We start from the raw sequence: 72,089 nt of genomic DNA, 5'->3' as shown, positions 1-72,089 counted from the left end.
GCAGATTGCATAAGCCGCTTGGTACTATCAAATCAGCCCAACGTGGCACTGGTGCCACCATGAGTCTGGTAACCATCCTGCCTATCGTAGCTTTTCAGGAGCCAGCCAGTCACTCCCAGCCTTAGGACCCCAGACACAAACCTCGGCCCGTTTCCCTGGCAAACAAAAGTAAGCTGCCCCGCTTCTGGATGGCAGATTGCAGGAGCCACTTGGTACTATCAAACAAGCCCGACTTGAAACTGGTGCCACCTCTGGTCTGGGAACCATCCTGCGTATCGTGGATTCTAATTAGCCAGCTGGCCACTCCCAGCCACAGGCCACCAAACAAAATCAACGGCACTTTTCCCTGGAAAACAAAACTCGCCTGCCAACTTTTTGATGGCAGATTGCAGGAGCCACTTTTCACCATCAAACTAGCCCAACTTGGCACTGGTGCCACCTCTGGTCTGGGAACCATCCTGCCTATCGTAGCTTTTCAGGAGCCAGCCGGTCACTCCCAGCCATAGGCCCCCAGACACAAACCTCGGCCCGTTTCCCTGGCAAACAAAATTAAGCTGCCCCGCTTCTGGATGGCAGATTGCAGGAGCTATTTAGTACTATCAAACCAGCCCGACTTGGCACTGGTGCCACCTTGGCTCTGGGAACCATCCTGCCTATTGTGGATTTTCAGGGGTCAGCCGGCCACTCTCAGCCCTATGCCCTCAAACACAAACCACGGCCTTTTTCTCTGGCAAACAAAACTCAACTGCCCCTCTTCTGGATGGCAAATTGCAGGACGCACATTGTACTGCAAAAACAGCACAACTTGGCACTGGTGCCACCTTGGGTCTGGTCACCATCCTGCGTATCGAGCATTTTAAGGAGTCAGCCGGCCACTCCCAGCCATATGCCCCCCCAAAAAAACCACGGCCCTTTTCTCTGGCAAACAAAACTCAGCTGCCCCGCTTCTGGATGGCAGATTGCAGGAGCCATTTTGCACCATCAAACCAGCCCGACTTGGCACTGGTGCCACCTCTGGTCTGGGAACCATCCTGCGTATCGTGGATTATAAGGAGCCAGCTGGCCACTCCCAGCCACAGGCCCCCAAACACAAACAACGGCGCTTTTCCCTGGAAAACAAAACTGGCCTGCCAAATTTTTAATGGCAGATTGCAGGAGCCACTTTGCATCATCAAAATAGCCCGACTTGGCACTGGTGCCACCTCTGGTCTGGGAACCATCCTGCGTATCGTGGATTCTAATTAGCCAGCCGGCCACTCCCAGCCACAGGCCCCCAAACACAAACAACGGCGCTTTTCCCTGGAAAACAAAACTCGCCTGCCAACATTTTGATGGCAGATTGCAGGAGCCACTTTGCACCATCCAACTAACCCGACTTGGCACTGGTGCCAACTCTGGTCTGGGAACCATCCTGCGTATCGTGGATTCTAAGGAGCGAGCCGGCCACTCCCAGCCACAGGCCCCCAAACACAAACAACGGCGCTTTTCCCTGGAAAACAAAACTCGCCTGCCAACATTTTGATGGCAGATTGCAGGAGCCACTTGGTACTATCAAACCAGCCCAACTTGGCAATGGTGCCACCATGGGTCTGGTCACCATCCTGCCTATCGTAGCTTTTCAGGAGCCAGGCGGTCAGTCCCACCCATAGGCCCCCAGACACAAACCTCGGCCCGTTTCCCTGGCAGACAAAAGTAAGCTACCCCGCTTCTGGATGGCAGATTGCAGGAGCCACTTTGCACCATCAATCTAGCCCGACTTGGCACTGGTGCCACCTCTGGTCTGGGAACCATCCTGCGTATCGTGGATTCTAAGGAGCCAGCCGGCCACTCCCAGCCGCAGTCCACCATACAAAAACAACGGCACTATTCCCTGGAAAACAAAACTCGCCTGCCAACATTTTCATGGCAGATTGCAGGAGCCACTTTGCACCATCAAACTAGCCCGACTTGGCACTGGTGCCACCATGGTCTGGGAACCATCCTGCGTATCGTGGATTCTAATTAGCCAGCCGGCCACTCCCAGCCATAGGCCCCCAAACACAAACAACGGCGCTTTCCCCTGGAAAACAAAACTCGCCTGCCAACTTTTTGATGGCAGATTGCAGGAGCCGCTTGGTACTATCAAACCAGCCCAACGTGGCACTGGTGCCACCATGAGTCTCTTAACCATCCTGCCTATCGTAGCTTTTCAGGAGCCAGCCGGTCACTCCCAGCCATAGGCCCCCAGACACAAACCTCGGCCCGTTTCCCTTGCAAACAAAAGTAAGCTGCCCCGCTTCTGGATGGCAGATTGCAGGAGCCACTTGGTACTATCAAACAAGCCCGACTTGGAACTGGTGCCACCTCTGGTCTGGGAACCATCCTGCGTATCGTGGATTCTAAGGAGCCAGCCGGCCACTCCCAGCCGCAGGCCACCAAAAAAAATCAACGGCACTTTTCCCTGGAAAACAAAACTGGCCTGCCAACTTTTTGAAGGCATATTGCAGGAGCCACTTGGTACTATCAAACCAGCCCAACTTGGCACTGGTGCCACCATGGGTCTGGTAAACATCCTGCCTATCGTAGCTTTTCAGGAGCCAGCCGGTCACTCCCAGCCATAGGCCCCAGACACAAACTCTGCCCGTTTCCATGGCAAACAAAAGTAAGCTGCCCCACTTCTGGATGGCAGATTGCAGGACGCACTTGGTACTATCAAACCAGCCTACATTGGCAATGGTGCAACCTTGGGTCTGGGAACCATCCTGCGTATCGTGGATTCTAATTAGCCAGCCGGCCACTCCCAGCCACCGGCCCCCAAACACAAACAACGGCACTCTTCCCTGGCAAACAAAACTCGCCTGCCAACTTTTTGATGGCAGATTGCAGGAGCCACTTGGAACTATCAAACCAGCCCAACTTGGCACTGGTGCCACCATGGGTCTGGTCACCATCCTGCCTATCGTAGCTTTTCAGGAGCCAGCCGGTCACTCCCAGCCATAGGCCCCCAGACACAAACCTCGGCCCGTTTTCCTGGGAAACAAAAGTAAGCTGCCCCACTTCTGGATGGCAGATTGCAGGAGCCACTGGGTACTATCAAACCAGCCTACCTTGGCAATGGTGCAACCGTGGGTCTGGGAACCATCCTGCGTATCGTGGATTCTAATTAGCCAGCAGGCCATTCCCGGCCACAGGCCCCCAAACACAAACAACGGCACTCTTCCCTGGAAAACAAAACTCGCCTGCCAACTTTTTGATGGCAGATTGCAGAAGCCACATGGTACTATCAAATCAGCCCAACTTGGCACTGGTGCCACCATGGGTCTGGTAACCGTCCTGCCTATCGTAGCTTTTCAGGAGACAGCCGGTCACTTCCAGCCATAGGACCCCAGACACAAACCTCGGCCCGTTTCCATGGCAAACAAAAGTAAGCTGCCCCACTTCTGGATGGCAGATTGCAGGAGCCACTTGCTACTATCAAACCAGCCTACCTTGGCAATGGTGCAACCTTGGGTCTGGGAACCATCCTGCGTATCGTGGATTCTAAGGAGCCAGCCGGCCATTCCCGGCCACAGGCCCCCAAACAAAAACAACGGCACTCTTCCCTGGAAAACAAAACTCGCCTGCCAACATTTTGATGGCAGATTGCAGGAGCCACTTGGTACTATCAAATCAGCCCAACTTGGCACTGGTGCCACCATGGGTCTGGTAACCGTCCTGCCTATCGTAGCTTTTCAGGAGCCAGCCGGTCACTTCCAGCCATAGGACCCCAGACACAAACCTCGGCCCGTTTCCCTGGCAAACAAAAGTAAGCTACCCCGCTTCTGGATGGCAGATTGCAGGCGCCACTTTGCACCATTAAACTGGCCCGAATTCTCACTGGTGCCAACTCTGGTCTGGGAACCATCCTGCGTATCGTGGATTCTAATTAGCCAGCCGGCCACTCCCAGCCACCGGCCCCCAAACACAAACAACGGCGCTTTTCCCTGGAAAACAAAACTCGCCTGCCAACTTTTTGATGGCAGATTGCAGGAGCCACTTGCTACTATCAAACCAGCCCAACTTGTCACTGGTGCCACCTCTGGTCTGGGAACCATCCTGCGTATCGTGGATTCTAAGGAGCCAGCCGGCCACTCCCAGCCACAGTCCACCAAACACAAACAACGGCACTTTTCCCTGGAAAACAAAACTCGCCTGCCAACTTTTTCATGGCAGATTGCAGGAGCCACTTTGCACCATCAAACTAGCCCAACTTGGCACTGGTGCCACCAAGGTCTGGGAACCATCCCGCGTATAGTGGATTCTAATTAGCCAGCCGGCCACTCCCAGCCATAGGCCCCCAAACAAAAACAACGGCGCGTTCCCCTGGAAAACAAAACTCGCCTGCCAACTTTTTGATGGCAGATTGCAGGAGCCGCTTGGTACTATCAAATCAGCCCAACGTGGCACTGGTGCCACCATGAGTCTGGTAACCATCCTGCCTATCGTAGCTTTTCAGGAGCCAGCCAGTCACTCCCAGCCATAGGCCCCCAGACAAAAACCTCGGCCCGTTTCCCTTGCAAACAAAAGTAAGCTGCCCCGCTTCTGGATGGCAGATTGCAGGAGCCGCTTGGTACTATCAAACCAGCCCGACTTGGCACTGGTGCCACCTCTGGTCTGGGAACCATCCTGCGTATCGTGGATTCTAATTAGCCAGCCGGCCACTCCCAGCCATAGTCCCCCAAACACAAACAACGGCGCGTTCCCCTGGAAAACAAAACTCGCCTGCCAACTTTTTGATGGCAGATTGCATAAGCCGCTTGGTACTATCAAATCAGCCCAACGTGGCACTGGTGCCACCATGAGTCTGGTAACCATCCTGCCTATCGTAGCTTTTCAGGAGCCAGCCAGTCACTCCCAGCCTTAGGACCCCAGACACAAACCTCGGCCCGTTTCCCTGGCAAACAAAAGTAAGCTGCCCCGCTTCTGGATGGCAGATTGCAGGAGCCACTTGGTACTATCAAACAAGCCCGACTTGAAACTGGTGCCACCTCTGGTCTGGGAACCATCCTGCGTATCGTGGATTCTAATTAGCCAGCTGGCCACTCCCAGCCACAGGCCACCAAACAAAATCAACGGCACTTTTCCCTGGAAAACAAAACTCGCCTGCCAACTTTTTGATGGCAGATTGCAGGAGCCACTTTTCACCATCAAACTAGCCCAACTTGGCACTGGTGCCACCTCTGGTCTGGGAACCATCCTGCCTATCGTAGCTTTTCAGGAGCCAGCCGGTCACTCCCAGCCATAGGCCCCCAGACACAAACCTCGGCCCGTTTCCCTGGCAAACAAAATTAAGCTGCCCCGCTTCTGGATGGCAGATTGCAGGAGCTATTTAGTACTATCAAACCAGCCCGACTTGGCACTGGTGCCACCTTGGCTCTGGGAACCATCCTGCCTATTGTGGATTTTCAGGGGTCAGCCGGCCACTCTCAGCCATATGCCCTCAAACACAAACCACGGCCCTTTTCTCTGGCAAACAAAACTCAACTGCCCCTCTTCTGGATGGCAAATTGCAGGACGCACTTGGTACTGCAAAAACAGCACAACTTGGCACTGGTGCCACCTTGGGTCTGGTCACCATCCTGCGTATCGAGCATTTTAAGGAGTCAGCCGGCCACTCCCAGCCATATGCCCCCCCAAATAAACCACGGCCCTTTTCTCTGGCAAACAAAACTCAGCTGCCCCGCTTCTGGATGGCAGATTGCAGGAGCCATTTTGCACCATCAAACCAGCCCGACTTGGCACTGGTGCCACCTCTGGTCTGGGAACCATCCTGCGTATCGTGGATTATAAGGAGCCAGCTGGCCACTCCCAGCCACAGGCCCCCAAACACAAACAACGGCGCTTTTCCCTGGAAAACAAAACTGGCCTGCCAAATTTTTAATGGCAGATTGCAGGAGCCACTTTGCATCATCAAAATAGCCCGACTTGGCACTGGTGCCACCTCTGGTCTGGGAACCATCCTGCGTATCGTGGATTCTAATTAGCCAGCCGGCCACTCCCAGCCACAGGCCCCCAAACACAAACAACGGCGCTTTTCCCTGGAAAACAAAACTCGCCTGCCAACATTTTGATGGCAGATTGCAGGAGCCACTTTGCACCATCCAACTAACCCGACTTGGCACTGGTGCCACCTCTGGTCTGGGAACCATCCTGCGTATCGTGGATTCTAAGGAGCGAGCCGGCCACTCCCAGCCACAGGCCCCCAAACACAAACAACGGCGCTTTTTCCTGGAAAACAAAACTCGCCTGCCAACATTTTGATGGCAGATTGCAGGAGCCACTTGGTACTATCAAACCAGCCCAACTTGGCAATGGTGCCACCATGGGTCTGGTCACCATCCTGCCTATCGTAGCTTTTCAGGAGCCAGGCGGTCAGTCCCACCCATAGGCCCCCAGACACAAACCTCGGCCCGTTTCCCTGGCAGACAAAAGTAAGCTACCCCGCTTCTGGATGGCAGATTGCAGGAGCCACTTTGCACCATCAATCTAGCCCGACTTGGCACTGGTGCCACCTCTGGTCTGGGAACCATCCTGCGTATCGTGGATTCTAAGGAGCCAGCCGGCCACTCCCAGCCGCAGTCCACCATACAAAAACAACGGCACTATTCCCTGGAAAACAAAACTCGCCTGCCAACATTTTCATGGCAGATTGCAAGAGCCACTTTGCACCATCAAACTAGCCCGACTTGGCACTGGTGCCACCATGGTCTGGGAACCATCCTGCGTATCGTGGATTCTAATTAGCCAGCCGGCCACTCCCAGCCATAGGCCCCCAAACACAAACAACGGCGCTTTCCCCTGGAAAACAAAACTCGCCTGCCAACTTTTTGATGGCAGATTGCAGGAGCCGCTTGGTACTATCAAATCAGCCCAACGTGGCACTGGTGCCACCATGAGTCTGGTAACCATCCTGCCTATCGTAGCTTTTCAGGAGCCAGCCAGTCACTCCCAGCCATAGGCCCCCAGACAAAAACCTCGGCCCGTTTCCCTTGCAAACAAAAGTAAGCTGCCCCGCTTCTGGATGGCAGATTGCAGGAGCCACTTGGTACTATCAAACAAGCCTGACTTGGAACTGGTGCCACCTCTGGTCTGGGAACCATCCTGCGTATCGTGGATTCTAAGGAGCCAGCCGGCCCCTCCCAGCCACAGGCCACCAAAAAAAATCAACGGCACTTTTCCCTGGAAAACAAAACTCGCCTGCCAACTTTTTGATGGCAGATTGCAGGAGCCGCTTGGTACTATCAAACCAGCCCAACTTGGCACTGGTGCCACCATGGGTCTGGTAACCATCCTGCCTATCGTAGCTTTTCAGGATCCAGCCGGTCACTCCCAGTCCTAGGCCCCCAGACACAAACCTCGGCCCGTTTCCCTTGCAAACAAAAGTAAGCTGCCCCGCTTCTGGATGGCAGATTGCAGGAGCCGCTTGGTACTATCAAACCAGCCCGACTTGGCACTGGTGCCACCTCTGGTCTGGGAACCATCCTGCGTATCGTGGATTCTAATTAGCCAGCCGGCCACTCCCAGCCATAGTCCCCCAAACACAAACAACGGCGCGTTCCCCTGGAAAACAAAACTCGCCTGCCAACTTTTTGATGGCAGATTGCATAAGCCGCTTGGTACTATCAAATCAGCCCAACGTGGCACTGGTGCCACCATGAGTCTGGTAACCATCCTGCCTATCGTAGCTTTTCAGGAGCCAGCCAGTCACTCCCAGCCTTAGGACCCCAGACACAAACCTCGGCCTGTTTCCCTGGCAAACAAAAGTAAGCTGCCCCGCTTCTGGATGGCAGATTGCAGGAGCCACTTGGTACTATCAAACAAGCCCGACTTGAAACTGGTGCCACCTCTGGTCTGGGAACCATCCTGCGTATCGTGGATTCTAATTAGCCAGCTGGCCACTCCCAGCCACAGGCCACCAAACAAAATCAACGGCACTTTTCCCTGGAAAACAAAACTCGCCTGCCAACTTTTTGATGGCAGATTGCAGGAGCCACTTTTCACCATCAAACTAGCCCAACTTGGCACTGGTGCCACCTCTGGTCTGGGAACCATCCTGCCTATCGTAGCTTTTCAGGAGCCAGCCGGTCACTCCCAGCCATAGGCCCCCAGACACAAACCTCGGCCCGTTTCCCTGGCAAACAAAATTAAGCTGCCCCGCTTCTGGATGGCAGATTGCAGGAGCTATTTAGTACTATCAAACCAGCCCGACTTGGCACTGGTGCCACCTTGGCTCTGGGAACCATCCTGCCTATTGTGGATTTTCAGGGGTCAGCCGGCCACTCTCAGCCATATGCCCTCAAACACAAACCACGGCCCTTTTCTCTGGCAAACAAAACTCAACTGCCCCTCTTCTGGATGGCAAATTGCAGGACGCACTTGGTACTGCAAAAACAGCACAACTTGGCACTGGTGCCACCTTGGGTCTGGTCACCATCCTGCGTATCGAGCATTTTAAGGAGTCAGCCGGCCACTCCCAGCCATATGCCCCCCCAAAAAAACCACGGCCCTTTTCTCTGGCAAACAAAACTCAGCTGCCCCGCTTCTGGATGGCAGATTGCAGGAGCCATTTTGCACCATCAAACCAGCCCGACTTGGCACTGGTGCCACCTCTGGTCTGGGAACCATCCTGCGTATCGTGGATTATAAGGAGCCAGCTGGCCACTCCCAGCCACAGGCCCCCAAACACAAACAACGGCGCTTTTCCCTGGAAAACAAAACTGGCCTGCCAAATTTTTAATGGCAGATTGCAGGAGCCACTTTGCATCATCAAAATAGCCCGACTTGGCACTGGTGCCACCTCTGGTCTGGGAACCATCCTGCGTATCGTGGATTCTAATTAGCCAGCCGGCCACTCCCAGCCACAGGCCCCCAAACACAAACAACGGCGCTTTTCCCTGGAAAACAAAACTCGCCTGCCAACATTTTGATGGCAGATTGCAGGAGCCACTTTGCACCATCCAACTAACCCGACTTGGCACTGGTGCCACCTCTGGTCTGGGAACCATCCTGCGTATCGTGGATTCTAAGGAGCGAGCCGGCCACTCCCAGCCACAGGCCCCCAAACACAAACAACGGCGCTTTTTCCTGGAAAACAAAACTCGCCTGCCAACATTTTGATGGCAGATTGCAGGAGCCACTTGGTACTATCAAACCAGCCCAACTTGGCAATGGTGCCACCATGGGTCTGGTCACCATCCTGCCTATCGTAGCTTTTCAGGAGCCAGGCGGTCAGTCCCACCCATAGGCCCCCAGACACAAACCTCGGCCCGTTTCCCTGGCAGACAAAAGTAAGCTACCCCGCTTCTGGATGGCAGATTGCAGGAGCCACTTTGCACCATCAATCTAGCCCGACTTGGCACTGGTGCCACCTCTGGTCTGGGAACCATCCTGCGTATCGTGGATTCTAAGGAGCCAGCCGGCCACTCCCAGCCGCAGTCCACCATACAAAAACAACGGCACTATTCCCTGGAAAACAAAACTCGCCTGCCAACATTTTCATGGCAGATTGCAGGAGCCACTTTGCACCATCAAACTAGCCCGACTTGGCACTGGTGCCACCATGGTCTGGGAACCATCCTGCGTATCGTGGATTCTAATTAGCCAGCCGGCCACTCCCAGCCATAGGCCCCCAAACACAAACAACGGCGCTTTCCCCTGGAAAACAAAACTCGCCTGCCAACTTTTTGATGGCAGATTGCAGGAGCCGCTTGGTACTATCAAATCAGCCCAACGTGGCACTGGTGCCACCATGAGTCTCTTAACCATCCTGCCTATCGTAGCTTTTCAGGAGCCAGCCGGTCACTCCCAGCCATAGGCCCCCAGACACAAACCTCGGCCCGTTTCCCTTGCAAACAAAAGTAAGCTGCCCCGCTTCTGGATGGCAGATTGCAGGAGCCACTTGGTACTATCAAACAAGCCCGACTTGGAACTGGTGCCACCTCTGGTCTGGGAACCATCCTGCGTATCGTGGATTCTAAGGAGCCAGCCGGCCACTCCCAGCCGCAGGCCACCAAAAAAAATCAACGGCACTTTTCCCTGGAAAACAAAACTGGCCTGCCAACTTTTTGAAGGCATATTGCAGGAGCCACTTGGTACTATCAAACCAGCCCAACTTGGCACTGGTGCCACCATGGGTCTGGTAAACATCCTGCCTATCGTAGCTTTTCAGGAGCCAGCCGGTCACTCCCAGCCATAGGCCCCAGACGCAAACTCTGCCCGTTTCCATGGCAAACAAAAGTAAGCTGCCCCACTTCTGGATGGCAGATTGCAGGACGCACTTGGTACTATCAAACCAGCCTACATTGGCAATGGTGCAACCTTGGGTCTGGGAACCATCCTGCGTATCGTGGATTCTAATTAGCCAGCCGGCCACTCCCAGCCACCGGCCCCCAAACACAAACAACGGCACTCTTCCCTGGCAAACAAAACTCGCCTGCCAACTTTTTGATGGCAGATTGCAGGAGCCACTTGGAACTATCAAACCAGCCCAACTTGGCACTGGTGCCACCATGGGTCTGGTCACCATCCTGCCTATCGTAGCTTTTCAGGAGCCAGCCGGTCACTCCCAGCCATAGGCCCCCAGACACAAACCTCGGCCCGTTTTCCTGGGAAACAAAAGTAAGCTGCCCCACTTCTGGATGGCAGATTGCAGGAGCCACTGGGTACTATCAAACCAGCCTACCTTGGCAATGGTGCAACCTTGGGTCTGGGAACCATCCTGCGTATCGTGGATTCTAATTAGCCAGCAGGCCATTCCCGGCCACAGGCCCCCAAACACAAACAACGGCACTCTTCCCTGGAAAACAAAACTCGCCTGCCAACTTTTTGATGGCAGATTGCAGGAGCCACTTGGTACTATCAAATCAGCCCAACTTGGCACTGGTGCCACCATGGGTCTGGTAACCGTCCTGCCTATCGTAGCTTTTCAGGAGCCAGCCGGTCACTTCCGGCCATAGGACCCCAGACACAAACCTCGGCCCGTTTCCCTTGCAAACAAAAGTAAGCTATCCCGCTTCTGGATGGCAGATTGCAGGCGCCACTTTGCACCATTAAACTGGCCCGAATTCTCACTGGTGCCAACTCTGGTCTGGGAACCATCCTGCGTATCGTGGATTCTAATTAGCCAGCCGGCCACTCCCAGCCACAGGCCCCCAAACACAAACAACGGCGCTTTTCCCTGGAAAACAAAACTCGCCTGCCAACTTTTTGATGGCAGATTGCAGGAGCCACTTGCTACTATCAAACCAGCCCAACTTGTCACTGGTGCCACCTCTGGTCTGGGAACCATCCTGCGTATCGTGGATTCTAAGGAGCCAGCCGGCCACTCCCAGCCATAGGGCCCCCAAACAAAAACAATGGCGCTTTTCCCTGGAAAACAAAACTGGCCTGCCAACTTTTTGATGGCAGATTGCAGGTGCCACTTGGTACTATCAAACCAGCCCAACTTGGCACTGGTGCCACCATGGGTCTGGTCACCATCCTGCCTATCGTAGCTTTTCAGGAGCCAGCCGGTCACTCCCAGCCATAGTCCCCCAGACACAAACCTCCGCCCGTTTCCCTGGCAAACAAAAGTAAGCTGCCCCGCTTCTGGATGGCAGATTGCAGGAGCTATTTAGTACTATCAAACCAGCCCAACTTGGCACTGGTGCCACCTTGGCTCTGGGAACCATCCTGCCTATTGTGGATTTTCAGGGGTCAGCCGGCCACTCTCAGCCATATGCCCTCAAACACAAACCACGGCTCTTTTCTCTCGCGAACAAAACTCAACTGCCCCTCTTCTGGATGGCAAATTGCAGGACGCACTTGGTACTACAAAAACAGCCCAACTTGGCATTGGTGCCACCTTGGCTCTGGTCACCATCCTGCGTACCGGGGTTTTTAAGGAGCCAGCCGGCCACTCCCAGCCATATGCCCCCAAAAACAAACCACGGCCCTTCTCTCTGGCAAACAAAAATCCGCTGCCCCGCTTCTGGATGGCAGATTGCAGGAGCCACTTGGTACTATCAAACCAGCCCGACTTGGCACTGGTGCCACCTTGGGTCTGTGAACCATCCTGCGTATTGTGGATTGTCAGGAGCCAGCCGACCACTCTCGGCCACAGACCCAAATCAAAAACAACGGCCCGATTCACAGGCAAAAAACCTCAGCTGCCCCACGTCTGGATGGGAGATTGCAGGAGGCGCTTGACTCTGTCAAACCAGCCCTACTTGGCACTGGTGCCACCTTGGGTCAGGGAATCATGCTGCGTATCATGGAATTTCAGGAGTCAGCCGGCTACTGACAGCCACAGGACCCAAAAATATACCACAGCCCTTTTCTCTGGCAAGCAAAACTCAGCTGCCCCGCTTTTAGATGGCAGATTGCAGGAGCCACTTGGTACTATCAAACCAGCCCAACTTGGCACTGGTGCCACCATGGGTCTGGTAACCATCCTGCCTATCGTAGCTTTTCACGACCGAGCCGGTCACTCCCAGCCATAGGCCCCCAGACACAAACCACGGCCCGTTTCCTTGGCAAAAAAAAGTAAGCTGCCCCGCTTCTGAATGGCAGATTGCAGGAGCCACTTGGTACTATCAAACCAGCCCAACTTGGCACTGCTGCCACCATGGGTCTGGTAGCCATCCTGCCTATCGTAGCTTTTCAGGAGCCAGCCGGCGACTCCCAGCCACAGGCCCCCAAACAAAAACAACGGCGCTTTTCCCTGGAAAACAGAACTCGCCTGCCAACTTTTTGATGGCAGATTGCAGGAGCCGCTTGGTACTATCAAACCAGCCCAACTTGGCACTGGTGCCGCCATGGGTCTGGTCACCATCCTGCCTATCGTAGCTTTTCAGGAGCCAGCCGGTCACTCCAAGCCATAGGCCCCCAGACACAAACCACGGCCCGTTTCCTTGGCAAACAAAAGTAAGCTGCCCCGCTTCTGGATGGCAGATTGCAGGAGCCACTTTGTGGTATCAAACCAGCCCAACTTGGCACTGGTGCCACCACTGCTCTGGGAACCATCCTGCGTATCGTGGATTCTAAGGAGCCAGCCGGCCACTCCCAGCCACAGGACCCCAAACACAAACAACGGCGCTTTTCCCTGGAAAACAAAACTGGCCTGCCAACATTTTGATGGCAGATTGCAGGAACCACTTGGTACTATCAAACCAGCCTACCTTGGCACTGGTTCCACCATGGGTCTGGTAACCATCCTGCCTATCGTAGCTTTTCAGGAGCCAGCCGGTCACTCCCAGCCATAGGCCCCAGACACAAAGCACTGCCGGTTTCCCTGGCAAACAAAATTAAGCTGCCCCGCTTCAGGATGGCAGATTGCAGGAGCCACTTTGCACCATCAAACCAGCCCGACTTGGCACTGGTGCCACCTCTGGTCTGGGAACCATCCTGCGTATCGTGGATTCTAAGGACCCAGCTGGCCACTCCCAGCCACAGGCCCCCAAACACAAACAACGGCGCTTTTCCCTGGAAAACAAAAATCGCCTGCCAACTTTTTGATGGCAGATTGCAGGAGCCGCTTGGTACTATCAAATCAGCCCAACTTGGGACTGGTGCCACCATGGGTCTTGTCACCATCCTGCCTATCGCAGCTTTTCAGGAGCCAGCCGGTCACTCCCCGCCATAGGCCCCCAGACACAAACCTCGGCCGGTTTCCATGGCAAACAAAAGTAAGCTGCCCCGCTTCTGGATGGCTGATTGCAGGAGCCACTTGGTACTATCAAACCAGCCCGACTTGGAACTGGTGCCACCTCTGGTCTGGGAAATATCCTGCGTATCGTGAATTCTAAGGAGCCAGCCGGCCACTCCAATCCACAGTCCACCAAACAAAAACAACGGCACTTTTCCCTGGAAAACAAAACTCGCCTGCTAACTTTTTCATGGCAGATTGCAGGAGCCACTTTTCACCATCAAACTAGCCCGACTTGGCACTGGTGCCACCATGGTCTGGGAACCATCCTGCGTATCGTGGATTCTAATTAGCCAGCCGGCCACTCCCAGCCATAGGCCCCCAAACACAAACAACGGCGCTTTTCCCTGGAAAACAAAACTCGCCTGCCAACTTTTTGATGGCAGATTGCAGGAGCCGCTTGGTACTATCAAATCAGCCCAACGTGGCACTTGTGCCACCATGAGTCTGGTAAACATCCTGCCTATCGTAGCTTTTCGGGAGCCAGCCAGTCACTCCCAGCCATAGGCCCCCAGACAAAAACCTCGGCCCGTTTCCCTTGCAAACAAAAGTAAGCTGCCCCGCTTCTGGATGGCAGATTGCAGGAGCCACTTGGTACTATCAAACAAGCCCGACTTGGAACTGGTGCCACCTCTGGTCTGGGAACCATCCTGCGTATCGTGGATTCTAATTAGCCAGCCGGCCACTCCCAGCCACAGGCCACCAAACAAAATCAACGGCACTTTTCCCTGGAAAACAAAACTCGCCTGCCAACTTTTTGATGGCAGATTGCAGGAGCCACTTTTCACCATCAAACTAGCCCGACTTGGCACTGGTGCCACCTCTGGTCTGGGAACCATCCTGCCTATCGTAGCTTTTCAGGAGCCAGCCGGTCACTCCCAGCCATAGGCCCCCAGACACAAACCTCGGCCCGTTTCCCTGGCAAACAAAATTAAGCTGCCCCGCTTCTGGATGGCAGATTGCAGGAGCTATTTAGTACTATCAAACCAGCCCGACTTGGCACTGGTGCCACCTTGGCTCTGGGAACCATCCTGCCTATTGTGGATTTTCAGGGGTCAGCCGGCCACTCTCAGCCATATGCCCTCAAACACAAACCACGGCCCTTTTCTCTGGCAAACAAAACTCAACTGCCCCTCTTCTGGATGGCAAATTGCAGGACGCACTTGGTACTGCAAAAACAGCACAACTTGGCACTGGTGCCACCTTGGGTCTGGTCACCATCCTGCGTATCGAGCATTTTAAGGAGTCAGCCGGCCACTCCCAGCCATATGCCCCCCCAAAAAAACCACGGCCCTTTTCTCTGGCAAACAAAACTCAGCTGCCCCGCTTCTGGATGGCAGATTGCAGGAGCCATTTTGCACCATCAAACCAGCCCGACTTGGCACTGGTGCCACCTCTGGTCTGGGAACCATCCTGCGTATCGTGGATTATAAGGAGCCAGCTGGCCACTCCCAGCCACAGGCCCCCAAACACAAACAACGGCGCTTTTCCCTGGAAAACAAAACTGGCCTGCCAAATTTTTAATGGCAGATTGCAGGAGCCACTTTGCATCATCAAAATAGCCCGACTTGGCACTGGTGCCACCTCTGGTCTGGGAACCATCCTGCGTATCGTGGATTCTAATTAGCCAGCCGGCCACTCCCAGCCACAGGCCCCCAAACACAAACAACGGCGCTTTTCCCTGGAAAACAAAACTCGCCTGCCAACATTTTGATGGCAGATTGCAGGAGCCACTTTGCACCATCCAACTAACCCGACTTGGCACTGGTGCCACCTCTGGTCTGGGAACCATCCTGCGTATCGTGGATTCTAAGGAGCGAGCCGGCCACTCCCAGCCACAGGCCCCCAAACACAAACAACGGCGCTTTTCCCTGGAAAACAAAACTCGCCTGCCAACTTTTTGATGGCAGATTGCAGGAGTCACTTGGTACTATCAAACCAGCCCAACTTGGCAATGGTGCCACCATGGGTCTGGTCACCATCCTGCCTATCGTAGCTTTTCAGGAGCCAGGCGGTCAGTCCCACCCATAGGCCCCCAGACACAAACCTCGGCCCGTTTCCCTGGCAGACAAAAGTAAGCTACCCCGCTTCTGGATGGCAGATTGCTGGAGCCACTTTGCACCATCAATCTAGCCCGACTTGGCACTGGTGCCACCTCTGGTCTGGGAACCATCCTGCGTATCGTGGATTCTAAGGAGCCAGCCGGCCACTCCCAGCCGCAGTCCACCATACAAAAACAACGGCACTTTTCCCTGGAAAACAAAACTCGCCTGCCAACATTTTCATGGCAGATTGCAGGAGCCACTTTGCACCATCAAACTAGCCCGACTTGGCACTGGTGCCACCATGGTCTGGGAACCATCCTGCGTATCGTGGATTCTAATTAGCCAGCCGGCCACTCCCAGCCATAGGCCCCCAAACACAAACAAGGGCGCTTTCCCCTGGAAAACAAAACTCGCCTGCCAACTTTTTGATGGCAGATTGCAGGAGCCGCTTGGTACTATCAAATCAGCCCAACGTGGCACTGGTGCCACCATGAGTCTCTTAACTATCCTGCCTATCGTAGCTTTTCAGGAGACAGCCGGTCACTCCCAGCCATAGGCCCCCAGACACAAACCTCGGCCCGTTTCCCTTGCAAACAAAAGTAAGCTGCCCCGCTTCTGGATGGCAGATTGCAGGAGCCACTTGGTACTATCAAACAAGCCCGACTTGGAACTGGTGCCACCTCTGGTCTGGGAACCATCCTGCGTATCGTGGATTCTAAGGAGCCAGCCGGCCACTCCCAGCCGCAGGCCACCAAAAAAAATCAACGGCGCTTTTCCCTGGAAAACAAAACTCGCCTGCCAACTTTTTGATGGCAGATTGCAGGAGCCACTTGGTACTATCAAACCAGCCCAACTTGGCACTGGTGCCACCATGGGTCTGGTAACCATCCTGCCTATGGTAGCTTTTCAGGAGCCAGCCGGTCACTCCCAGCCATAGGCCCCAGACACAAACTCTGCCCGTTTCCATGGCAAACAAAAGTAAGCTGCCCCACTTCTGGATGGCAGATTGCAGGACGCACTTGGTACTATCAAACCAGATTACATTGGCAATGGTGCAACCTTGGGTCTGGGAACCATCCTGCGTATCGTGGATTCTAATTAGCCAGCCGGCCACTCCCAGCCACCGGCCCCCAAACACAAACAACGGCACTCTTCCCTGGCAAACAAAACTCGCCTGCCAACTTTTTGATGGCAGATTGCAGAAGCCACATGGTACTATCAAATCAGCCCAACTTGGCACTGGTGCCACCATGGGTCTGGTAACCGTCCTGCCTATCGTAGCTTTTCAGGAGACAGCCGGTCACTTCCAGCCATAGGACCCCAGACACAAACCTCGGCCCGTTTCCCTGGCAAACAAAAGTAAGCTGCCCCACTTCTGGATGGCAGATTGCAGGAGCCACTTGCTACTATCAAACCAGCCTACCTTGGCAATGGTGCAACCTTGGGTCTGGGAACCATCCTGCGTATCGTGGATTCTAAGGAGCCAGCCGGCCATTCCCGGCCACAGGCCCCCAAACAAAAACAACGGCACTCTTCCCTGGAAAACAAAACTCGCCTGCCAACATTTTGATGGCAGATTGCAGGAGCCACTTGGTACTATCAAATCAGCCCAACTTGGCACTGGTGCCACCATGGGTCTGGTAACCGTCCTGCCTATCGTAGCTTTTCAGGAGCCAGCCGGTCACTTCCAGCCATAGGACCCCAGACACAAACCTCGGCCCGTTTCCCTGGCAAACAAAAGTAAGCTACCCCGCTTCTGGATGGCAGATTGCAGGCGCCACTTTGCACCATTAAACTGGCCCGAATTCTCACTGGTGCCAACTCTGGTCTGGGAACCATCCTGCGTATCGTGGATTCTAATTAGCCAGCCGGCCACTCCCAGCCACAGGCCCCCAAACACAAACAACGGCGCTTTTCCCTGGAAAACAAAACTCGCCTGCCAACTTTTTGATGGCAGATTGCAGGAGCCACTTGCTACTATCAAACCAGCCCAACTTGTCACTGGTGCCACCTCTGGTCTGGGAACCATCCTGCGTATCGTGGATTCTAAGGAGCCAGCCGGCCACTCCCAGCCACAGTCCACCAAACACAAACAACGGCACTTTTCCCTGGAAAACAAAACTCGCCTGCCAACTTTTTCATGGCAGATTGCAGGAGCCACTTTGCACCATCAAACTAGCCCAACTTGGCACTGGTGCCACCATGGTCTGCGAACCATCCCGCGTATCGTGGATTCTAATTAGCCAGCCGGCCACTCCCAGCCATAGGCCCCCAAACAAAAACAACGGCGCGTTCCCCTGGAAAACAAAACTCGCCTGCCAACTTTTTGATGGCAGATTGCAGGAGCCGCTTGGTACTATCAAATCAGCCCAACGTGGCACTGGTGCCACCATGAGTCTGGTAACCATCCTGCCTATCGTAGCTTTTCAGGAGCCAGCCAGTCACTCCCAGCCATAGGCCCCCAGACAAAAACCTCGGCCCGTTTCCCTTGCAAACAAAAGTAAGCTGCCCCGCTTCTGGATGGCAGATTGCAGGAGCCACTTGGTACTATCAAACAAGCCTGACTTGGAACTGGTGCCACCTCTGGTCTGGGAACCATCCTGCGTATCGTGGATTCTAAGGAGCCAGCCGGCCCCTCCCAGCCACAGGCCACCAAAAAAAATCAACGGCACTTTTCCCTGGAAAACAAAACTCGCCTGCCAACTTTTTGATGGCAGATTGCAGGAGCCGCTTGGTACTATCAAACCAGCCCAACTTGGCACTGGTGCCACCATGGGTCTGGTAACCATCCTGCCTATCGTAGCTTTTCAGGATCCAGCCGGTCACTCCCAGCCCTAGGCCCCCAGAAAAAAACCTCGGCACGTTTCCCTTGCAAACAAAAGGAAGCTGCCCCGCTTCTGGATGGCAGATTGCAGGAGCCACTTGGTACTATCAAACAAGCCCGACTTGGAACTGGTGCCACCTCTGGTCTGGGAACCATCCTGCGTATCGTGGATTCTAATTAGCCAGCCGGCCACTCCCAGCCACAGGCCACCAAACAAAATCAACGGCACTTTTCCCTGGAAAACAAAACTCGCCTGCCAACTTTTTGATGGCAGATTGCAGGAGCCACTTTTCACCATCAAACTAGCCCGACTTGGCACTGGTGCCACCTCTGGTCTGGGAACCATCCTGCCTATCGTAGCTTTTCAGGAGCCAGCCGGTCACTCCCAGCCATAGGCCCCCAGACACAAACCTCGGCCCGTTTCCCTGGCAAACAAAATTAAGCTGCCCCGCTTCTGGATGGCAGATTGCAGGAGCTATTTAGTACTATCAAACCAGCCCGACTTGGCACTGGTGCCACCTTGGCTCTGGGAACCATCCTGCCTATTGTGGATTTTCAGGGGTCAGCCGGCCACTCTCAGCCATATGCCCTCAAACACAAACCACGGCCCTTTTCTCTGGCAAACAAAACTCAACTGCCCCTCTTCTGGATGGCAAATTGCAGGACGCACTTGGTACTGCAAAAACAGCACAACTTGGCACTGGTGCCACCTTGGGTCTGGTCACCATCCTGCGTATCGAGCATTTTAAGGAGTCAGCCGGCCACTCCCAGCCATATGCCCCCCCAAAAAAACCACGGCCCTTTTCTCTGGCAAACAAAACTCAGCTGCCCCGCTTCTGGATGGCAGATTGCAGGAGCCATTTTGCACCATCAAACCAGCCCGACTTGGCACTGGTGCCACCTCTGGTCTGGGAACCATCCTGCGTATCGTGGATTATAAGGAGCCAGCTGGCCACTCCCAGCCACAGGCCCCCAAACACAAACAACGGCGCTTTTCCCTGGAAAACAAAACTGGCCTGCCAAATTTTTAATGGCAGATTGCAGGAGCCACTTTGCATCATCAAAATAGCCCGACTTGGCACTGGTGCCACCTCTGGTCTGGGAACCATCCTGCGTATCGTGGATTCTAATTAGCCAGCCGGCCACTCCCAGCCACAGGCCCCCAAACACAAACAACGGCGCTTTTCCCTGGAAAACAAAACTCGCCTGCCAACATTTTGATGGCAGATTGCAGGAGCCACTTTGCACCATCCAACTAACCCGACTTGGCACTGGTGCCACCTCTGGTCTGGGAACCATCCTGCGTATCGTGGATTCTAAGGAGCGAGCCGGCCACTCCCAGCCACAGGCCCCCAAACACAAACAACGGCGCTTTTCCCTGGAAAACAAAACTCGCCTGCCAACTTTTTGATGGCAGATTGCAGGAGTCACTTGGTACTATCAAACCAGCCCAACTTGGCAATGGTGCCACCATGGGTCTGGTCACCATCCTGCCTATCGTAGCTTTTCAGGAGCCAGGCGGTCAGTCCCACCCATAGGCCCCCAGACACAAACCTCGGCCCGTTTCCCTGGCAGACAAAAGTAAGCTACCCCGCTTCTGGATGGCAGATTGCTGGAGCCACTTTGCACCATCAATCTAGCCCGACTTGGCACTGGTGCCACCTCTGGTCTGGGAACCATCCTGCGTATCGTGGATTCTAAGGAGCCAGCCGGCCACTCCCAGCCGCAGTCCACCATACAAAAACAACGGCACTTTTCCCTGGAAAACAAAACTCGCCTGCCAACATTTTCATGGCAGATTGCAGGAGCCACTTTGCACCATCAAACTAGCCCGACTTGGCACTGGTGCCACCATGGTCTGGGAACCATCCTGCGTATCGTGGATTCTAATTAGCCAGCCGGCCACTCCCAGCCATAGGCCCCCAAACACAAACAAGGGCGCTTTCCCCTGGAAAACAAAACTCGCCTGCCAACTTTTTGATGGCAGATTGCAGGAGCCGCTTGGTACTATCAAATCAGCCCAACGTGGCACTGGTGCCACCATGAGTCTCTTAACCATCCTGCCTATCGTAGCTTTTCAGGAGACAGCCGGTCACTCCCAGCCATAGGCCCCCAGACACAAACCTCGGCCCGTTTCCCTTGCAAACAAAAGTAAGCTGCCCCGCTTCTGGATGGCAGATTGCAGGAGCCACTTGGTACTATCAAACAAGCCTGACTTGGAACTGGTGCCACCTCTGGTCTGGGAACCATCCTGCGTATCGTGGATTCTAAGGAGCCAGCCGGCCCCTCCCAGCCACAGGCCACCAAAAAAAATCAACGGCACTTTTCCCTGGAAAACAAAACTCGCCTGCCAACTTTTTGATGGCAGATTGCAGGAGCCGCTTGGTACTATCAAACCAGCCCAACTTGGCACTGGTGCCACCATGGGTCTGGTAACCATCCTGCCTATCGTAGCTTTTCAGGATCCAGCCGGTCACTCCCAGCCCTAGGCCCCCAGAAAAAAACCTCGGCACGTTTCCCTTGCAAACAAAAGGAAGCTGCCCCGCTTCTGGATGGCAGATTGCAGGAGCCACTTGGTACTATCAAACAAGCCCGACTTGGAACTGGTGCCACCTCTGGTCTGGGAACCATCCTGCGTATCGTGGATTCTAATTAGCCAGCCGGCCACTCCCAGCCACAGGCCACCAAACAAAATCAACGGCACTTTTCCCTGGAAAACAAAACTCGCCTGCCAACTTTTTGATGGCAGATTGCAGGAGCCACTTTTCACCATCAAACTAGCCCGACTTGGCACTGGTGCCACCTCTGGTCTGGGAACCATCCTGCCTATCGTAGCTTTTCAGGAGCCAGCCGGTCACTCCCAGCCATAGGCCCCCAGACACAAACCTCGGCCCGTTTCCCTGGCAAACAAAATTAAGCTGCCCCGCTTCTGGATGGCAGATTGCAGGAGCTATTTAGTACTATCAAACCAGCCCGACTTGGCACTGGTGCCACCTTGGCTCTGGGAACCATCCTGCCTATTGTGGATTTTCAGGGGTCAGCCGGCCACTCTCAGCCATATGCCCTCAAACACAAACCACGGCCCTTTTCTCTGGCAAACAAAACTCAACTGCCCCTCTTCTGGATGGCAAATTGCAGGACGCACTTGGTACTGCAAAAACAGCACAACTTGGCACTGGTGCCACCTTGGGTCTGGTCACCATCCTGCGTATCGAGCATTTTAAGGAGTCAGCCGGCCACTCCCAGCCATATGCCCCCCCAAAAAAACCACGGCCCTTTTCTCTGGCAAACAAAACTCAGCTGCCCCGCTTCTGGATGGCAGATTGCAGGAGCCATTTTGCACCATCAAACCAGCCCGACTTGGCACTGGTGCCACCTCTGGTCTGGGAACCATCCTGCGTATCGTGGATTATAAGGAGCCAGCTGGCCACTCCCAGCCACAGGCCCCCAAACACAAACAACGGCGCTTTTCCCTGGAAAACAAAACTGGCCTGCCAAATTTTTAATGGCAGATTGCAGGAGCCACTTTGCATCATCAAAATAGCCCGACTTGGCACTGGTGCCACCTCTGGTCTGGGAACCATCCTGCGTATCGTGGATTCTAATTAGCCAGCCGGCCACTCCCAGCCACAGGCCCCCAAACACAAACAACGGCGCTTTTCCCTGGAAAACAAAACTCGCCTGCCAACATTTTGATGGCAGATTGCAGGAGCCACTTTGCACCATCCAACTAACCCGACTTGGCACTGGTGCCACCTCTGGTCTGGGAACCATCCTGCGTATCGTGGATTCTAAGGAGCGAGCCGGCCACTCCCAGCCACAGGCCCCCAAACACAAACAACGGCGCTTTTCCCTGGAAAACAAAACTCGCCTGCCAACTTTTTGATGGCAGATTGCAGGAGTCACTTGGTACTATCAAACCAGCCCAACTTGGCAATGGTGCCACCATGGGTCTGGTCACCATCCTGCCTATCGTAGCTTTTCAGGAGCCAGGCGGTCAGTCCCACCCATAGGCCCCCAGACACAAACCTCGGCCCGTTTCCCTGGCAGACAAAAGTAAGCTACCCCGCTTCTGGATGGCAGATTGCTGGAGCCACTTTGCACCATCAATCTAGCCCGACTTGGCACTGGTGCCACCTCTGGTCTGGGAACCATCCTGCGTATCGTGGATTCTAAGGAGCCAGCCGGCCACTCCCAGCCGCAGTCCACCATACAAAAACAACGGCACTTTTCCCTGGAAAACAAAACTCGCCTGCCAACATTTTCATGGCAGATTGCAGGAGCCACTTTGCACCATCAAACTAGCCCGACTTGGCACTGGTGCCACCATGGTCTGGGAACCATCCTGCGTATCGTGGATTCTAATTAGCCAGCCGGCCACTCCCAGCCATAGGCCCCCAAACACAAACAAGGGCGCTTTCCCCTGGAAAACAAAACTCGCCTGCCAACTTTTTGATGGCAGATTGCAGGAGCCGCTTGGTACTATCAAATCAGCCCAACGTGGCACTGGTGCCACCATGAGTCTCTTAACCATCCTGCCTATCGTAGCTTTTCAGGAGACAGCCGGTCACTCCCAGCCATAGGCCCCCAGACACAAACCTCGGCCCGTTTCCCTTGCAAACAAAAGTAAGCTGCCCCGCTTCTGGATGGCAGATTGCAGGAGCCACTTGGTACTATCAAACAAGCCCGACTTGGAACTGGTGCCACCTCTGGTCTGGGAACCATCCTGCGTATCGTGGATTCTAAGGAGCCAGCCGGCCACTCCCAGCCGCAGGCCACCAAAAAAAATCAACGGCGCTTTTCCCTGGAAAACAAAACTCGCCTGCCAACTTTTTGATGGCAGATTGCAGGAGCCACTTGGTACTATCAAACCAGCCCAACTTGGCACTGGTGCCACCATGGGTCTGGTAACCATCCTGCCTATGGTAGCTTTTCAGGAGCCAGCCGGTCACTCCCAGCCATAGGCCCCAGACACAAACTCTGCCCGTTTCCATGGCAAACAAAAGTAAGCTGCCCCACTTCTGGATGGCAGATTGCAGGACGCACTTGGTACTATCAAACCAGATTACATTGGCAATGGTGCAACCTTGGGTCTGGGAACCATCCTGCGTATCGTGGATTCTAATTAGCCAGCCGGCCACTCCCAGCCACCGGCCCCCAAACACAAACAACGGCACTCTTCCCTGGCAAACAAAACTCGCCTGCCAACTTTTTGATGGCAGATTGCAGAAGCCACATGGTACTATCAAATCAGCCCAACTTGGCACTGGTGCCACCATGGGTCTGGTAACCGTCCTGCCTATCGTAGCTTTTCAGGAGACAGCCGGTCACTTCCAGCCATAGGACCCCAGACACAAACCTCGGCCCGTTTCCCTGGCAAACAAAAGTAAGCTGCCCCACTTCTGGATGGCAGATTGCAGGAGCCACTTGCTACTATCAAACCAGCCTACCTTGGCAATGGTGCAACCTTGGGTCTGGGAACCATCCTGCGTATCGTGGATTCTAAGGAGCCAGCCGGCCATTCCCGGCCACAGGCCCCCAAACAAAAACAACGGCACTCTTCCCTGGAAAACAAAACTCGCCTGCCAACATTTTGATGGCAGATTGCAGGAGCCACTTGGTACTATCAAATCAGCCCAACTTGGCACTGGTGCCACCATGGGTCTGGTAACCGTCCTGCCTATCGTAGCTTTTCAGGAGCCAGCCGGTCACTTCCAGCCATAGGACCCCAGACACAAACCTCGGCCCGTTTCCCTGGCAAACAAAAGTAAGCTACCCCGCTTCTGGATGGCAGATTGCAGGCGCCACTTTGCACCATTAAACTGGCCCGAATTCTCACTGGTGCCAACTCTGGTCTGGGAACCATCCTGCGTATCGTGGATTCTAATTAGCCAGCCGGCCACTCCCAGCCACAGGCCCCCAAACACAAACAACGGCGCTTTTCCCTGGAAAACAAAACTCGCCTGCCAACTTTTTGATGGCAGATTGCAGGAGCCACTTGCTACTATCAAACCAGCCCAACTTGTCACTGGTGCCACCTCTGGTCTGGGAACCATCCTGCGTATCGTGGATTCTAAGGAGCCAGCCGGCCACTCCCAGCCACAGTCCACCAAACACAAACAACGGCACTTTTCCCTGGAAAACAAAACTCGCCTGCCAACTTTTTCATGGCAGATTGCAGGAGCCACTTTGCACCATCAAACTAGCCCAACTTGGCACTGGTGCCACCATGGTCTGCGAACCATCCCGCGTATCGTGGATTCTAATTAGCCAGCCGGCCACTCCCAGCCATAGGCCCCCAAACAAAAACAACGGCGCGTTCCCCTGGAAAACAAAACTCGCCTGCCAACTTTTTGATGGCAGATTGCAGGAGCCGCTTGGTACTATCAAATCAGCCCAACGTGGCACTGGTGCCACCATGAGTCTGGTAACCATCCTGCCTATCGTAGCTTTTCAGGAGCCAGCCAGTCACTCCCAGCCATAGGCCCCCAGACAAAAACCTCGGCCCGTTTCCCTTGCAAACAAAAGTAAGCTGCCCCGCTTCTGGATGGCAGATTGCAGGAGCCACTTGGTACTATCAAACAAGCCTGACTTGGAACTGGTGCCACCTCTGGTCTGGGAACCATCCTGCGTATCGTGGATTCTAAGGAGCCAGCCGGCCCCTCCCAGCCACAGGCCACCAAAAAAAATCAACGGCACTTTTCCCTGGAAAACAAAACTCGCCTGCCAACTTTTTCATGGCAGATTGCAGGAGCCGCTTGGTACTATCAAACCAGCCCAACTTGGCACTGGTGCCACCATGGGTCTGGTAACCATCCTGCCTATCGTAGCTTTTCAGGATCCAGCCGGTCACTCCCAGCCCTAGGCCCCCAGAAAAAAACCTCGGCACGTTTCCCTTGCAAACAAAAGGAAGCTGCCCCGCTTCTGGATGGCAGATTGCAGGAGCCGCTTGGTACTATCAAACCAGCCCGACTTGGCACTGGTGCCACCTCTGGTCTGGGAACCATCCTGCGTATCGTGGATTCTAATTAGCCAGCCGGCCACTCCCAGCCATAGTCCCCCAAACACAAACAACGGCGCGTTCCCCTGGAAAACAAAACTCGCCTGCCAACTTTTTGATGGCAGATTGCATAAGCCGCTTGGTACTATCAAATCAGCCCAACGTGGCACTGGTGCCACCATGAGTCTGGTAACCATCCTGCCTATCGTAGCTTTTCAGGAGCCAGCCAGTCACTCCCAGCCTTAGGACCCCAGACACAAACCTCGGCCCGTTTCCCTGGCAAACAAAAGTAAGCTGCCCCGCTTCTGGATGGCAGATTGCAGGAGCCACTTGGTACTATCAAACAAGCCCGACTTGAAACTGGTGCCACCTCTGGTCTGGGAACCATCCTGCGTATCGTGGATTCTAATTAGCCAGCTGGCCACTCCCAGCCACAGGCCACCAAACAAAATCAACGGCACTTTTCCCTGGAAAACAAAACTCGCCTGCCAACTTTTTGATGGCAGATTGCAGGAGCCACTTTTCACCATCAAACTAGCCCAACTTGGCACTGGTGCCACCTCTGGTCTGGGAACCATCCTGCCTATCGTAGCTTTTCAGGAGCCAGCCGGTCACTCCCAGCCATAGGCCCCCAGACACAAACCTCGGCCCGTTTCCCTGGCAAACAAAATTAAGCTGCCCCGCTTCTGGATGGCAGATTGCAGGAGCTATTTAGTACTATCAAACCAGCCCGACTTGGCACTGGTGCCACCTTGGCTCTGGGAACCATCCTGCCTATTGTGGATTTTCAGGGGTCAGCCGGCCACTCTCAGCCATATGCCCTCAAACACAAACCACGGCCCTTTTCTCTGGCAAACAAAACTCAACTGACCCTCTTCTGGATGGCAAATTGCAGGACGCACTTGGTACTGCAAAAACAGCACAACTTGGCACTGGTGCCACCTTGGGTCTGGTCACCATCCTGCGTATCGAGCATTTTAAGGAGTCAGCCGGTCACTCCCAGCCATATGCCCCCCCAAAAAAACCACGGCCCTTTTCTCTGGCAAACAAAACTCAGCTGCCCCGCTTCTGGATGGCAGATTGCAGGAGCCATTTTGCACCATCAAACCAGCCCGACTTGGCACTGGTGCCACCTCTGGTCTGGGAACCATCCTGCGTATCGTGGATTATAAGGAGCCAGCTGGCCACTCCCAGCCACAGGCCCCCAAACACAAACAACCGCGCTTTTCCCTGGAAAACAAAACTGGCCTGCCAAATTTTTAATGGCAGATTGCAGGAGCCACTTTGCATCATCAAAATAGCCCGACTTGGCACTGGTGCCACCTCTGGTCTGGGAACCATCCTGCGTATCGTGGATTCTAATTAGCCAGCCGGCCACTCCCAGCCACAGGCCCCCAAACACAAACAACGGCGCTTTTCCCTGGAAAACAAAACTCGCCTGCCAACATTTTGATGGCAGATTGCAGGAGCCACTTTGCACCATCCAACTAACCCGACTTGGCACTGGTGCCACCTCTGGTCTGGGAACCATCCTGCGTATCGTGGATTCTAAGGAGCGAGCCGGCCACTCCCAGCCACAGGCCCCCAAACACAAACAACGGCGCTTTTCCCTGGAAAACAAAACTCGCCTGCCAACATTTTGATGGCAGATTGCCGGAGCCACTTGGTACTATCAAACCAGCCCAACTTGGCAATGGTGCCACCATGGGTCTGGTCACCATCCTGCCTATCGTAGCTTTTCAGGAGCCAGGCGGTCAGTCCCACCCATAGGCCCCCAGACACAAACCTCGGCCCGTTTCCCTGGCAGACAAAAGTAAGCTACCCCGCTTCTGGATGGCAGATTGCAGGAGCCACTTTGCACCATCAATCTAGCCCGACTTGGCACTGGTGCCACCTCTGGTCTGGGAACCATCCTGCGTATCGTGGATTCTAAGGAGCCAGCCGGCCACTCCCAGCCGCAGTCCACCATACAAAAACAACGGCACTATTCCCTGGAAAACAAAACTGGCCTGCCAACATTTTCATGGCAGATTGCAGGAGCCACTTTGCACCATCAAACTAGCCCGACTTGGCACTGGTGCCACCATGGTCTGGGAACCATCCTGCGTATCGTGGATTCTAATTAGCCAGCCGGCCACTCCCAGCCATAGGCCCCCAAACACAAACAACGGCGCTTTCCCCTGGAAAACAAAACTCGCCTGCCAACTTTTTGATGGCAGATTGCAGGAGCCGCTTGGTACTATCAAACCAGCCCAACGTGGCACTGGTGCCACCATGGGTCTGGTAACCATCCTGCCTATGGTAGCTTTTCAGGAGCCAGCCGGTCAGTCCCAGCCATAGGCCCCAGACACAAACTCTGCCCGTTTCCATGGCAAACAAAAGTAAGCTGCCCCACTTCTGGATGGCAGATTGCAGGACGCACTTGGTACTATCAAACCAGATTACATTGGCAATGGTGCAACCTTGGGTCTGGGAACCATCCTGCGTATCGTGGATTCTAATTAGCCAGCCGGCCACTCCCAGCCACCGGCCCCCAAACACAAACAACGGCACTCTTCCCTGGCAAACAAAACTCGCCTGCCAACTTTTTGATGGCAGATTGCAGAAGCCACATGGTACTATCAAATCAGCCCAACTTGGCACTGGTGCCACCATGGGTCTGGTAACCGTCCTGCCTATCGTAGCTTTTCAGGAGACAGCCGGTCACTTCCAGCCATAGGACACCAGACACAAACCTCGGCCCGTTTCCCTGGCAAACAAAAGTAAGCTGCCCCACTTCTGGATGGCAGATTGCAGGAGCCACTTGCTACTATCAAACCAGCCTACCTTGGCAATGGTGCAACCTTGGGTCTGGGAACCATCCTGCGTATCGTGGATTCTAAGGAGCCAGCCGGCCATTCCCGGCCACAGGCCCCCAAACAAAAACAACGGCACTCTTCCCTGGAAAACAAAACTCGCCTGCCAACATTTTGATGGCAGATTGCAGGAGCCACTTGGTACTATCAAATCAGCCCAACTTGGCACTGGTGCCACCATGGGTCTGGTAACCGTCCTGCCTATCGTAGCTTTTCAGGAGCCAGCCGGTCACTTCCAGCCATAGGACCCCAGACACAAACCTCGGCCCGTTTCCCTGGCAAACAAAAGTAAGCTACCCCGCTTCTGGATGGCAGATTGCAGGCGCCACTTTGCACCATTAAACTGGCCCGAATTCTCACTGGTGCCAACTCTGGTCTGGGAACCATCCTGCGTATCGTGGATTCTAATTAGCCAGCCGGCCACTCCCAGCCACAGGCCCCCAAACACAAACAACGGCGCTTTTCCCTGGAAAACAAAACTCGCCTGCCAACTTTTTGATGGCAGATTGCAGGAGCCACTTGCTACTATCAAACCAGCCCAACTTGTCACTGGTGCCACCTCTGGTCTGGGAACCATCCTGCGTATCGTGGATTCTAAGGAGCCAGCCGGCCACTCCCAGCCACAGTCCACCAAACACAAACAACGGCACTTTTCCCTGGAAAACAAAACTCGCCTGCCAACTTTTTCATGGCAGATTGCAGGAGCCACTTTGCACCATCAAACTAGCCCAACTTGGCACTGGTGCCACCATGGTCTGCGAACCATCCCGCGTATCGTGGATTCTAATTAGCCAGCCGGCCACTCCCAGCCATAGGCCCCCAAACAAAAACAACGGCGCGTTCCCCTGGAAAACAAAACTCGCCTGCCAACTTTTTGATGGCAGATTGCAGGAGCCGCTTGGTACTATCAAATCAGCCCAACGTGGCACTGGTGCCACCATGAGTCTGGTAACCATCCTGCCTATCGTAGCTTTTCAGGAGCCAGCCAGTCACTCCCAGCCATAGGCCCCCAGACAAAAACCTCGGCCCGTTTCCCTTGCAAACAAAAGTAAGCTGCCCCGCTTCTGGATGGCAGATTGCAGGAGCCACTTGGTACTATCAAACAAGCCTGACTTGGAACTGGTGCCACCTCTGGTCTGGGAACCATCCTGCGTATCGTGGATTCTAAGGAGCCAGCCGGCCCCTCCCAGCCACAGGCCACCAAAAAAAATCAACGGCACTTTTCCCTGGAAAACAAAACTCGCCTGCCAACTTTTTGATGGCAGATTGCAGGAGCCGCTTGGTACTATCAAACCAGCCCAACTTGGCACTGGTGCCACCATGGGTCTGGTAACCATCCTGCCTATCGTAGCTTTTCAGGATCCAGCCGGTCACTCCCAGCCCTAGGCCCCCAGAAAAAAACCTCGGCACGTTTCCCTTGCAAACAAAAGGAAGCTGCCCCGCTTCTGGATGGCAGATTGCAGGAGCCGCTTGGTACTATCAAACCAGCCCGACTTGGCACTGGTGCCACCTCTGGTCTGGGAACCATCCTGCGTATCGTGGATTCTAATTAGCCAGCCGGCCACTCCCAGCCATAGTCCCCCAAACACAAACAACGGCGCGTTCCCCTGGAAAACAAAACTCGCCTGCCAACTTTTTGATGGCAGATTGCATAAGCCGCTTGGTACTATCAAATCAGCCCAACGTGGCACTGGTGCCACCATGAGTCTGGTAACCATCCTGCCTATCGTAGCTTTTCAGGAGCCAGCCAGTCACTCCCAGCCTTAGGACCCCAGACACAAACCTCGGCCCGTTTCCCTGGCAAACAAAAGTAAGCTGCCCCGCTTCTGGATGGCAGATTGCAGGAGCCACTTGGTACTATCAAACAAGCCCGACTTGAAACTGGTGCCACCTCTGGTCTGGGAACCATCCTGCGTATCGTGGATTCTAATTAGCCAGCTGGCCACTCCCAGCCACAGGCCACCAAACAAAATCAACGGCACTTTTCCCTGGAAAACAAAACTCGCCTGCCAACTTTTTGATGGCAGATTGCAGGAGCCACTTTTCACCATCAAACTAGCCCAACTTGGCACTGGTGCCACCTCTGGTCTGGGAACCATCCTGCCTATCGTAGCTTTTCAGGAGCCAGCCGGTCACTCCCAGCCATAGGCCCCCAGACACAAACCTCGGCCCGTTTCCCTGGCAAACAAAATTAAGCTGCCCCGCTTCTGGATGGCAGATTGCAGGAGCTATTTAGTACTATCAAACCAGCCCGACTTGGCACTGGTGCCACCTTGGCTCTGGGAACCATCCTGCCTATTGTGGATTTTCAGGGGTCAGCCGGCCACTCTCAGCCATATGCCCTCAAACACAAACCACGGCCCTTTTCTCTGGCAAACAAAACTCAACTGACCCTCTTCTGGATGGCAAATTGCAGGACGCACTTGGTACTGCAAAAACAGCACAACTTGGCACTGGTGCCACCTTGGGTCTGGTCACCATCCTGCGTATCGAGCATTTTAAGGAGTCAGCCGGTCACTCCCAGCCATATGCCCCCCCAAAAAAACCACGGCCCTTTTCTCTGGCAAACAAAACTCAGCTGCCCCGCTTCTGGATGGCAGATTGCAGGAGCCATTTTGCACCATCAAACCAGCCCGACTTGGCACTGGTGCCACCTCTGGTCTGGGAACCATCCTGCGTATCGTGGATTATAAGGAGCCAGCTGGCCACTCCCAGCCACAGGCCCCCAAACACAAACAACCGCGCTTTTCCCTGGAAAACAAAACTGGCCTGCCAAATTTTTAATGGCAGATTGCAGGAGCCACTTTGCATCATCAAAATAGCCCGACTTGGCACTGGTGCCACCTCTGGTCTGGGAACCATCCTGCGTATCGTGGATTCTAATTAGCCAGCCGGCCACTCCCAGCCACAGGCCCCCAAACACAAACAACGGCGCTTTTCCCTGGAAAACAAAACTCGCCTGCCAACATTTTGATGGCAGATTGCAGGAGCCACTTTGCACCATCCAACTAACCCGACTTGGCACTGGTGCCACCTCTGGTCTGGGAACCATCCTGCGTATCGTGGATTCTAAGGAGCGAGCCGGCCACTCCCAGCCACAGGCCCCCAAACACAAACAACGGCGCTTTTCCCTGGAAAACAAAACTCGCCTGCCAACATTTTGATGGCAGATTGCCGGAGCCACTTGGTACTATCAAACCAGCCCAACTTGGCAATGGTGCCACCATGGGTCTGGTCACCATCCTGCCTATCGTAGCTTTTCAGGAGCCAGGCGGTCAGTCCCACCCATAGGCCCCCAGACACAAACCTCGGCCCGTTTCCCTGGCAGACAAAAGTAAGCTACCCCGCTTCTGGATGGCAGATTGCAGGAGCCACTTTGCACCATCAATCTAGCCCGACTTGGCACTGGTGCCACCTCTGGTCTGGGAACCATCCTGCGTATCGTGGATTCTAAGGAGCCAGCCGGCCACTCCCAGCCGCAGTCCACCATACAAAAACAACGGCACTATTCCCTGGAAAACAAAACTGGCCTGCCAACATTTTCATGGCAGATTGCAGGAGCCACTTTGCACCATCAAACTAGCCCGACTTGGCACTGGTGCCACCATGGTCTGGGAACCATCCTGCGTATCGTGGATTCTAATTAGCCAGCCGGCCACTCCCAGCCATAGGCCCCAAAACACAAACAACGGCGCTTTCCCCTGGAAAACAAAACTCGCCTGCCAACTTTTTGATGGCAGATTGCAGGAGCCGCTTGGTACTATCAAATCAGCCCAACGTGGCACTGGTGCCACCATGGGTCTGGTCACCATCCTGCCTATCGTAGCTTTTCAGGAGCCAGCCGGTCACTCCCAGCCATAGGCCCCCAGACACAAACCTCGGCCCGTTTCCCTGGCAAACAAAACTCAGCTGCCCCACTTCTGGATGGCAGATTGCAGGAGCCACTTGGTACTATCAAACCAGCCTACCTTGGCAATGGTGCAACCTTGGGTCTGGGAACCATCCTGCGTATCGTGGATTCTAATTAGCCAGCAGGCCATTCCCGGCCACAGGCCCCCAAACACAAACAACGGCACTCTTCCCTGGAAAACAAAACTCGCCTGCCAACTTTTTGATGGCAGATTGCAGAAGCCACATGGTACTATCAAATCAGCCCAACTTGGCACTGGTGCCACCATGGGTCTGGTAACCGTCCTGCCTATCGTAGCTTTTCAGGAGACAGCCGGTCACTTCCAGCCATAGGACCCCAGACACAAACCTCGGCCCGTTTCCCTGGCAAACAAAAGTAAGCTGCCCCACTTCTGGATGGCAGATTGCAGGAGCCACTTGCTACTATCAAAGCAGCCTACCTTGGCAATGGTGCAACCTTGGGTCTGGGAACCATCCTGCGTATCGTGGATTCTAAGGAGCCAGCCGGCCATTCCCGGCCACAGGCCCCCAAACAAAAACAACGGCACTCTTCCCTGGAAAACAAAACTCGCCTGCCAACATTTTGATGGCAGATTGCAGGAGCCACTTGGTACTATCAAATCAGCCCAACTTGGCACTGGTGCCACCATGGGTCTGGTAACCGTCCTGCCTATCGTAGCTTTTCAGGAGCCAGCCGGTCACTTCCAGCCATAGGACCCCAGACACAAACCTCGGCCCGTTTCCCTTGCAAACAAAAGTAAGCTACCCCGCTTCTGGATGGCAGATTGCAGGCGCCACTTTGCACCATTAAACTGGCCCGAATTCTCACTGGTGCCAACTCTGGTCTGGGAACCATCCTGCGTATCGTGGATTCTAATTAGCCAGCCGGCCACTCCCAGCCACAGGCCCCCAAACACAAACAACGGCGCTTTTCCCTGGAAAAAAAAACTCGCCTGCCAACTTTTTGATGGCAGATTGCAGGAGCCACTTGGTACTATCAAACCAGCCCAACTTGTCACTGGTGCCACCTCTGGTCTGGGAACCATCCTGCGTATCGTGGATTCTAAGGAGCCAGCCGGCCACTCCCAGCCACAGTCCACCAAACACAAACAACGGCACTTTTCCCTGGAAAACAAAACTCGCCTGCCAACTTTTTCATGGCAGATTGCAGGAGCCACTTTGCACCATCAAACTAGCCCAACTTGGCACTGGTGCCACCATGGTCTGGGAACCATCCCGCGTATCGTGGATTCTAATTAGCCAGCCGGCCACTCCCAGCCATAGGCCCCCAAACAAAAACAACGGCGCGTTCCCCTGGAAAACAAAACTCGCCTGCCAACTTTTTGATGGCAGATTGCAGGAGCCGCTTGGTACTATCAAATCAGCCCAACGTGGCACTGGTGCCACCATGAGTCTGGTAACCATCCTGCCTATCGTAGCTTTTCAGGAGCCAGCCAGTCACTCCCAGCCATAGGCCCCCAGACAAAAACCTCGGCCCGTTTCCCTTGCAAACAAAAGTAAGCTGCCCCGCTTCTGGATGGCAGATTGCAGGAGCCACTTGGTACTATCAAACAAGCCTGACTTGGAACTGGTGCCACCTCTGGTCTGGGAACCATCCTGCGTATCGTGGATTCTAAGGAGCCAGCCGGCCCCTCCCAGCCACAGGCCACCAAAAAAAATCAACGGCACTTTTCCCTGGAAAACAAAACTCGCCTGCCAACTTTTTGATGGCAGATTGCAGGAGCCGCTTGGTACTATCAAACCAGCCCAACTTGGCACTGGTGCCACCATGGGTCTGGTAACCATCCTGCCTATCGTAGCTTTTCAGGATCCAGCCGGTCACTCCCAGCCCTAGGCCCCCAGAAAAAAACCTCGGCCCGTTTCCCTTGCAAACAAAAGTAAGCTGCCCCGCTTCTGGATGGCAGATTGCAGGAGCCGCTTGGTACTATCAAACCAGCCCGACTTGGCACTGGTGCCACCTCTGGTCTGGGAACCATCCTGCGTATCGTGGATTCTAATTAGCCAGCCGGCCACTCCCAGCCATAGTCCCCCAAACACAAACAACGGCGCGTTCCCCTGGAAAACAAAACTCGCCTGCCAACTTTTTGATGGCAGATTGCATAAGCCGCTTGGTACTATCAAATCAGCCCAACGTGGCACTGGTGCCACCATGAGTCTGGTAACCATCCTGCCTATCGTAGCTTTTCAGGAGCCAGCCAGTCACTCCCAGCCTTAGGACCCCAGACACAAACCTCGGCCCGTTTCCCTGGCAAACAAAAGTAAGCTGCCCCGCTTCTGGATGGCAGATTGCAGGAGCCACTTGGTACTATCAAACAAGCCCGACTTGAAACTGGTGCCACCTCTGGTCTGGGAACCATCCTGCGTATCGTGGATTCTAATTAGCCAGCTGGCCACTCCCAGCCACAGGCCACCAAACAAAATCAACGGCACTTTTCCCTGGAAAACAAAACTCGCCTGCCAACTTTTTGATGGCAGATTGCAGGAGCCACTTTTCACCATCAAACTAGCCCAACTTGGCACTGGTGCCACCTCTGGTCTGGGAACCATCCTGCCTATCGTAGCTTTTCAGGAGCCAGCCGGTCACTCCCAGCCATAGGCCCCCAGACACAAACCTCGGCCCGTTTCCCTGGCAAACAAAATTAAGCTGCCCCGCTTCTGGATGGCAGATTGCAGGAGCTATTTAGTACTATCAAACCAGCCCGACTTGGCACTGGTGCCACCTTGGCTCTGGGAACCATCCTGCCTATTGTGGATTTTCAGGGGTCAGCCGGCCACTCTCAGCCATATGCCCTCAAACACAAACCACGGCCCTTTTCTCTGGCAAACAAAACTCAACTGCCCCTCTTCTGGATGGCAAATTGCAGGACGCACTTGGTACTGCAAAAACAGCACAACTTGGCACTGGTGCCACCTTGGGTCTGGTCACCATCCTGCGTATCGAGCATTTTAAGGAGTCAGCCGGCCACTCCCAGCCATATGCCCCCCCAAAAAAACCACGGCCCTTTTCTCTGGCAAACAAAACTCAGCTGCCCCGCTTCTGGATGGCAGATTGCAGGAGCCATTTTGCACCATCAAACCAGCCCGACTTGGCACTGGTGCCACCTCTGGTCTGGGAACCATCCTGCGTATCGTGGATTATAAGGAGCCAGCTGGCCACTCCCAGCCACAGGCCCCCAAACACAAACAACGGCGCTTTTCCCTGGAAAACAAAACTGGCCTGCCAAATTTTTAATGGCAGATTGCAGGAGCCACTTTGCATCATCAAAATAGCCCGACTTGGCACTGGTGCCACCTCTGGTCTGGGAACCATCCTGCGTATCGTGGATTCTAATTAGCCAGCCGGCCACTCCCAGCCACAGGCCCCCAAACACAAACAACGGCGCTTTTCCCTGGAAAACAAAACTCGCCTGCCAACATTTTGATGGCAGATTGCAGGAGCCACTTTGCACCATCCAACTAACCAGACTTGGCACTGGTGCCACCTCTGGTCTGGGAACCATCCTGCGTATCGTGGATTCTAAGGAGCGAGCCGGCCACTCCCAGCCACAGGCCCCCAAACACAAACAACGGCGCTTTTCCCTGGAAAACAAAACTCGCCTGCCAACATTTTGATGGCAGATTGCAGGAGCCACTTGGTACTATCAAACCAGCCCAACTTGGCAATGGTGCCACCATGGGTCTGGTAACCATCCTGCCTATCGTAGCTTTTCAGCAGCCAGGCGGTCAGTCCCACCCATAGGCCCCCAGACACAAACCTCGGCCCGTTTCCCTGGCAGACAAAAGTAAGCTACCCCGCTTCTGGATGGCAGATTGCAGGAGCCACTTTGCACCATCAATCTAGCCCGACTTGGCACTGGTGCCACCTCTGGTCTGGGAACCATCCTGCGTATCGTGGATTCTAAGGAGCCAGCCGGCCACTCCCAGCCGCAGTCCACCATACAAAAACAACGGCACTATTCCCTGGAAAACAAAACTCGCCTGCCAACTTTTTGATGGCAGATTGCAGGAGCCGCTTGGTACTATCAAATCAGCCCAACGTGGCACTGGTGCCACCATGAGTCTCTTAACCATCCTGCCTATCGTAGCTTTTCAGGAGCCAGCCGGTCACTCCCAGCCATAGGCCCCCAGACACAAACCTCGGCCCGTTTCCCTTGCAAACAAAAGTAAGCTGCCCCGCTTCTGGATGGCAGATTGCAGGAGCCACTTGGTACTATCAAACAAGCCCGACTTGGAACTGGTGCCACCTCTGGTCTGGGAACCGTCCTGCGTATCGTGGATTCTAAGGAGCCAGCCGGCCACTCCCAGCCGCAGGCCACCAAAAAAAATCAACGGCACTTTTCCCTGGAAAACAAAACTGGCCTGCCAACTTTTTGAAGGCATATTGCAGGAGCCACTTGGTACTATCAAACCAGCCCAACTTGGCACTGGTGCCACCATGGGTCTGGTAAACATCCTGCCTATCGTAGCTTTTCAGGAGCCAGCCGGTCACTCCCAGCCATAGGCCCCAGACACAAACTCTGCCCGTTTCCATGGCAAACAAAAGTAAGCTGCCCCACTTCTGGATGGCAGATTGCAGGACGCACTTGGTACTATCAAACCAGCCTACATTGGCAATGGTGCAACCTTGGGTCTGGGAACCATCCTGCGTATCGTGGATTCTAATTAGCCAGCCGGCCACTCCCAGCCACCGGCCCCCAAACACAAACAACGGCACTCTTCCCTGGCAAACAAAACTCGCCTGCCAACTTTTTGATGGCAGATTGCAGGAGCCACTTGGAACTATCAAACCAGCCCAACTTGGCACTGGTGCCACCATGGGTCTGGTCACCATCCTGCCTATCGTAGCTTTTCAGGAGCCAGCCGGTCACTCCCAGCCATAGGCCCCCAGACACAAACCTCGGCCCGTTTTCCTGGGAAACAAAAGTAAGGTGCCCCACTTCTGGATGGCAGATTGCAGGAGCCACTGGGTACTATCAAACCAGCCTACCTTGGCAATGTTGCAACCTTGGGTCTGGGAACCATCCTGCGTATCGTGGATTCTAATTAGCCAGCAGGCCATTCCCGGCCACAGGGCCCCAAACACAAACAACGGCACTCTTCCCTGGAAAACAAAACTCGCCTGCCAACTTTTTGATGGCAGATTGCAGAAGCCACATGGTACTATCAAATCAGCCCAACTTGGCACTGGTGCCACCATGGGTCTGGTAACCGTCCTGCCTATCGTAGCTTTTCAGGAGACACCCGGTCACTTCCAGCCATAGGACCCCAGACACAAACCTCGGCCCGTTTCCCTGGCAAACAAAAGTAAGCTGCCCCACTTCTGGATGGCAGATTGCAGGAGCCACTTGCTACTATCAAACCAGCCTACCTTGGCAATGGTGCAACCTTGGGTCTGGGAACCATCCTGCGTATCGTGGATTCTAAGGAGCCAGCCGGCCATTCCCGGCCACAGGCCCCCAAACACAAACAACGGCACTCTTCCCTGGAAAACAAAACTCGCCTGCCAACTTTTTGATGGCAGATTGCAGGAGCCGCTTGGTACTATCAAATCAGCCCAACGTGGCACTGGTGCCACCATGAGTCTCTTAACCATCCTGCCTATCGTAGCTTTTCAGGAGCCAGCCGGTCACTCCCAGCCATAGGCCCCCAGACACAAACCTCGGCCCGTTTCCCTTGCAAACAAAAGTAAGCTGCCCCGCTTCTGGATGGCAGATTGCAGGAGCCACTTGGTACTATCAAACAAGCCCGACTTGGAACTGGTGCCACCTCTGGTCTGGGAACCGTCCTGCGTATCGTGGATTCTAAGGAGCCAGCCGGCCACTCCCAGCCGCAGGCCACCAAAAAAAATCAACGGCACTTTTCCCTGGAAAACAAAACTGGCCTGCCAACTTTTTGAAGGCATATTGCAGGAGCCACTTGGTACTATCAAACCAGCCCAACTTGGCACTGGTGCCACCATGGGTCTGGTAAACATCCTGCCTATCGTAGCTTTTCAGGAGCCAGCCGGTCACTCCCAGCCATAGGCCCCAGACACAAACTCTGCCCGTTTCCATGGCAAACAAAAGTAAGCTGCCCCACTTCTGGATGGCAGATTGCAGGACGCACTTGGTACTATCAAACCAGCCTACATTGGCAATGGTGCAACCTTGGGTCTGGGAACCATCCTGCGTATCGTGGATTCTAATTAGCCAGCCGGCCACTCCCAGCCACCGGCCCCCAAACACAAACAACGGCACTCTTCCCTGGCAAACAAAACTCGCCTGCCAACTTTTTGATGGCAGATTGCAGGAGCCACTTGGAACTATCAAACCAGCCCAACTTGGCACTGGTGCCACCATGGGTCTGGTCACCATCCTGCCTATCGTAGCTTTTCAGGAGCCAGCCGGTCACTCCCAGCCATAGGCCCCCAGACACAAACCTCGGCCCGTATTCCTGGGAAACAAAAGTAAGGTGCCCCACTTCTGGATGGCAGATTGCAGGAGCCACTGGGTACTATCAAACCAGCCTACCTTGGCAATGTTGCAACCTTGGGTCTGGGAACCATCCTGCGTATCGTGGATTCTAATTAGCCAGCAGGCCATTCCCGGCCACAGGGCCCCAAACACAAACAACGGCACTCTTCCCTGGAAAACAAAACTCGCCTGCCAACTTTTTGATGGCAGATTGCAGAAGCCACATGGTACTATCAAATCAGCCCAACTTGGCACTGGTGCCACCATGGGTCTGGTAACCGTCCTGCCTATCGTAGCTTTTCAGGAGACACCCGGTCACTTCCAGCCATAGGACCCCAGACACAAACCTCGGCCCGTTTCCCTGGCAAACAAAAGTAAGCTGCCCCACTTCTGGATGGCAGATTGCAGGAGCCACTTGCTACTATCAAACCAGCCTACCTTGGCAATGGTGCAACCTTGGGTCTGGGAACCATCCTGCGTATCGTGGATTCTAAGGAGCCAGCCGGCCATTCCCGGCCACAGGCCCCCAAACACAAACAACGGCACTCTTCCCTGGAAAACAAAACTCGCCTGCCAACTTTTTGATGGCAGATTGCAGGAGCCACTTGGTACTATCAAATCAGCCCAACTTGGCACTGGTGCCACCATGGGTCTGGTAACCGTCCTGCCTATCGTAGCTTTTCAGGGGCCAGCCGGTCACTTCCGGCCATAGGACCCCAGACACAAACCTCGGCCCGTTTCCCTTGCAAACAAAAGTAAGCTACCCCGCTTCTGGATGGCAGATTGCAGGCGCCACTTTGCACCATTAAACTGGCCCGAATTCTCACTGGTGCCAACTCTGGTCTGGGAACCATCCTGCGTATCGTGGATTCTAATTAGCCAGCCGGCCACTCCCAGCCACAGGCCCCCAAACACAAACAACGGCGCTTTTCCCTGGAAAACAAAACTCGCCTGCCAACTTTTTGATGGCAGATTGCAGGAGCCACTTGCTACTATCAAACCAGCCCAACTTGTCACTGGTGCCACCTCTGGTCTGGGAACCATCCTGCGTATCGTGGATTCTAAGGAGCCAGCCGGCCACTCCCAGCCATAGGGCCCCCAAACACAAACAATGGCGCTTTTCCCTGGAAAACAAAACTGGCCTGCCAACTTTTTGATGGCAGATTGCAGGTGCCACTTGGTACTATCAAACCAGCCCAACTTGGCACTGGTGCCACCATGGGTCTGGTCACCATCCTGCCTATCGTAGCTTTTCAGGAGCCAGCCGGTCACTCCCAGCCATAGTCCCCCAGACACAAACCTCCGCCCGTTTCCCTGGCAAACAAAAGTAAGCTGCCCCGCTTCTGGATGGCAGATTGCAGGAGCTATTTAGTACTATCAAACCAGCCCAACTTGGCACTGGTGCCACCTTGGCTCTGGGAACCATCCTGCCTATTGTGGATTTTCAGGGGTCAGCCGGCCACTCTCAGCCATATGCCCTCAAACACAAACCACGGCTCTTTTCTCTCGCAAACAAAACTCAACTGCCCCTCTTCTGGATGGCAAATTGCAGGACGCACTTGGTACTACAAAAACAGCCCAACTTGGCATTGGCGCCACCTTGGCTCTGCTCACCATCCTGCGTACCGGGGTTTTTAAGGAGCCAGCCGGCCACTCCCAGCCATATGCCCCCAAAAACAAACCACGGCCCTTCTCTCTGGCAAACAAAAATCCGCTGCCCCGCTTCTGGATGGCAGATTGCAGGAGCCACTTGGTACTATCAAACCAGCCCGACTTGGCACTGGTGCCACCTTGGGTCTGTGAACCATCCTGCGTATTGTGGATTGTCAGGAGCCAGCCGACCACTCTCGGCCACAGACCCAAATCAAAAAGAACGGCCCGATTCACAGGCAAAAAACCTCAGCTGCCCCACTTCTGGATGGGAGATTGCAGGAGGCGATTGACTCTGTCAAACCAGCCCTACTTGGCACTGGTGCCACCTTGGGTCAGGGAATCATGCTGCGTATCATGGAATTTCAGGAGTCAGCCGGCCACTGACAGCCACAGGACCCAAAAATATACCACAGCCCTTTTCTCTGGCAAGCAAAACTCAGCTGCCCCGCTTTTAGATGGCAGATTGCAGGAGCCACTTGGTACTATCAAACCAGCCCAACTTGGCACTGGTGCCACCATGGGTCTGGTAACCATCCTGCCTATCGTAGCTTTTCACGACCGAGCCGGTCACTCCCAGCCATAGGCCCCCAGACACAAACCACGGCCCGTTTCCTTGGCAAAAAAAAGTAAGCTGCCCCGCTTCTGAATGGCAGATTGCAGGAGCCACTTGGTACTATCAAACCAGCCCAACTTGGCACTGCTGCCACCATGGGTCTGGTAGCCATCCTGCCTATCGTAGCTTTTCAGGAGCCAGCCGGCGACTCCCAGCCACAGGCCCCCAAACAAAAACAACGGCGCTTTTCCCTGGAAAACAGAACTCGCCTGCCAACTTTTTGATGGCAGATTGCAGGAGCCGCTTGGTACTATCAAACCAGCCCAACTTGGCACTGGTGCCGCAATGGGTCTGGTCACCATCCTGCCTATCGTAGCTTTTCAGGAGCCAGCCGGTCACTCCAAGCCATAGGCCCCCAGACACAAACCACGGCCCGTTTCCTTGGCAAACAAAAGTAAGCTGCCCCGCTTCTGGATGGCAGATTGCAGGAGCCACTTTGTGGTATCAAACCAGCCCAACTTGGCACTGGTGCCACCACTGCTCTGGGAACCATCCTGCGTATCGTGGATTCTAAGGAGCCAGCCGGCCACTCCCAGCCACAGGACCCCAAACACAAACAACGGCGCTTTTCCCTGGAAAACAAAACTGGCCTGCCAACATTTTGATGGCAGATTGCAGGAACCACTTGGTACTATCAAACCAGCCTACCTTGGCACTGGTTCCACCATGGGTCTGGTAACCATCCTGCCTATCGTAGCTTTTCAGGAGCCAGCCGGTCACTCCCAGCCATAGGCCCCAGACACAAAGCACTGCCGGTTTCCCTGGCAAACAAAATTAAGCTGCCCCGCTTCAGGATGGCAGATTGCAGGAGCCACTTTGCACCATCAAACCAGCCCGACTTGGCACTGGTGCCACCTCTGGTCTGGGAACCATCCTGCGTATCGTGGATTCTAAGGACCCTGCTGGCCACTCCCAGCCACAGGCCCCCAAACACAAACAACGGCGCTTTTCCCTGGAAAACAAAAATCGCCTGCCAACTTTTTGATGGCAGATTGCAGGAGCCGCTTGGTACTATCAAATCAGCCCAACTTGGGACTGGTGCCACCATGGGTCTTGTCACCATCCTGCCTATCGCAGCTTTTCAGGAGCCAGCCGGTCACTCCCCGCCATAGGCCCCCAGACACAAACCTCGGCCGGTTTCCATGGCAAAAAAAAGTAAGCTGCCCCGCTTCTGGATGGCTGATTACAGGAGCCACTTGGTACTATCAAACCAGCCCGACTTGGAACTGGTGCCACCTCTGGTCTGGGAAATATCCTGCGTATCGTGAATTCTAAGGAGCCAGCCGGCCACTCCCATCCACAGTCCACCAAACAAAAACAACGGCACTTTTCCCTGGAAAACAAAACTCGCCTGCTAACTTTTTCATGGCAGATTGCAGGAGCCACTTTTCACCATCAAACTAGCCCGACTTGGCACTGGTGCCACCATGGTCTGGGAACCATCCTGCGTATCGTGGATTCTAATTAGCCAGCCGGCCCCTCCCAGCCATAGGCCCCCAAACACAAACAACGGCGCTTTTCCCTGGAAAACAAACCTCGCCTGCCAACTTTTTGATGGCAGATTGCAGGAGCCGCTTGGTACTATCAAATCAGCCCAACGTGGCACTTGTGCCACCATGAGTCTGGTAACCATCCTGCCTATCGTAGCTTTTCGGGAGCCAGCCAGTCACTCCCAGCCATAGGCCCCCAGACAAAAACCTCGGCCCGTTTCCCTTGCAAACGAAAGTAAGCTGCCCCGCTTCTGGATGGCAGATTGCAGGAGCCACTTGGTACTATCAAACAAGCCCGACTTGGAACTGGTGCCACCTCTGGTCTGGGAACCATCCTGCGTATCGTGGATTCTAAGGAGCCAGCCGGCCACTCCCAGCCATATGCCCCCCAAAAAAAACCACGGCCCTTTTCTCTGGCAAAGAAAACTCAGCTGCCCCGCTTCTGGATGGCAGATTGCAGGAGCCACTTTGCACCATCAAACCAGCCCGACTTGGCACTGGTGCCACCTCTGGTCTGGGAACCATCCTGCGTATCGTGGATTCTAAGGAGCCAGCCGGTCACTCCCAGCCACAGGCCCCCAAACACAAACAACGGCGCTTTTCCCTGGAAAACAAAACTCGCCTGCCAACATTTTGATGGTAGATTGCAGGAGCCACTTTGCACCATCAAACCAACCCGACTTGGCACTGGTGCCACCTCTGGTCTGGGAACCATCCTGCGTATCGTGGATTCTAAGGAGCCATCCGGCCACTCCCAGCCACAGGCCCCCAAACACAAACAACGGCGCTTTTCCCTGGAAAACAAAACTGGCCTGCCAACTTTTTGATGGCAGATTGCAGGAACCACTTGGTACTATCAAACCAGCCTACCTTGGCACTGGTTCCACCATGGGTCTGGTAACCATCCTGCCTATCGTAGCTTTTCAGGAGCCAGCCGGTCACTCCCAGCCATAGGCCCCAGACACAAAGCACTGCCGGTTTCCCTGGCAAACAAAATTAAGCTGCCCCGCTTCAGGATGGCAGATTGCAGGAGCCACTTTGCACCATCAAACCAGCCCGACTTGGCACTGGTGCCACCTCTGGTCTGGGAACCATCCTGCGTATCGTGGATTCTAAGGAGCCAGCTGGCCACTCCCAGCCACAGGCCCCCAAACACAAACAACGGCGCTTTTCCCCGGAAAACAAAAATCGCCTGCCAACTTTTTGATGGCAGATTGCAGGAGCCGCTTGGTACTATCAAATCAGCCCAACTTGGGACTGGTGCCACCATGGGTCTTGTCACCATCCTGCCTATCGCAGCTTTTCAGGAGCCAGCCGGTCACTCCCCGCCATAGGCCCCCAGACACAAACCTCGGCCGGTTTCCATGGCAAACAAAAGTAAGCTGCCCCGCTTCTGGATGGCTGATTGCAGGAGCCACTTGGTACTATCAAACCAGCCCGACTTGGAACTGGTGCCACCTCTGGTCTGGGAAATATCCTGCGTATCGTGAATTCTAAGGAGCTGGCCGGCCACTCCCATCCACAGTCCACCAAACAAAAACAACGGCACTTTTCCCTGGAAAACAAAACTCGCCTGCTAACTTTTTCATGGCAGATTGCAGGAGCCACTTTTCACCATCAAACTAGCCCGACTTGGCACTGGTGCCACCATGGTCTGGGAACCATCCTGCGTATCGTGGATTCTAATTAGCCAGCCGGCCCCTCCCAGCCATAGGCCCCCAAACACAAACAACGGCGCTTTTCCCTGGAAAACAAACCTCGCCTGCCAACTTTTTGATGGCAGATTGCAGGAGCCGCTTGGTACTATCAAATCAGCCCAACGTGGCACTTGTGCCACCATGAGTCTGGTAACCATCCTGCCTATCGTAGCTTTTCGGGAGCCAGCCAGTCACTCCCAGCCATAGGCCCCCAGACAAAAACCTCGGCCCGTTTCCCTTGCAAACAAAAGTAAGCTGCCCCGCTTCTGGATGGCAGATTGCAGGAGCCACTTGGTACTATCAAACAAGCCCGACTTGGAACTGGTGCCACCTCTGGTCTGGGAACCATCCTGCGTATCGTGGATTCTAAGGAGCCAGCCGGCCACTCCCAGCCATATGCCCCCCAAAAAAAACCACGGCCCTTTTCCCTGGCAAAGAAAACTCAGCTGCCCCGCTTTTTGATGGCAGATTGCAGGAGCCACTTTGCACCATCAAACCAGCCCGACTTGGCACTGGTGCCACCTCTGGTCTGGGAACCATCCTGCGTATCGTGGATTCTAAGGAGCCAGCCGGTCACTCCCAGCCACAGGCCCCCAAACACAAACAACGGCGGTTTTCCCTGGAAAACAAAACTCGCCTGCCAACATTTTGATGGCAGATTGCAGGAGCCACTTTGCACCATCAAACCAACCCGACTTGGCACTGGTGCCACCTCTGGTCTGGGAACCATCCTGCGTATCGTGGATTCTAAGGAGCCATCCGGCCACTCCCAGCCACAGGCCCCCAAACACAAACAACGGCGCTTTTCCCTGGAAAACAAAACTGGCCTGCCAACTTTTTGATGGCAGATTGCAGGAGCCACTTTGCACTATCAAACCAGCCGAACTTGGCACTGGTGCCACCATGGGTCTGGTCAGCATCCTACCTATCGTAGCTTTTCAGGAGCCAGCCGGTTAGTCCCACCCATAGGCCCCCAGACACAAACCACGGCCCGTTTCCCTGGCAAACAAAAGTAAGCTACCCCGCTTCTGGATGGCAGATTGCAGGAGCCACTTTGCACCATCAAACTAGCCCAACTTGGCACTGGTGCCACCTCTGGTCTGGGAACCATCCTGCGTATCGTGGATTCTAAGGAGCCAGCCAGCCACTCCCAGCCACAAGCCCCCAAACACAAACAACGGCGCTTTTCCCTGGAAAACAAAACTCGCCTGCCAACATTTTGATGGCAGATTGCAGGAGCCGCTTGGTACTATGAAATCAGCCCAACTTGGGACTGGTGCCACCATGGGTCTGGTCACCATCCTGCCTATCGTAGCTTTTCAGGAGCCAGCCAGTCACTCCCAGCCATAGGCCCCCAGACACAAACCTCGGCCCGTTTCCCTGGCAAACAAAAGTAAGCTGCCCCGCTTCTGGATGGCAGATTGCAGGAGTTACTTGGTACTATCAAACCAGCCCGACTTGGAACTGGTGCCACCTCTGGTCTGGGAACCATCCTGCGTATCGTGGATTCTAAGGAGCCAGCCGGCCACTCCCAGCCGCAGTCCACCATACAGAAACAACGGCACTTTTCCCTGGAAAACAAAACTCGCCTGCCACCATTTTCATGGCAGATTGCAGGAGCCACTTTGCACCATCAAACTAGCCCGACTTGGCACTGGTGCCACCATGGTCTGGGAACCATCCTGCGTATCGTGGATTCTAATAAGCCAGCCGGCCACTCCCAGCCATAGGCCCCCAAACACAAACAACGGCGCTTTCCCCTGGAAAACAAAACTCGCCTGCCAACTTTTTGATGGCAGATTGCAGGAGCCGCTTGGTACTATCAAATCAGCCCAACGTGGCACTGGTGCCACCATGAGTCTGGTAACCATCCTGCCTATCGTAGCTTTTCAGGAGCCAGCCAGTCACTCCCAGCCATAGGCCCCCAGAAAAAAACCTCGGCCCGTTTCCCTGGCAAACAAAAGTAAGCTGCCCCGCTTCTGGATGGCAGATTGCAGGAGCCACTTGGTACTATCAAACAAGCCCGACTTGGAACTGGTGCCACCTCTGGTCTGGGAACCATCCTGCGTATCGTGGATTCTAAAGAGCCAGCCGGCCACTCCCAGCCGCAGGCCACCAAAAAAAAATCAACGGCACTTTTCCCTGGAAAACAAAACTGGCCTGCCAACTTTTTGATGGCAGATTGCAGGAGCCACTTGTTACTATCAAACCAGCCGAACTTGGCACTGGTGCCACCATGGGTCTGGTCACCATCCTGCCTATCGTAGCTTTTCAGGAGCCAGCCGGTCTCTCCCAGCCATAGGCCCCCAGACACAAACCTCGGCCCGTTTCCCTGGCAAACAAAAGTAAGCTGCCCCACTTCTGGATGGCAGATTGCAGGAGCCACTTGGTACTATCAAACCAGCCTACCTTGGCAATGGTGCAACCTTGGGTCTGGGAACCATCCTGCGTATCGTGGATTCTAAGGAGCCAGTCGGCCATTCCCGGCCACAGGCCCCCAAACACAAACAACGGCACTCTTCCCTGGAAAACAAAACTCGCCTGCCAACTTTTGATGGCAGATTGCAGGAGCCACTTGGTACTATCAAATCAGCCCAACTTGGCACTGGTGCCACCATGGGTCTGGTAACCCTCCTGCCTATCGTAGCTTTTCAGGAGCCAGCCGGTCACTTCCAGCCATAGGACCCCAGACACAAACCTCGGCCCGTTTCCCTGGCAAACAAAAGTAAGCTACCCCGCTTCTGGATGGCAGATTGCAGGAGCCACTTTGCACCATCAAACTGGCCCGAATTCTCACTGGTGCCACCTCTGGTCTGGGAACCATCCTGCGTATCGTGGATTCTAATTAGCCAGCCGGCCACTCCCAGCCACAGGCCCCCAAACACAAACAACGGCGCTTTTCCCTGGAAAACAAAACTCGCCTGCCAACTTTTTGATGGCAGATTGCAAGAGCCACTTGCTACTATCAAACCAGCCCAACTTGGCACTGGTGCCACCTTGGCTCTGGGAACCATCCTGCCTATTGTGGATTTTCAGGGGTCAGCCGGCCACTCTCAGCCATATGCCCTCAAACACAAACCACGGCTCTTTTCTCTCGCAAACAAAACTCAACTGCCCCTCTTCTGGATGGCAAATTGCAGGAGCCACTTGGTACTATCAAACCAGCCCAACTTGGCACTGGTGCCACCATGGGTCTGGTCACCATCCTGCCTATCGTAGCTTTTCAGGAGCCAGCCGGTCACTCCCAGCCATAGTCCCCCAGACACAAACCTCCGCCCGTTTCCCTGGCAAACAAAAGTAAGCTGCCCCGCTTCTGGATGGCAGATTGCAGGAGCTATTTAGTACTATCAAACCAGCCCAACTTGGCACTGGTGCCACCTTGGCTCTGGGAACCATCCTGCCTATTGTGGATTTTCAGGGGTCAGCCGGCCACTCTCAGCCATATGCCCTCAAACACAAACCACGGCTCTTTTCTCTCGCAAACAAAACTCAACTGCCCCTCTTCTGGATGGCAAATTGCAGGACGCAGTTGGTACTACAAAAACAGCCCAACTTGGCATTGTTGCCACCTTGGCTCTGGTCACCATCCTGCGTATCGAGGTTTTTAAGGAGCCAGCCGGCCACTCCCAGCCATATGCCCCCAAAAACAAACCACGGCCCTTTTCTCTGGCAAACAAAAATCCGCTGCCCCGCTTCTGGATGGCAGATTGCAGGAGCCACTTGGTACTATCAAACCAGCCCGACTTGGCACTGGTGCCACCTTGGGTCTGTGAACCATCCTGCGTATTGTGGATTGTCAGGAGCCAGCCGACCACTCTCGGCCACAGACCCCAATCAAAAACAACGGCCCGATTCAGAGGCAAAAAAAACTCAGCTGCCCCACTTCTGGATGGGAGATTGCAGGAGGCGCTTGACTCTGTCAAACCAGCCCTACTTGGCACGGGTGCCACCTTGGGTCAGGGAATCATGCTGCGTATCATGGAATTTCAGGAGCCAGCCGGCCACTGCCAGCCACAGGACCCAAAAATATACCACAGCCCTTTTCTCTGGCAAGCAAAACTCAGCTGCCCCGCTTTTAGATGGCAGATTGCAGGAGCCACTTGGTACTATCAAACCAGCCCAACTTGGCACTGGTACCACCATGGGTCTGGTAACCATCCTGCCTATCGTAGCTTTTCACGACCGAGCCGGTCACTCCCAGCCATAGGCCCCCAGACACAAACCACGGCCCGTTTCCTTGGCAAAAAAAAGTAAGCTGCCCCGCTTCTGGATGGCAGATTGCAGGAGCCACTTGGTACTATCAAACCAGCCCAACTTGGCACTGCTGCCACCATGGGTCTGGTAGCCATCCTGCCTATCGTAGCTTTTCAGGAGCAAGCCGGCCACTCCCAGCCACAGGCCCCCAAACAAAAACAACGGCGCTTTTCCCTGGAAAACAGAACTCGCCTGCCAACTTTTGATGGCAGATTGCAGGAGCCACTTGGTACTATCAAACCAGCCCAACTTGGCACTGGTGCCGCCATGGGTCTGGTCACCATCCTGCCTATCGTAGCTTTTCAGGAGCCAGCCGGTCACTCCCAGCCATAGGCCCCCAGACACAAACCACGGCCCGTTTCCCTGGCAAACAAAGGTAAGCTGCCCCGCATCTGGATGGCAGATTGAAGGAGCCACTTTGTGGTATCAAACCAGCCCAACTTGGCACGGTTGCCACCACTGCTCTGGGAACCATCCTGCGTATCGTGGATTCTAAGGAGCCAGCCGGCCACTCCCAGCCACAGGACCCCAGACACAAACCTCGGCCCGTTTCCCTGGCAAACAAAAGTAAGCTGCCCCGCTTCTGGATGGCTGATTGCAGGAGCCACTTGGTACAATCAAACCAGCCCGACTTGGAACTGGTGTCACCTCAGGTCTGGGAAACATCCTGCGTATCGTGGATTCTAAGGAGCCAGCCGGCCACTCCCATCCACAGTCCACCAAACACAAACAATGGCACTTTTCCCTGGAAAACAAAACTCGCCTGCCAACATTTTCATGGCAGATTGCAGGAGCCACTTTGCACCATCAAACTAGCCCGACTTGGCACTAGTGCCACCATGGTCTGGGAACCATCCTGCGTATCGTGGATTCTAATTAGCCAGCCGGCCCCTCCCAGCCATAGGCCCCCAAACACAAACAACGGCGCTTTTCCCTGGAAAACAAAACTCGCCTGCCAACTTTTTGATGGCAGATTGCAGGAGCCGCTTGGTATTATCAAATCAGCCCAACGTGGCACTGGTGCCACCATGAGTCTGGTAACCATCCTGCCTATCGTAGCTTTTCAGGAGCCAGCCAGTCACTCCCAGCCATAGGCCCCCAGACAAAAACCTCGGCCCGTTTCCCTTGCAAACAAAAGTAAGCTGCCCCGCTTCTGGATGGCAGATTGCAGGAGCCACTTGGTACTATCAAACAAGCCCGACTTGGAACTGGTGCCACCTCTGGTCTGGGAACCATCCTGCGTATCGTGGATTCTAAGGAGCCAGCCGGCCACTCCCAGCCATATGCCCCCCAAAAAAAACCACGGCCCTTTTTTCTGGCAAACAAAACTCAGCTGCCCCGCTTCTGGATGGCAGATTGCAGGAGCCACTTTGCACCATCAAACCAGCCCGACTTGGCACTGGTGCCACCTCTGGTCTGGGAACCATCCTGCGTATCGTGGATTCTAAGGAGCCAGCCGGTCACTCCCAGCCACAGGCCCCCAAACACAAACAACGGCGCTTTTCCCTGGAAAACAAAACTCGCCTGCCAACATTTTGATGGCAGATTGCAGGAGCCACTTTGCACCATCAAACCAACCCGACTTGGCACTGGTGCCACCTCTGGTCTGGGAACCATCCTGCGTATCGTGGATTCTAAGGAGCCGTCAGGACACTCCCAGCTACAGGCCCCCAAACACAAACAACGGCGCTTTTCCCTGGAAAACAAAACTCGCCTGCCAACTTTTTGATGGCAGATTGCAGGAGCCACTTGGTACTATCAAACCAGCCCAACTTGGCACTGGTGCCACCATGGGTCTGGTCACCATCCTACCTATCGTAGCTTTTCAGGAGCCAGCCGGTCAGTCCCACCCATAGGCCCCCAGACACAAACCACGGCCCGTTTCCCTGGCCAACAAAAGTAAGCTACCCCGCTTCTGGATGGCAGATTGCAGGAGCGACTTTGCACCATCAAACTAGCCCAACTTGGCACTGGTGCCACCTCTGGTCTGGGAACCATCCTGCGTATCGTGGATTCTAAGGAGCCAGCCAGCCACTCACAGCCACAAGCCCCCAAACACAAACAACGGCGCTTTTCCCTGGAAAACAAAACTCGCCTGCCAACATTTTGATGGCAGATTGCAGGAGCCGCTTGGTACTATCAAATCAGCCCAACTTAGGACTGGTGCCACCATGGGTCTGGTAACCATCCTGCCTATCGTAGCTTTTCAGGAGCCAGCCAGTCACTCCCAGCCATAGGCCCCCAGACACAAACCTCGGCCCGTTTCCCTTGCAAACAAAAGTAAGCTGCCCCGCTTCTGGATGGCAGATTGCAGGAGCCACTTGGTAGTATCAAACCAGCCCGACTTGGAACTGGTGCCACCTCTGGTCTGGGAACCATCCTGCGTATCGTGGATTCTAAGGAGCCAGCTGGCCACTCCCAGCCACAGTCCACCAAACACAAACAACGGCACTTTTCCCTGGAAAACAAAACTCGACTGCCAACTTTTTCATGGCAGATTGCAGGAGCCACTTTGCACCATCAAACTAGCCGGACTTGGCACTGGTGCCACCATGGTCTGGGAACCATCCTGCGTATCGTGGATTCTAATTAGCCAGCCGGCCACTCCCAGCCATAGGCCCCCAAACACAAACAACGGCGCTTTCCCCTGGAAAACAAAACTCGCCTGCCAACTTTTTGATGGCAGATTGCAGGAGCAGCTTGGTACTATCAAATCAGCCCAACTTGGCACTGGTGCCACCATGAGTCTGGTAACCATCCTGCCTATCGTAGCTTTTCAGGAGCCAGCCAGTCACTCCCAGCCATAGGCCCCCCGATAAAAACCTCGGCCCGTTTCCCTGGCAAACAAAAGTACGCTGCCCCGCTTCTGGATGGCAGATTGCAGGAGCCACTTGGTACTATCAAACAAGCCCGACTTGGAACTGGTGCCACCTCTGGTCTGGGAACCGTCCTGCGTATCGTGGATTCTAAGGAGCCAGCCGGCCACTCCCAGCCACAGTCCACCAAACACAAACAACGGCACTTTTCCCTGGAAAACAAAACTCGCCTGCCAACTTTTTCATGGCAGATTGCAGGAGCCACTTTGCACCATCAAACTAGCCCGACTCGGCACTGGTGCCACCACGGTCTGGGAACCATCCTGCGTATCGTGGATTCTAATTAGCCAGCCGGCCACTCCCAGCCATAGGCCCCCAAACACAAACAAGGGCGCTTTCCCCTGGAAAACAAAACTCGCCTGCCAACTTTTTGATGGCAGATTGCAGGAGCCGCTTGGTACTATCAAATCAGCCCAACGTGGCACTGGTGCCACCATGAGTCTGGTAACCATCCTGCCTATCGTAGCTTTTCAGGAGCCAGCCAGTCACTCCCAGCCATAGGCCCCAAGACAAAAACCTCGGCCCGTTTCCTTGCAAACAAAAGTAAGCTGCCCCGCTTCTGGATGGCAGATTGCAGGAGCCACTTGGTACTATCAAACAAGCCCGACTTGGAACTGGTGCCACCTCTGGTCTGGGAACCATCCTGCGTATCGTGGATTCTAAGGAGCCAGCCGGCCACTCCCAGCCACAGGCCACCAAAAAAAATCAACGGCACTTTTCCCTGGAAAACAAAACTCGCCTGCCAACTTTTTGATGGCAGATTGCAGGAGCCACTTTTCACCATCAAACTAGCCCGACTTGGCACTGGTGCCACCTCTGGTCTGGGAACCATCCTGCCTATCGTAGCTTTTCAGGAGCCAGCCGGTCACTCCCAGCCATAGGCCCCCAGACAAAAACCTCGGCCCGTTTCCCTGGCAAACAAAATTAAGCTGCCCCGCTTCTGGATGGCAGATTGCAGGAGCTATTTAGTACTATCAAACCAGCCCGACTTGGCACTGGTGCCACCTTGGCTCTGGGAACCATCCTGCCTATTGTGGATTTTCAGGGGTCAGCCGGCCACTCTCAGCCATATGCCCTCAAACACAAACCACGGCCCTTTTCTCTGGCAAACAAAACTCAACTGCCCCTCTTCTGGATGGCAAATTGCAGGACGCACTTGGTACTACAAAAACAGCACAACTTGGCACTGGTGCCACCATGGGTCTGGTCACCATCCTGCGTATCGAGCGTTTTAAGGAGCCAGCCGGCCACTCCCAGCCATAGGCCCCCCAAAAAAAACCACGGCCCTTTTCTCTGGCAAACAAAACTCAGCTGCCCCACTTCTGGATGGCAGATTGCAGGAGCCACTTTGCACCATCAAACCAGCCCGACTTGGCACTGGTGCCACCTCTGGTCTGGGAACCATCCTGCGTATGGTGGATTATAAGGAGCCAGCTGGCCACTCCCAGCCACAGGCCCCCAAACACAAACAACGGTGCTTTTCCCTGGAAAACAAAACTCGCCTGCCAACATTTTGATGGCAGATTGCAGGAGCCACTTTGCACCATCAAACCAACCCGACTTGGCACTGGTGCCACCTCTGGTCTGGGAACCATCCTGCGTATCGTGGATTCTAAGGAGCCATCCGGCCACTCCCAACCACAGGCCCCCAAACACAAACAACGGCGCTTTTCCCTGGAAAACAAAACTCGCCTGCCAACTTTTTGATGGCAGATTGCAGGAGCCACTTGGTACTATCAAACCAGCCCAACTTGGCACTGTTGCCACCATGGGTCTGGTAACCATCCTGCCTATCGTAGCTTTTCAGGAGCCAGCCGGTCAGTCCCACCCATAGGCCCCCAGACACAAACCACGGCCCGTTTCCCTGGCAAACAAAAGTAAGCTACCCCGCTTCTGGATGGCAGATTGCAGGAGCCACTTTGCACCATCAAACTAGCCCAACTTGGCACTGGTGCCACCTCTGGTCTGGGAACCATCCTGCGTATCGTGGATTCTAAGGAGCCAGCCGGCCACTCCCTGCCACAAGCCCCCAAACACAAACAACGGCGCTTTTCCCTGGAAAACAAAACTCGCCTGCCAACTTTTTGATGGCAGATTGCAGGAGCCACTTGGTACTATCAAATCAGCCCAACTTGGCACTGGTGCCACCATGGGTCTTGTCACCATCCTGCCTATCGTAGCTTTTCAGGAGGCAGCCGGTCACTCCCCGCCATAGGCCCCCAGACACAAACCTCGGCCCGTTTCCCTGGCAAACAAAAGTAAGCTGCCCCGCTTCTGGATGGCTGATTGCAGGAGCCACTTGGTACAATCAAACCAGCCCGACTTGGAACTGGTGCCCCCTCAGGTCTGGGAAACATCCTGCGTATCGTGGATTCTAAGGAGCCAGCCGGCCACTCCCATCCACAGTCCACCAAACACAAACAACGGCACTTTTCCCTGGAAAACAAAACTCGCCTGCCAACTTTTTCATGGCAGATTGCAGGAGCCACTTTGCACCATCAAACTAGCCCGACTTGGCACTGGTGCCACCATGGTCTGGGAACCATCCTGCGTATCGTGGATTCTAATTAGCCAGCCGGCCCCTCCCAGCCATAGGCCCCCAAACACAAACAACGGCGCTTTTCCCTGGAAAACAAAACTCGCCTGCCAACTTTTTGATGGCAGATTGCAGGAGCCGCTTGGTACTATCAAATCAGCCCAACGTGGCACTGGTGCCACCATGAGTCTGGTAACCATCCTGCCTATCGTAGCTTTTCAGGAGCCAGCCAGTCACTCCCAGCCATAGGCCCCCAGACAAAAACCTCGGCCCGTTTCCCTTGCAAACAAAAGTAAGCTGCCCCGCTTCTGGATGGCAGATTGCAGGAGACATTTGGTACTATCAAACAAGCCCGACTTGGAACTGGTGCCACCTCTGGTCTGGGAACCATCCTGCGTATCGTGGATTCTAAGGAGCCAGCCGGCCATTCCCAGCCACAGTCCGCCAAACACAAACAACGGCACTTTTCCCTGGAAAACAAAACTCGACTGCCAACTTTTTCATGGCAGATTGCAGGAGCCACTTGGTACTATCAAACCAGCCCGACTTGGAACTGGTGCCACCTCTGGTCTGGGAACCATCCTGCGTATCGTGGATTCTAAGGAGCCAGCCGGCCACTCCCAGCCACAGTCCACCAAACACAAACAACGGCACTTTTCCCTGGAAAACAAAACTCGACTGCCAACTTTTTCATGGCAGATTGCAGGAGCCACTTTGCACCATCAAACTAGCCCGACTTGGCACTGGTGCCACCATGGTCTGGGAACCATCCTGCGTATCGTGGATTCTAATTAGCCAGCCGGCCACTCCCAGCCATAGGCCCCCAAACACAAACAACGGCGCTTTCCCCGGGAAAACAAAACTCGCCTGCCAACTTTTTGATGGCAGATTGCAGGAGCAGCTTGGTACTATCAAATCAGCCCAACTTGGCACTGGTGCCACCATGAGTCTGGTAACCATCCTGCCTATCGTAGCATTTCAGGAGCCAGCCAGTCACTCCCAGCCATAGGCCCCCCGATAAAAACCTCGGCCCGTTTCCCATGCAAACAAAAGTACGCTGCCCCGCTTCTGGATGGCAGATTGCAGGAGCCACTTGGTACTATCAAACAAGCCCGACTTGGAACTGGTGCCACCTCTGGTCTGGGAACCATCCTGCGTATCGTGGATTCTAAGGAGCCAGCCGGCCACTCCCATCCACAGTCCACCAAACACAAACAACGGCACTTTTCCCTGGAAAACAAAACTCGCCTGCCAACTTTTTCATGGCAGATTGCAGGAGACACTTTGCACCATCAAACTAGCCCGACCCGGCACTGGTGCCACCATGGTCTGGGAACCATCCTGCGTATCGTGGATTCTAATTAGCCATCCGGCCACTCCCAGCCATAGGCCCCCAAACACAAACAAGGGCGCTTTCCCCTGGAAAACAAAACTCGCCTGCCAACTTTTTGATGGCAGATTGCGGGAGCCGCTTGGTACTATCAAATCAGCCCAACGTGGCACTGGTGCCACCATGAGTCTGGTAACCATCCTGCCTATCGTAGCTTTTCAGGAGCCAGCCAGTCACTCCCAGCCATAGGCCCCCAGACAAAAACCTCGGCCCGTTTCCATTGCAAACAAAAGTAAGCTGCCCCGCTTCTGGATGGCAGATTGCAGGAGCCACTTGGTACTATCAAACAAGCCCGACTTGGAACTGGTGCCACCTCTGGTCTGGGAACCATCCTGCGTATCGTGGATTCTAAGGAGCCAGCCGGCCACTCCCAGCCACAGGCCACCAAAAAAAATCAACGGCAGTTTTCCCTGGAAAACAAAACTCGCCTGCCAACTTTTTGATGGCAGATTGCAGGAGCCACTTTTCACCATCAAACTAGCCCGACTTGGCACTGGTGCCACCTCTGGTCTGGGAACCATCCTGCCTATCGTAGCTTTTCAGGAGCCAGCCGGTCAGTCCCACCCATAGGCCCCCAGACACAAACCACGGCCCGTTTCCCTGGCAAACAAAAGTAAGCTACCCCGCTTCTGGATGGCAGATTGCAGGAGCCACTTTGCACCATCAAACTAGCCCAACTTGGCACTGGTGCCACCTCTGGTCTGGGAACCATCCTGCGTATCGTGGATTCTAAGGAGCCAGCCGGCCACTCCCTGCCACAAGCCCCCAAACACAAACAACGGCGCTTTTCCCTGGAAAACAAAACTCGCCTGCCAACTTTTTGATGGCAGATTGCAGGAGCCACTTGGTACTATCAAATCAGCCCAACTTGGCACTGGTGCCACCATGGGTCTTGTCACCATCCTGCCTATCGTAGCTTTTCAGGAGCCAGCCGGTCACTCCCCGCCATAGGCCCCCAGACACAAACCTCGGCCCGTTTCCCTGGCAAACAAAAGTAAGCTGCCCCGCTTCTGGATGGCTGATTGCAGGAGCCACTTGGTACAATCAAACCAGCCCGACTTGGAACTGGTGCCACCTCAGGTCTGGGAAACATCCTGCGTATCGTGGATTCTAAGGAGCCAGCCGGCCACTCCCATCCACAGTCCACCAAACACAAACAACGGCACTTTTCCCTGGAAAACAAAACTCGCCTGCCAACTTTTTCATGGCAGATTGCAGGAGCCACTTTGCACCATTAAACTAGCCCGACTTGGCACTGGTGACACCATGGTCTGGGAACCATCCTGCGTATCGTGGATTCTAATTAGCCAGCCGGCCCCTCCCAGCCATAGGCCCCCAAACACAAACAACGGCGCTTTTCCCTGGAAAACAAAACTCGCCTGCCAACTTTTTGATGGCAGATTGCAGGAGCCGCTTGGTACTATCAAATCAGCCCAACGTGGCACTGGTGCCACCATGAGTCTGGTAACCATCCTGCCTATCGTAGCTTTTCAGGAGCCAGCCAGTCACTCCCAGCCATAGGCCCCCAGACAAAAACCTCGGCCCGTTTCCCTTGCAAACAAAAGTAAGCTGCCCCGCTTCTGGATGGCAGATTGCAGGAGACACTTGGTACTATCAAACAAGCCCGACTTGGAACTGGTGCCACCTCTGGTCTGGGAACCATCCTGCGTATCGTGGATTCTAAGGAGCCAGCCGGCCACTCCCAGCCATATGCCCCCCAAAAAAAACCACGGCCCTTTTTTCTGGCAAACAAAACTCAGCTGCCCCGCTTCTGGATGGCAGATTGCAGGAGCCACTTTGCACCATCAAACCAGCCCGACTTGGCACTGGTGCCACCTCTGGTCTGGGAACCATCCTGCGTATCGTGGATTCTAAGGAGCCAGCCGGCCATTCCCAGCCACAGTCCGCCAAACACAAACAACGGCACTTTTCCCTGGAAAACAAAACTCGACTGCCAACTTTTTCATGGCAGATTGCAGGAGCCACTTGGTACTATCAAACCAGCCCGACTTGGAACTGGTGCCACCTCTGGTCTGGGAACCATCCTGCGTATCGTGGATTCTAAGGAGCCAGCCGGCCACTCCCAGCCACAGTCCACCAAACACAAACAACGGCACTTTTCCCTGGAAAACAAAACTCGACTGCCAACTTTTTCATGGCAGATTGCAGGAGCCACTTTGCACCATCAAACTAGCCCGACTTGGCACTGGTGCCACCATGGTCTGGGAACCATCCTGCGTATCGTGGATTCTAATTAGCCAGCCGGCCACTCCCAGCCATAGGCCCCCAAACACAAACAACGGCGCTTTCCCCGGGAAAACAAAACTCGCCTGCCAACTTTTTGATGGCAGATTGCAGGAGCAGCTTGGTACTATCAAATCAGCCCAACTTGGCACTGGTGCCACCATGAGTCTGGTAAACATCCTGCCTATCGTAGCATTTCAGGAGCCAGCCAGTCACTCCCAGCCATAGGCCCCCCGATAAAAACCTCGGCCCGTTTCCCATGCAAACAAAAGTACGCTGCCCCGCTTCTGGATGGCAGATTGCAGGAGCCACTTGGTACTATCAAACAAGCCCGACTTGGAACTGGTGCCACCTCTGGTCTGGGAACCATCCTGCGTATCGTGGATTCTAAGGAGCCAGCCGGCCACTCCCATCCACAGTCCACCAAACACAAACAACGGCACTTTTCCCTGGAAAACAAAACTCGCCTGCCAACTTTTTCATGGCAGATTGCAGGAGACACTTTGCACCATCAAACTAGCCCGACCCGGCACTGGTGCCACCATGGTCTGGGAACCATCCTGCGTATCGTGGATTCTAATTAGCCATCCGGCCACTCCCAGCCATAGGCCCCCAAACACAAACAAGGGCGCTTTCCCCTGGAAAACAAAACTCGCCTGCCAACTTTTTGATGGCAGATTGCAGGAGCCGCTTGGTACTATCAAATCAGCCCAACGTGGCACTGGTGCCACCATGAGTCTGGTAACCATCCTGCCTATCGTAGCTTTTCAGGAGCCAGCCAGTCACTCCCAGCCATAGGCCCCCAGACAAAAACCTCGGCCCGTTTCCATTGCAAACAAAAGTAAGCTGCCCCGCTTCTGGATGGCAGATTGCAGGAGCCACTTGGTACTATCAAAGCAGCCCGACTTGGAACTGGTGCCACCTCTGGTCTGGGAACCATCCTGCGTATCGTGGATTCTAAGGAGCCAGCCGGCCACTCCCAGCCACAGGCCACCAAAAAAAATCAACGGCACTTTTCCCTGGAAAACAAAACTCGCCTGCCAACTTTTTGATGGCAGATTGCAGGAGCCACTTTTCACCATCAAACTAGCCCGACTTGGCACTGGTGCCACCTCTGGTCTGGGAACCATCCTGCCTATCGTAGCTTTTCAGGAGCCAGCCGGTCACTCCCAGCCATAGGCCCCCAGACAAAAACCTCGGCCCGTTTCCCTGGCAAACAAAATTAAGCTGCCCTGCTTCTGGATGGCAGATTGCAGGAGCTATTTAGTACTATCAAACCAGCCCGACTTGGCACTGGTGCCACCTTGGCTCTGGGAACCATCCTGCCTATTGTGGATTTTCAGGGGTCAGCCGGCCACTCTCAGCCATATGCCCTCAAACACAAACCACGGCCCTTTTCTCTGGCAAACAAAACTCAACTGCCCCTCTTCTGGATGGCAAATTGCAGGACGCACTTGGTACTACAAAAACAGCACAACTTGGCACTGGTGCCACCATGGGTCTGGTCACCATCCTGCGTATCGAGCGTTTTAAGGAGCCAGCCGGCCACTCCCAGCCATAGGCCCCCCAAAAAAAACCACGGCCCTTTTCTCTGGCAAACAAAACTCAGCTGCCCCACTTCTGGATGGCAGATTGCAGGAGCCACTTTGCACCATCAAACCAACCCGACTTGGCACTGGTGCCACCTCTGGTCTGGGAACCATCCTGCGTATGGTGGATTATAAGGAGCCAGCTGGCCACTCCCAGCCACAGGCCCCCAAACACAAACAACGGCGTTTTTCCCTGGAAAACAAAACTCGCCTGCCAACATTTTGATGGCAGATTGCAGGAGCCACTTTGCACCATCAAACCAACCCGACTTGGCACTGCTGCCACCTCTGGTCTGGGAACCATCCTGCGTATCGTGGATTCTAAGGAGCGAGCCGGCCACTCCCAACCACAGGCCCCCAAACACAAACAACGGCGCTTTTCCCTGGAAAACAAAACTCGCCTGCCAACTTTTTGATGGCAGATTGCAGGAGCCACTTGGTACTATCAAACCAGCCCAACTTGGCACTGGTGCCACCTCTGGTCTGGGAACCATCCTGCCTATCGTAGCTTTTCAGGAGCCAGCCGGTCAGTCCCACCCATAGGCCCCCAGACACAAACCAAGGCCCGTTTCCCTGGCAAACAAAAGGAGGCTACCCCGCTTCTGGATGGCAGATTGCAGGAGCCACTTTGCACCATCAAACTAGCCCAACTTGGCACTGGTGCCACCTCTGGTCTGGGAACCATCCTGCGTATCGTGGATTCTAAGGAGCCAGCCGGCCACTCCCAGCCACAGTCCACCAAACACAAACAACGGCACTTTTCCCTGGAAAACAAAACTCGCCTGCAAACTTTTTCATGGCAGATTGCAGGAGCCACTTTGCACCATCAAACTTGCCCGACTTGGCACTGGTGCCACCACTGCTCTGGGAACCATCCTGCGTATCGTGGATTCTAATTAGCCAGCCGGCCACTCCCAGCCATAGGCCCCCAAACACAAACAACGGCGCTTTCCCCTGGAAAACAAAACTCGCCTGCCAACTTTTTTATGGCAGATTGCAAGAGCCGCTTGGTACTATCAAATCAGCCCAACGTGGCACTGGTGCCACCATGAGTCTGGTAACCATCCTGCCTATCGTAGCTTTTCAGGAGCCAGCCAGTCACTCCCAGCCGTAGGCCCCCAGACAAAAACCTCGGCCCGTTTCCCTTGCAAACGAAAGTAAGCTGCCCCGCTTCTGGACGGCAGATTGCAGGAGTCACTTGGTACTATCAAACAAGCCCGACTTGGAACTGGTGCCACCTCTGGTCTGGGAACCATCCTGCGTATCGTGGATTCTAAGGAGCCAGCCGGCCACTCCCAGCCACAGGCCCCCAAACACAAACAACGGCGCTTTTCCCTGGAAAACAAAACTCGCCTGCCAACATTTTGATGGCAGATTGCAGGAGCCACTTTGCACCATCAAACTAACCCGACTTGGCACTGGTGCCACCTCTGGTCTGGGAACCATCCTGCGTGTCGTGGATTCTAAGGAGCCATCCGGCCACTCCCAGCCACAGGCCCCCAAACACAAACAACGGCGCTTTTCCCTGGAAAACAAAACTCGCCTGCCAACTATTTGATGGCAGATTGCAGGAGCCGCTTGGTACTATCAAACCAGCCCAACTTGGCACTGGTGCCACCATGGGTCTGGTAACCATCCTGCCTATCGTAGCTTTTCAGGAGCCAGCCAGTCACTCCCAGCCATAGGCCCCCAGACACAAACCTCGGCCCGTTTCCCTGGCAAACAAAACTCAGCTGCCCCGCTTCTGGATGGCAGATTGCAGGAGCCACTTGGTACTATCAAACCAGCCCGACTTGGCACTGGTGCCACCTCTGGTCTGGGAACCATCCTGCGTATCGTGGATTCTAAGGAGCCAGCCGGCCACTCCCAGCCACAGTCCACCAAACACAAACAACGGCACTTTTCCCTGGAAAACAAAACTCGCCTGCCAACTTTTTTATGGCAGATTGCATAAGCCGCTTGGTACTATCAAATCAGCCCAACGTGGCACTGGTGCCACCATGCGTCTGGTAACCATCCTGCCTAACGTAGCTTTTCAGGAGCCAGCCGGTCACTCCCAGCCATAGGCCCCCAGACACAAACCTCGGCCCGTTTCCCTGGCAAACAAAAGTAAGCTGCCCCGCTTCTGGATGGCAGATTGCAGGAGCCACTTGGTACTATCAAACAAGCCCGACTTGGAACTGGTGCCACCTCTGGTCTGGGAACCATCCTGCGTATCGTGGATTCTAAGGAGCCAGCCGGCCACTCCCAGCCATATGCCCCCCAAAAAAAACCACGGCCCTTTTTTCTGGCAAACAAAACTCAGCTGCCCCGCTTCTGGATGGCAGATTGCAGGAGCCACTTTGCACCATCAAACCAGCCCGACTTGGCACTGGTGCCACCTCTGGTCTGGGAACCATCCTGCGTATCGTGGATTCTAAGGAGCCAGCCGGCCATTCCCAGCCACAGTCCGCCAAACACAAACAACGGCACTTTTCCCTGGAAAACAAAACTCGACTGCCAACTTTTTCATGGCAGATTGCAGGAGCCACTTGGTACTATCAAACCAGCCCGACTTGGAACTGGTGCCACCTCTGGTCTGGGAACCATCCTGCGTATCGTGGATTCTAAGGAGCCAGCCGGCCACTCCCAGCCACAGTCCACCAAACACAAACAACGGCACTTTTCCCTGGAAAACAAAACTCGACTGCCAACTTTTTCATGGCAGATTGCAGGAGCCACTTTGCACCATCAAACTAGCCCGACTTGGCACTGGTGCCACCATGGTCTGGGAACCATCCTGCGTATCGTGGATTCTAATTAGCCAGCCGGCCACTCCCAGCCATAGGCCCCCAAACACAAACAACGGCGCTTTCCCCGGGAAAACAAAACTCGCCTGCCAACTTTTTGATGGCAGATTGCAGGAGCAGCTTGGTACTATCAAATCAGCCCAACTTGGCACTGGTGCCACCATGAGTCTGGTAACCATCCTGCCTATCGTAGCATTTCAGGAGCCAGCCAGTCACTCCCAGCCATAGGCCCCCCGATAAAAACCTCGGCCCGTTTCCCATGCAAACAAAAGTACGCTGCCCCGCTTCTGGATGGCAGATTGCAGGAGCCACTTGGTACTATCAAACAAGCCCGACTTGGAACTGGTGCCACCTCTGGTCTGGGAACCATCCTGCGTATCGTGGATTCTAAGGAGCCAGCCGGCCACTCCCATCCACAGTCCACCAAACACAAACAACGGCACTTTTCCCTGGAAAACAAAACTCGCCTGCCAACTTTTTCATGGCAGATTGCAGGAGACACTTTTCCCCATCAAACTAGCCCGACCCGGCACTGGTGCCACCATGGTCTGGGAACCATCCTGCGTATCGTGGATTCTAATTAGCCATCCGGCCACTCCCAGCCATAGGCCCCCAAACACAAACAAGGGCGCTTTCCCCTGGAAAACAAAACTCGCCTGCCAACTTTTTGATGGCAGATTGCAGGAGCCGCTTGGTACTATCAAATCAGCCCAACGTGGCACTGGTGCCACCATGAGTCTGGTAACCATCCTGCCTATCGTAGCTTTTCAGGAGCCAGCCAGTCACTCCCAGCCATAGGCCCCCAGACAAAAACCTCGGCCCGTTTCCATTGCAAACAAAAGTAAGCTGCCCCGCTTCTGGATGGCAGATTGCAGGAGCCACTTGGTACTATCAAAGCAGCCCGACTTGGAACTGGTGCCACCTCTGGTCTGGGAACCATCCTGCGTATCGTGGATTCTAAGGAGCCAGCCGGCCACTCCCAGCCACAGGCCACCAAAAAAAATCAACGGCACTTTTCCCTGGAAAACAAAACTCGCCTGCCAACTTTTTGATGGCAGATTGCAGGAGCCACTTTTCACCATGAAACTAGCCCGACTTGGCACTGGTGCCACCTCTGGTCTGGGAACCATCCTGCCTATCGTAGCTTTTCAGGAGCCAGCCGGTCACTCCCAGCCATAGGCCCCCAGACAAAAACCTCGGCCCGTTTCCCTGGCAAACAAAATTAAGCTGCCCTGCTTCTGGATGGCAGATTGCAGGAGCTATTTAGTACTATCAAACCAGCCCGACTTGGCACTGGTGCCACCTTGGCTCTGGGAACCATCCTGCCTATTGTGGATTTTCAGGGGTCAGCCGGCCACTCTCAGCCATATGCCCTCAAACACAAACCACGGCCCTTTTCTCTGGCAAACAAAACTCAACTGCCCCTCTTCTGGATGGCAAATTGCAGGACGCACTTGGTACTACAAAAACAGCACAACTTGGCACTGGTGCCACCATGGGTCTGGTCACCATCCTGCGTATCGAGCGTTTTAAGGAGCCAGCCGGCCACTCCCAGCCATAGGCCCCCCAAAAAAAACCACGGCCCTTTTCTCTGGCAAACAAAACTCAGCTGCCCCACTTCTGGATGGCAGATTGCAGGAGCCACTTTGCACCATCAAACCAGCCCGACTTGGCACTGGTGCCACCTCTGGTCTGGGAACCATCCTGCGTATGGTGGATTATAAGGAGCCAGCTGGCCACTCCCAGCCACAGGCCCCCAAACACAAACAACGGCGTTTTTCCCTGGAAAACAAAACTCGCCTGCCAACATTTTGATGGCAGATTGCAGGAGCCACTTTGCACCATCAAACCAACCCGACTTGGCACTGCTGCCACCTCTGGTCTGGGAACCATCCTGCGTATCGTGGATTCTAAGGAGCGAGCCGGCCACTCCCAACCACAGGCCCCCAAACACAAACAACGGCGCTTTTCCCTGGAAAACAAAACTCGCCTGCCAACTTTTTGATGGCAGATTGCAGGAGCCACTTGGTACTATCAAACCAGCCCAACTTGGCACTGGTGCCGCCTCTGGTCTGGGAACCATCCTGCCTATCGTAGCTTTTCAGGAGCCAGCCGGTCAGTCCCACCCATAGGCCCCCAGACACAAACCAAGGCCCGTTTCCCTGGCAAACAAAAGGAGGCTACCCCGCTTCTGGATGGCAGATTGCAGGAGCCACTTTGCACCATCAAACTAGCCCAACTTGGCACTGGTGCCACCTCTGGTCTGGGAACCATCCTGCGTATCGTGGATTCTAAGGAGCCAGCCGGCCACTCCCTGCCACAAGCCCCCAAACACAAACAACGGCGCTTTTCCCTGGAAAACAAAACTCGCCTGCCAACTTTTTGATGGCAGATTGCAGGAGCCACTTGGTACTATCAAATCAGCCCAACTTGGCACTGGTGCCACCATGGGTCTGGTAACCATCCTGCCTATCGTAGCTTTTCAGGAGCCGGCCGGTCACTCCCAGCCATAGGCCCCCAGACACAAACCTCGGCCCGTTTCCCTGGCAAACAAAAGTAAGCTGCCCCGCTTCTGGATGGCAGATTGCAGGAGCCACTTGGTACTATCAAACCAGCCCGACTTGGAACTGGTGCCACCTCTGGTCTGGGAACCATCCTGCGTATCGTGGATTCTAAGGAGCCAGCCGGCCACTCCCAGCCACAGTCCACCAAACACAAACAACGGCACTTTTCCCTGGAAAACAAAACTCGCCTGCAAACTTTTTCATGGCAGATTGCAGGAGCCACTTTGCACCATCAAACTTGCCCGACTTGGCACTGGTGCCACCACTGCTCTGGGAACCATCCTGCGTATCGTGGATTCTAATTAGCCAGCCGGCCACTCCCAGCCATAGGCCCCCAAACACAAACAACGGCGCTTTCCCCTGGAAAACAAAACTCGCCTGCCAACTTTTTTATGGCAGATTGCAAGAGCCGCTTGGTACTATCAAATCAGCCCAACGTGGCACTGGTGCCACCATGAGTCTGGTAACCATCCTGCCTATCGTAGCTTTTCAGGAGCCAGCCAGTCACTCCCAGCCGTAGGCCCCCAGACAAAAACCTCGGCCCGTTTCCCTTGCAAACGAAAGTAAGCTGCCCCGCTTCTGGACGGCAGATTGCAGGAGTCACTTGGTACTATCAAACAAGCCCGACTTGGAACTGGTGCCACCTCTGGTCTGGGAACCATCCTGCGTATCGTGGATTCTAAGGAGCCAGCCGGCCACTCCCAGCCACAGGCCCCCAAACACAAACAACGGCGCTTTTCCCTGGAAAACAAAACTCGCCTGCCAACATTTTGATGGCAGATTGCAGGAGCCACTTTGCACCATCAAACTAACCCGACTTGGCACTGGTGCCACCTCTGGTCTGGGAACCATCCTGCGTGTCGTGGATTCTAAGGAGCCATCCGGCCACTCCCAGCCACAGGCCCCCAAACACAAACAACGGCGCTTTTCCCTGGAAAACAAAACTCGCCTGCCAACTATTTGATGGCAGATTGCAGGAGCCGCTTGGTACTATCAAACCAGCCCAACTTGGCACTGGTGCCACCATGGGTCTGGTAACCATCCTGCCTATCGTAGCTTTTCAGGAGCCAGCCAGTCACTCCCAGCCATAGGCCCCCAGACACAAACCTCGGCCCGTTTCCCTGGCAAACAAAACTCAGCTGCCCCGCTTCTGGATGGCAGATTGCAGGAGCCACTTGGTACTATCAAACCAGCCCGACTTGGCACTGGTGCCACCTCTGGTCTGGGAACCATCCTGCGTATCGTGGATTCTAAGGAGCCAGCCGGCCACTCCCAGCCACAGTCCACCAAACACAAACAACGGCACTTTTCCCTGGAAAACAAAACTCGCCTGCCAACTTTTTTATGGCAGATTGCATAAGCCGCTTGGTACTATCAAATCAGCCCAACGTGGCACTGGTGCCACCATGCGTCTGGTAACCATCCTGCCTAACGTAGCTTTTCAGGAGCCAGCCGGTCACTCCCAGCCATAGGCCCCCAGACACAAACCTCGGCCCGTTTCCCTGGCAAACAAAAGTAAGCTGCCCCGCTTCTGGATGGCAGATTGCAGGAGCCACTTGGTACTATCAAACAAGCCCGACTTGGAACTGGTGCCACCTCTGGTCTGGGAACCATCCTGCGTATCGTGGATTCTAAGGAGCCAGCCGGCCACTCCCAGCCATATGCCCCCCAAAAAAAACCACGGCCCTTTTTTCTGGCAAACAAAACTCAGCTGCCCCGCTTCTGGATGGCAGATTGCAGGAGCCACTTTGCACCATCAAACCAGCCCGACTTGGCACTGGTGCCACCTCTGGTCTGGGAACCATCCTGCGTATCGTGGATTCTAAGGAGCCAGCCGGCCATTCCCAGCCACAGTCCGCCAAACACAAACAACGGCACTTTTCCCTGGAAAACAAAACTCGACTGCCAACTTTTTCATGGCAGATTGCAGGAGCCACTTGGTACTATCAAACCAGCCCGACTTGGAACTGGTGCCACCTCTGGTCTGGGAACCATCCTGCGTATCGTGGATTCTAAGGAGCCAGCCGGCCACTCCCAGCCACAGTCCACCAAACACAAACAACGGCACTTTTCCCTGGAAAACAAAACTCGACTGCCAACTTTTTCATGGCAGATTGCAGGAGCCACTTTGCACCATCAAACTAGCCCGACTTGGCACTGGTGCCACCATGGTCTGGGAACCATCCTGCGTATCGTGGATTCTAATTAGCCAGCCGGCCACTCCCAGCCATAGGCCCCCAAACACAAACAACGGCGCTTTCCCCGGGAAAACAAAACTCGCCTGCCAACTTTTTGATGGCAGATTGCAGGAGCAGCTTGGTACTATCAAATCAGCCCAACTTGGCACTGGTGCCACCATGAGTCTGGTAACCATCCTGCCTATCGTAGCATTTCAGGAGCCAGCCAGTCACTCCCAGCCATAGGCCCCCCGATAAAAACCTCGGCCCGTTTCCCATGCAAACAAAAGTACGCTGCCCCGCTTCTGGATGGCAGATTGCAGGAGCCACTTGGTACTATCAAACAAGCCCGACTTGGAACTGGTGCCACCTCTGGTCTGGGAACCATCCTGCGTATCGTGGATTCTAAGGAGCCAGCCGGCCACTCCCATCCACAGTCCACCAAACACAAACAACGGCACTTTTCCCTGGAAAACAAAACTCGCCTGCCAACTTTTTCATGGCAGATTGCAGGAGACACTTTGCACCATCAAACTAGCCCGACCCGGCACTGGTGCCACCATGGTCTGGGAACCATCCTGCGTATCGTGGATTCTAATTAGCCATCCGGCCACTCCCAGCCATAGGCCCCCAAACACAAACAAGGGCGCTTTCCCCTGGAAAACAAAACTCGCCTGCCAACTTTTAGATGGCAGATTGCAGGAGCCGCTTGGTACTATCAAATCAGCCCAACGTGGCACTGGTGCCACCATGAGTCTGGTAACCATCCTGCCTATCGTAGCTTTTCAGGAGCCAGCCAGTCACTCCCAGCCATAGGCCCCCAGACAAAAACCTCGGCCCGTTTCCATTGCAAACAAAAGTAAGCTGCCCCGCTTCTGGATGGCAGATTGCAGGAGCCACTTGGTACTATCAAAGCAGCCCGACTTGGAACTGGTGCCACCTCTGGTCTGGGAACCATCCTGCGTATCGTGGATTCTAAGGAGCCAGCCGGCCACTCCCAGCCACAGGCCACCAAAAAAAATCAACGGCAGTTTTCCCTGGAAAACAAAACTCGCCTGCCAACTTTTTGATGGCAGATTGCAGGAGCCACTTTTCACCATCAAACTAGCCCGACTTGGCACTGGTGCCACCTCTGGTCTGGGAACCATCCTGCCTATCGTAGCTTTTCAGGAGCCAGCCGGTCACTCCCAGCCATAGGCCCCCAGACAAAAACCTCGGCCCGTTTCCCTGGCAAACAAAATTAAGCTGCCCTGCTTCTGGATGGCAGATTGCAGGAGCTATTTAGTACTATCAAACCAGCCCGACTTGGCACTGGTGCCACCTTGGCTCTGGGAACCATCCTGCCTATTGTGGATTTTCAGGGGTCAGCCGGCCACTCTCAGCCATATGCCCTCAAACACAAACCACGGCCCTTTTCTCTGGCAAACAAAACTCAACTGCCCCTCTTCTGGATGGCAAATTGCAGGACGCACTTGGTACTACAAAAACAGCACAACTTGGCACTGGTGCCACCATGGGTCTGGTCACCATCCTGCGTATCGAGCGTTTTAAGGAGCCAGCCGGCCACTCCCAGCCATAGGCCCCCCAAAAAAAACCACGGCCCTTTTCTCTGGCAAACAAAACTCAGCTGCCCCACTTCTGGATGGCAGATTGCAGGAGCCACTTTGCACCATCAAACCAGCCCGACTTGGCACTGGTGCCACCTCTGGTCTGGGAACCATCCTGCGTATGGTGGATTATAAGGAGCCAGCTGGCCACTCCCAGCCACAGGCCCCCAAACACAAACAACGGCGTTTTTCCCTGGAAAACAAAACTCGCCTGCCAACATTTTGATGGCAGATTGCAGGAGCCACTTTGCACCATCAAACCAACCCGACTTGGCACTGCTGCCACCTCTGGTCTGGGAACCATCCTGCGTATCGTGGATTCTAAGGAGCCAGCCGGCCACTCCCAACCACAGGCCCCCAAACACAAACAACGGCGCTTTTCCCTGGAAAACAAAACTCGCCTGCCAACTTTTTGATGGCAGATTGCAGGAGCCACTTGGTACTATCAAACCAGCCCAACTTGGCACTGGTGCCACCATGGGTCTGGTCACCATCCTGCCTATCGTAGCTTTTCAGGAGCCAGCCGGTCAGTCCCACCCATAGGCCCCCAGACACAAACCAAGGCCCGTTTCCCTGGCAAACAAAAGGAGGCTACCCCGCTTCTGGATGGCAGATTGCAGGAGCCACTTTGCACCATCAAACTAGCCCAACTTGGCACTGGTGCCACCTCTGGTCTGGGAACCATCCTGCGTATCGTGGATTCTAAGGAGCCAGCCGGCCACTCCCTGCCACAAGCCCCCAAACACAAACAACGGCGCTTTTCCCTGGAAAACAAAACTCGCCTGCCAACTTTTTGATGGCAGATTGCAGGAGCCACTTGGTACTATCAAATCAGCCCAACTTGGCACTGGTGCCACCATGGGTCTGGTAACCATCCTGCCTATCGTAGCTTTTCAGGAGCCGGCCGGTCACTCCCAGCCATAGGCCCCCAGACACAAACCTCGGCCCGTTTCCCTGGCAAACAAAAGTAAGCTGCCCCGCTTCTGGATGGCAGATTGCAGGAGCCACTTGGTACTATCAAACCAGCCCGACTTGGAACTGGTGCCACCTCTGGTCTGGGAACCATCCTGCGTATCGTGGATTCTAAGGAGCCAGCCGGCCACTCCCAGCCACAGTCCACCAAACACAAACAACGGCACTTTTCCCTGGAAAACAAAACTCGCCTGCAAACTTTTTCATGGCAGATTGCAGGAGCCACTTTGCACCATCAAACTAGCCCGACTTGGCACTGGTGCCACCACTGCTCTGGGAACCATCCTGCGTATCGTGGATTCTAATTAGCCAGCCGGCCACTCCCAGCCATAGGCCCCCAAACACAAACAACGGCGCTTTCCCCTGGAAAACAAAACTCGCCTGCCAACTTTTTTATGGCAGATTGCAAGAGCCGCTTGGTACTATCAAATCAGCCCAACGTGGCACTGGTGCCACCATGAGTCTGGTAACCATCCTGCCTATCGTAGCTTTTCAGGAGCCAGCCAGTCACTCCCAGCCGTAGGCCCCCAGACAAAAACCTCGGCCCGTTTCCCTTGCAAACGAAAGTAAGCTGCCCCGCTTCTGGATGGCAGATTGCAGGAGTCACTTGGTACTATCAAACAAGCCCGACTTGGAACTGGTGCCACCTCTGGTCTGGGAACCATCCTGCGTATCGTGGATTCTAAGGAGCCAGCCGGCCACTCCCAGCCACAGGCCCCCAAACACAAACAACGGCGCTTTTCCCTGGAAAACAAAACTCGCCTGCCAACATTTTGATGGCAGATTGCAGGAGCCACTTTGCACCATCAAACTAACCCGACTTGGCACTGGTGCCACCTCTGGTCTGGGAACCATCCTGCGTGTCGTGGATTCTAAGGAGCCATCCGGCCACTCCCAGCCACAGGCCCCCAAACACAAACAACGGCGCTTTTCCCTGGAAAACAAAACTCGCCTGCCAACTATTTGATGGCAGATTGCAGGAGCCGCTTGGTACTATCAAATCAGCCCAACTTGGCACTGGTGCCACCATGGGTCTGGTAACCATCCTGCCTATCGTAGCTTTTCAGGAGCCAGCCAGTCACTCCCAGCCATAGGCCCCCAGACACAAACCTCGGCCCGTTTCCCTTGCAAACAAAAGTAAGCTGCCCCGCTTCTGGATGGCAGATTGCAGGAGCCACTTGGTACTATCAAACCAGCCCGACTTGGCACTGGTGCCACCTCTGGTCTGGGAACCATCCTGCGTATCGTGGATTCTAAGGAGCCAGCCGGCCACTCCCAGCCACAGTCCACCAAACACAAACAACGGCACTTTTCCCTGGAAAACAAAAGTCGCCTGCCAGCTTTTTGATGGCAGATTGCAGGAGCCACTTTTCACCATCAAACTAGCCCGACTTGGCACTGGTGCCACCTCTGGTCTGGGAACCATCCTGCCTATCGTAGCTTTTCAGGAGCCAGCCGGTCACTCCCAGCCATATGCCCCCAGACACAAACCTCGGCCCGTTTCCCTGGCAAACAAAATTAAGCTGCCTCGCTTCTGGATGGCAAATTGCAGGAGGTATTTAGTACTATCAAACCAGCCCGACTTGGCACTGCTGCCACCTTGGCTCTGGGAACCATCCTGCCTATTGTGGATTTTTAGGGGTCAGCCGGCCACTCTCAGCCATATGCCCTCAAACACAAACCACGGCCCTTTTCTCTGGCAAACAAAACTCAACTGCCCCTCTTCTGGATGGCAAATTGCAGGACGCACTTGGTACTACAAAAACAGCACAACTTGGCACTGGTGCCACCATGGGTCTGGTCACCATCCTGCGTATCGAGCATTTTAAGGAGCCAGCCGGCCACTCCCAGCCATAGGCCCCCCAAAAAAAACCACGGCCCTTTTCTCTGGCAAACAAAACTCAGCTGACCCGCTTCTGGATGGCAGATTGCAGGAGCCACTTTGCACCATCAAACCAGCCCGACTTGGCACTGGTGCCACCTCTGGTCTGGGAACCATCCTGCGTATCGTGGATTATAAGGCGCCAGCTGGCCACTCCCAGCCACAGGCCCCCAAACACAAACAACGGCGCTTTTCCCTGGAAAACAAAACTCGCCTGCCAACATTTTGATGGCAGATTGCAGGAGCCACTTTGCACCATCAAACCAACCCGACTTGGAACTGGTGCCGCCTCTGGTCTGGGAACCATCCTGTGTATCGTTGATTCTAAGGAGCCATCCGGCCACTCCCAGCCACAGGCCCCCAAACACAAACAACGGCACTTTTCCCTGGAAAACAAAACTCGCCTGCCAACTTTTTGATGGCAGATTGCAGGAGCCACTTGGTACTATCAAACCAGCCCAACTTGGCACTGGTGCCACCATGGGTCTGGTCACGATCCTGCCTATCGTAGCTTTTCAGGAGCCAGCCGGTCACTCCCAGCCTTAGGCCCCCAGACACAAACCACGGCCCGTTTCCCTGGCAAACAAAAGTAAGCTACCCCGCTTCTGGATGGCAGATTGCAGGAGCCACTTTGCACCATCAAACTAGCCCAACTTGGCACTGGTGCCACCTCTGGTCTGGGAACCATCCTGCGTATCGTGGATTCTAAGGAGCCAGCCGGCCACTCCCAGCCACAAGCCCCCAAACACAAACAACGGCGTTTTTCCCTGGAAAACAAAACTCGCCTGCCAACATTTTGATGGCAGATTGCCGAGCCACTTTGCACCATCAAACCAACCCGACTTGGCACTGCTGCCACCTCTGGTCTGGGAACCATCCTGCGTATCGTGGATTCTAAGGAGCCAGCCGGCCACTCCCAACCACAGGCCCCCAAACACAAACAACGGC

This window comes from Melospiza melodia (assembly GCF_035770615.1).
Source record: "Melospiza melodia melodia isolate bMelMel2 chromosome 7 unlocalized genomic scaffold, bMelMel2.pri SUPER_7_unloc_1, whole genome shotgun sequence".
Lineage (NCBI taxonomy): Eukaryota > Metazoa > Chordata > Aves > Passeriformes > Passerellidae > Melospiza > Melospiza melodia.
This window is presented reverse-complemented; position numbering follows the sequence as displayed.